Source organism: Geotrypetes seraphini, chromosome 10 (assembly GCF_902459505.1).
Source record: "Geotrypetes seraphini chromosome 10, aGeoSer1.1, whole genome shotgun sequence".
NCBI classification, from domain to species: domain Eukaryota; kingdom Metazoa; phylum Chordata; class Amphibia; order Gymnophiona; family Dermophiidae; genus Geotrypetes; species Geotrypetes seraphini.
Genome location: NC_047093.1, coordinates 135901541 through 135959278, shown reverse-complemented (window position 1 = coordinate 135959278; position 57738 = coordinate 135901541). Strand labels below are relative to the sequence as shown.

At 43.6% G+C, this 57738-nt stretch overlaps 1 protein-coding gene across 1 annotated transcript; it reads left to right on the top strand.

The window, feature by feature from the left end:
• The first annotated feature begins 965 nt into the window (after window positions 1-965).
• LOC117368622 (vomeronasal type-2 receptor 26-like) lies at window positions 966-51578 on the top strand. Its single transcript, XM_033962351.1, has 9 exons — window positions 966-993; window positions 3328-3594; window positions 23823-23980; window positions 24661-24881; window positions 29561-29852; window positions 34728-35549; window positions 39716-39943; window positions 43834-43957; window positions 50668-51578. The coding sequence occupies exons 1-9, from the start codon at window positions 966-968 to the stop codon at window positions 51576-51578; spliced, it is 3051 nt and encodes a 1016-aa protein (XP_033818242.1).
• The last annotated feature ends 6160 nt before the right edge of the window (window positions 51579-57738 follow it).

The window sequence follows — 57738 nt, the reverse complement described above, 5'->3', positions numbered from 1 at the left end:
TTTCCCATAGAATTTGATTGTACATGATCAGAAAATTTTAAAATATATATATATATATATTAAAGCCCATCCTGGGGTTGCTCTAAGCCACTGATTACATAAAGCTCCTTTTTTCTTAAAATTTGCTATTATTTTTGCTTAATGGAGCAAATTTCTTGGTATTAAGAACATAAGAATTGCCCTACTGGGACAGATCGAAGGTCCATCAAGCCTAGTATCCCGTTTCCAACAGTGGCCAACCCAGATCCCAACTACCTAGCTAGATCCCCAAAGTAAAGCACAATTACTTACCGTGACAGGTGTTATCCAGGGACAGCAAGGCAGCTATTCTCACACATGGGTGATGTCACCGATGGAACCCCGGTACGGACCACTTTAAAAGTGCATCGCCACTTTAAGACTTTAGAAAGTTTGCGATAGCCTGAGCCGCACATGCGTGAGTGACTTCCCGCCCGACATAGGGCGAGCGGTCCCTCAGTTCATTTAAGATAAGCCAGCTAAGAAGCCAGCCCGAGGAGATGAGTGGGTTGTGAGAATATCTGCTTGCTGTCCCTGGATAACAACTAAGTAACTGTGCTTTATTCCAGGACAAGCAGGAAGCATATTCTCACACATGGGTGACCTCCAAGCTAACAGAAAATGAGATGGTGGGAGAGTTGGCCTTTAGGAAAATAAATTTTGTAGTACAGATTGGCCGAAGTGCCCATCCCGTCTGGAGAAAGATTCCAGACAGTATTGAGAAGTGAAGGTATGAACTGAGGAGCAGGTGGCAGCTTTACAGATTTCCTCAATGGGAGTAGATCTGAGGAAAGCTCTAATTTTGTGGGCTGTGACACGACTCTCCACTGCCAGTCCAGTCTGAGCATAACAGAATGAGATGCAGGCAGCCAGCCAGTTGGAAATTGTTCTCTTGGAAACAGGATGCCCCAACTTATTTGAATCAAAAGAGATGAACAGTTGGGGAGATGTTCGATGTGGCTTTGACAGTCCAAAGTATGTAAAGCGGTTTCTCCAGCATGAGAATGAGGCTTAGGAAAAAAAACACTGGTAGAACAATTGACTGATTAAGATGAAATTCAGTGACAACTTTTGGAAGAAACTTTGAATGTGTACGTAGAAGCACCTTGTCATGATGAAAAACTGTGAAGGGTGGATCTGCTACCAAGGCTTGCAATTCACTGACCCTCCTGGCCATGGTGGTCGAACAGGCCCCACCGGGCTGAACCCTGAAAGGAAGAAAACAAAATTTTTACTTAAATTAAACTTAAAAAAACAAACAAAAAACAACTGACTGAAAAGTTAGAGATCGGCGAGAGCGGGAAGGCAGTAGAGAAAAAGTTTCAACAGGAGAAAATGAGAGACCGGGTGCCCTACATCGGGCGGGAAGGCATTTGTGCATGGGCGGTTCGAGCTATCGCGAACTTTCTAAAGTTTTAAAGTGGCGATACACTTTAAAGTGGTCCGTACCCGGGCTCCGTCGGTGACATCACCCATGTGTGAGAATATGCTGCCTGCTTGTCCTGGGATAAATGTTATGCTGCTTATCCTAGGAATAAGCGGTGGATTTCCCCAAGCCATCTCAATAATGGCCTATGGACTTCTCTTTTTGGAAATGATCCAAACCTTTTTTAAACCCCGCTAAGCTAACTGATCTCACCACATTCTCTGGCAACAAATTCCAGAGTTTAATTACACATGTGATGAAATAGTTGATCCAGTTTGTTTTAAATCTGCGGTTCATAGACAACGGCGCGAAAGACAAAAGCGCGCGCCGACAATTGAGCGCAGCGCAGAGGCGCGCGCCGCACAAAATTACAGTTTTTAGGGGCTCCGACGGGGGGTTTTGTTGGGGAATCCCCCCAGTTTACTTAATAGAGATCGCGCCGGCGTTAGGGGGGGTTTGGGGGGTTGTAACCCTCCACATTTTACTGTAAACTGAACTTTTTCCCTAAAAACAGGGAAAAAGTGAAGTTTTGAGTAAAATGTGGGGGGTTACAACCCCCCACAACGCCCCCACAATGCGGCGCGATGTCTATTAAGTAAAGTGGGGGGGGTTCCCCCCCACGGCCCCCGTCGGAGCCCTAAAAACAGTAATTTAGAGCGGTGCGCGCCTCCGCGCTGCGCTCAATTGTCTGGGTGCGCCTTTGTCGCGGCGCGCTTTTGACCTGACACCTAAATCTGCTACTTAGTAACGTCATCATATGTCCCCTAGTCTTAGTATTTTTGGAAAGAATGAATAAATATTTCACATCTACCCTTTCCCCTCCACTCAGTATTTTATAGTCCTCTATCATAACACCCCTGAGCTGTCTTCTGCAAGCTGAAGAGCCCTAGCCACCTTAGCCTTTCCTCAAAGGGAAATCATCCCATCCCTTTTATCATTTTTGTTGCCCTTCTCTACCTTTTCTAATTACACTATGGCCTCCTTTTACAAAGCCGCTCTAGCGGTTTTATGGCACGCACCGGATTAGCGCGTTAGCTGGAAATCTACCGCCTGCTCAAAAGGAGGCGGTAGCGGCTAGCATACGCGGTAATTTAGAGCGCGCTTTTCCGCGCGGTAAGGCTTTGTAAAAGGAGCCCTATATCTTTTTTTAGATACAGCAACCAGAGTCGCACACAGTATTCATGTTGCGGCCATTCCATAGAGCGATAGTCATCTTTGTTTTCTGTTCCTTTCCTGATAATTCCTAACATTCTGTTTGCTTTCTTAGCTGCTGCCGCATATTGAGCTTAGGGTTTCAACATATAAGAACATAAGGGTTGCCTCCACTGGGTCAGACCAGAGGTCCATCGCGCCCAGCAGTCCGCACATGCGGCGGCCCATCAGGTCCATGACCTGTTAGGTGTTTCCTGCCTTTTCCTATAACCTATCTCTAAATCTATCTGTACCCTCTAATTCTATCTGTACCCCTCAATCTCCTTATCCTTCAGGAATTTATCTAAACCTTCCTTGAACCCCCGTAGCGTGCCCTGCCCTATCACAGTCTCCGGGAGCGCATTCCATGTGTCCACCACCCTCTGGATAAAGAAGAACTTCCTAGCATTCGTTCTAAACCTGTCCCCTTTCAATTTCTCTGAGTGCCCCCTTGTACTTGTGGTTCCCCACAGTCTGAAGAATCTGTCCCTGTCTACTTTCTCTATGCCTTTCAGGATTTTGAAGGTTTCTATCATATCTCCTCTAAGTCTCAGCAATGATACATTGATAAAAAGACATTGTATGCAAAAAAATATAGCAGTATTTTGTTAAATGAACCTATATTATATTGTGGAAAATAACAGAAATTGAATATACTTCACTAATAGCTAAACACGTACACTGTGGTGTAGGTATCTATCAACAGCTTCGTTGGGGCAAGCCGTTTTTCAAGCAAGTAAACAAAAGCACATCACTGCGAGACTTGGTTGGATCGGAATCGCATTTCCTGTTTCAAGTTCTTGGTATTACCAATGAATGTTTGGCCAAGACCGTGGACAGGTGGCCTGAAGATCCAAACTTCCATACTGCTGAACGGTTTGTCAACACAGCGAAGGTGGCTAACGAGAAGGCTGAGCGAGTTGTTGACTTTGCCACTGGCATCACCAACCCAGCGCAGCGTAAGGCCTTGTTGCAAGGAGTTGAACAGCATCACAGGCTTTATCCTATCTCAAGAAGACACTGAATGCTTGAGTGTTTGGAACGCCATTGGTAGATGACTACACCAAAGTGTACATGTTTAGCTATTATCGAAGTATGTTAAATTTCTGTTATTTTCAACAATAAAGTGCAGTTATTGAAGATTCATTTAATAAAATACTGCTAGGGGTGTTTGTTTGTTTTTTTTGCATAAAATGTCTTTTTATCAATGTATCATTGCTGAGTGTGAAAGCATAAATGTTACATTACATTACATTAGGGATTTCTATTCCGCCTGTGCCTTGCGGTTCTAGGCGGATTACAATATAGAAGATGTCTGGGCAATTCCAGTAGAATTACATTACAGGATAAGAGTAGATTACAGGAACAGTAAAGAATTATGATACAACAATTTAACAGAATGGTACATAACACAGAGGATAATACATGTCACAGAAGATAATACAAATCACAGGAGATAATATATATCGATTGAATCAAGTTAAATCAGGTGTAGTGTAGAAGAGTTACAGTACATTCTAAATCACAGACAAGGAGATACTATAGGTGGGTATTTCTGAAGGTGTTGATTGGGAACTCGTTGGGAGGAGGTTAGAGTGATGGGAGATATTTTTTGAACAATAGTGTTTTTATTTCTTTACGGCTATAATAGCAAAATATTTGCTCCATTAAGCAAAAATAATATCAAATTTTAAGAAAAACGGAGCTTTATGTAATCAGTGGCATTGAGCAACCCCAGGATGGGCTTTAAAAGATTTAAAACAAATTGTTTTCTGATTAAGAACAATCAAGTTCATGGGAAAAACTTCAATTCGCACAGTTTTCCAACTTGGTTTTTCTGGACAACCCTATTTAGACATTTATGTTAGACACCTCCCTGGAAAAAGATCTAGGTGTCATGGATAATGCATTGAAATCTTTTTTTTTTTTTTTTTAATCTTTATTCCTTTTTATTTCTTTCAACAAGTGTACAGTATTATTACAATTAATTTACATAACACACTTGGCATTCTTAAACAATATTATTATACATGTTTTTATTCCCCTCCCACCTCCCACCCTTTTCCATATCAATAAAATATTCCTTCCAAATTTATATATAATTATACATCCCTTTTTGATAATACAATTAATCTGACATGAAATCTGTCCCTCCCCCATCCTTCTTCCTCAAACACTTTAAACATTTTATTATACCCAGTAATGCACAACAATAAATATCCCATCCTATTACATATATCTCCTTATTTTTCATAACAACATCTTTCCAATATTTTTCCCTCCCTATCCCTCCCATCCCATCCCATTTCTATATATTATCCCCTAAGGAAAAAGAATAAACTTTACTCGTTATAATATTCAATTAATGGCCTCCACACCTCTTGAAATCTTTTAAAATACCCCCTCTAATGCATTGAAATCTTATTAATTTAAAAAAATTTATATACCGCCTTTAAATAAAGCGGTTTCCATAAAAATAAACATACATAATTGCAGAATACAAGACAAAATTGCAATTCTAAAATTAGAGCTAAATTACAATGCCATAAAATACATTTTCTTATATATATATATATATATAGTATTTGCACCCAACAAACAATACCCAGACAGTAACAAAGGCACTTAAGAATCCACTTATTAACTCGAACAGAGTCAAGACAGAAGTTTCAAGTTTTATTACCATTTGATGAATCGCTTATACAAATTTTCTAAGCGATGTACAATTTAAAAAGCCACTAGATAGTGGTCTCACATACAATTGGACAAAAAAACAACAACATACAAATTAAATAAATCAACTAACATTTTTTGCAGTCATATTAAAGACAGACATGATTGAAGAAGGAAAGGGGGGAAAAGTTACAACTTCATTCTATATTGGAAATTACATAAAAGGAAAAAAACGAAAGGGAGGGAAAGAGGTTACCGTAATGTGGTTGATATCTGTAACAAAATGTGAAGGGTCCAAGGGGGGGGGGGGGCAATGCCAGATACATAGGGGAGATATTAGAAATGGGGAAAATAGGAACACAGAAGCATAGTAACATAGTAGATGACGGCAGATAAAGACCCGAATGGTCCATCCAGTCTGCCCAACCTGATTCAATTTAAATTTTTTTTTTTTCTTCTTAGCTATTTCTGGGCAAGAATCCAAAGCTTTACCCAGGTACTGTGCTTGGGTTACATCTACCAGGGAATATATTAATATGAAGGCTGAGCAGCTCTACAAATAGGCGTCCACAAATAGCTTGGTTTTCAACATCTTTTTGAAACTGAAACAGTCTTAATTGTAAATGTCCCGACAGCTTATTCCAAAGTGACATTCCAGCTACTGAAAACATCTTACATTTAGTAGCCACATATCTCACACTTTCTTCAGTGGTCGCCACTAGTCTCATGGCATCGTCTAAACGCAATGTTCTATTTGGTCTATAGACCTTCCAGAGGGATTGAAACCAGAAAGGGGCCGATTGGTACAAAATCTGGTATACCAAAGATAACACTTTATAATGAAGCCGTTGTTCAATAGGTAACCAGTGGAGTCGTTTCAAAATTGGGGTAATGTGTGCTGTTTTAGAAACGCCACCAAACAATCTGGCTGCAGAGTTCATAAGTGTGTGGCAGAAGCCAAAAAAAAAATAAAACCATGTACGAGGGCTCTGTATTGCTCCATACTGCGACTCAACCTTGAGTATTATGTTCAAATCTGGTCACCAGATCTGAAAAAAAGAGATATAGCAAGTGATAAAGGGGTTGTGATGACTTCCTTATGAGGAAGGGTTAAAGAGGTTAGGGCTTTGTAGCATGGAAAAGAGATGGCTGAGGGGGGTTATGATCAGTGGTGTAGTGAGAGAGCGTGAGGGGAGCGGACCGCTCCGGGTGCCGCCTTGGTGGAGGGTGCTGGCACCGTTCCTCCTTTCCGCCCACCCACCTATTCAAATCTTCGCCAGCAGCACCTGCTATTTGCGCTCTCCTGGTGTCTTTTTTGCAGTTAGAGGTCCATCTGGCATCTTCTAGTTTCACCTGATCCACACCAGCCAGAACCAAAAGCAGGCAGGCCAGACTTTCTAATCCAGTGTTTTTCAACCTTTTTTGGGCAAAGGCACACTTGTTTCATGAAAAAAATCACGAGGCACACCACCATTAGAAAATGTTAAAAAATTTAACTCTGTGCCTATATTGGCTATATATAAAGTAATTCTCTTGAATAGGAATCAAATAAACACAAAGAAAGTATTTTATAATTACTTTATTATGAAATATTAAGTAAACAGAATAGTGAAAAATTATAAAATACTTTATTCAGTGCGAAACCTGGGCCTGTTTGGCTGAACACAAAGCTGATATTCTGGATGGAATCGAAGAAAGACACACGTAGCTCTTCGTCAACAGCTCTCAATCTCTCTCTGTATTTGGTTTTTATAGCATACAAAAATAGACAAATATACCCTCCATCCTTTTTATTAAACCACAATAGCAGTTTTTAGCGCAGGGAGCTGCGCTGAATGCCCAGCGCTGCTCTTGACGATCATAGGCTCCCTGCGCTAAAAACCACTATTGCGGTTTAGTAAAAGGTGACCATATTGTAAAATATAGACAGCAGATATAAATTCAGAACTGTGCATAGTAAGTGAAGGGAAGTTTTCATCTCTGGGAATTTACCCAGTTAACTATTAAGTTATTTGGGCAAATTCCTTTGAAAACTGTGGTAATACTGCCTCCACTTTGCTAAATTTAAAATAAAATCATTTTTTCTACCTTGTCTGGTGATTTCTGGTTGCATTTTCTTCTTCTGACTGTGCATCCAATCTTTCTTCCCTTCTATCAGCTTGTAGGCTTTCTCTCCTCCACACCTCATTCCCTCCCCCAACTTTTTCTTCCTCTCTCCCTGACCTTTCTTTCTTTTTTTCTGTTTCTCTTCTTTCCTTCTGTTTCCCTGCCTGCCCCCTTTCTTTCTTTCTCCCTGCCGTTCCCCAAGCCACTGCCACTGCCGCTGCCATCGGGGAACAGGACCCACCAATGGATAACAGGCCCCAAAGCCGACGCCGACGCATGCTCTCCCTGATGTCAATTCTGCAATCGGAGAGGAAGTTCCGCCCAGCCAGGCAGCGATTGGCTGGCCCGAACTTCCTCTCCGACTGCAGAATTGACGTCGGGGAGAAGAAGACTTATCGGCTCGATAGATTAGATCGCCAAGTCCTGGGTGATCGACTCACTTTGCCTTGGCGAGCTACTGGCGCCCCTGCCTCGGGCCCCCTGTCAGCTCCGGGCCCCTGAATGCAGGACTGGTAGTACTGCCCTGATGGCGGCCCTGCGGCACACCAGGCAACATCTCGTGGCACACTAGTGTGCCGCGGAACAGCGGTTGAAAAACACTGTTCTAATCTACACGGCTGTGAGGAGAAAATAGTGCAGGAGGCCAAAAACTTCAAGCCCTTCTTCAGGTACGTGAAAGGGAGAAAACCCACAAAAGAGGCGGTGGGACCACTGGACGACCAGGGAAGGAAAGGGTGCAGCAAGGAAGTCAAACAAATCGCAGACAGACTAAATTTCTTCTTTGCGTCTGTCTTTACAAAGGAAGACACTACAACAATTCCAGAAGCAGTGAAAGTATTCAAAGGAGTAACAGAGGACAGCCTTACCACAGTAGAAGTGGACTTGGACCAGATCTATCGCCAGATCGACAAACTCAAAAGTGACAAATCTAGACTGGACAGAATTCATCCGAGAGTCTTGAAAGAGCTAAAAGTGGAAATCGGAGAACTATTGCAAAAACTTGCCAACCTGTCAATCAAAACAGGACAGATACCGGACGACTGGAAGATAGCGAACGTCACGCCGATATTTAAAAAAGGATCAAGAGGAGTACCGGGCAACTATAGACCTGTGAGTCTCACGTCGGTCCCTGGGAAGATGGTTGAGGCGCTGATCAAGGATAGCATAACCCAGCACTTAGACACACACGACCTGATGAGAGCCAGCCAACATGGATTCTGGAAAGGAAGTCATGTTTGACGAACCTACTTCAATTTTTTGAGACAGTGAACAGACAAATTGATAATGGAGAACCGGTGGGTATTATATACTTGGATTTTCAGAAAGTGTTTGACAAAGTTCCACATGTAAGACTCCTCAGGAAACTGCAGGGCCATGGAATAGAAGGAGATATACTAAGATGTATAGGCAAATGGCTGGAGAACAGAAGGCAGAGAGTGGGCATAAATGGGAAGTTCTCAGACTGGGAAAATGTGACTAGCAGTGTGCCCCAGGGCTCGGTACTTGGGCCCATCTTATTTAATATTTTCATCAACGACCTAGAGGATGGAACATCCAGTGAGATCATCAAGTTTGCAGATGACACAAAGCTGTGCCGAGTCATCAAATCGCAGAAGGACAGTGAGGAACTCCAGAGTGACTTGAGCCGATTGGAGAATTGGGCAGATAAATGGCAGATGAAGTATAGTATGTCAGGTGCAACTCTGGGAAAAACCGAACAGGAAAAGGACCTGGGAGTATTAATCGATAGGACTCTGAAGCCATTGGTGCAATGCGCGGCGGCAGCGAAGAATGCAAATAGAATGCTAGGCATGATAAAGAAGGGAATCACAAGTAGATCGGAGAAAGTTATAATGCTGCTTTATAGAGCAATGGTTAGACCACACTTGGAATACTGCATCCAGCATTCGTCTCCATACCTAAAAAAGGATATAAAACTGCTGGAGAGGGTGCAGAGGCGAGCAACAAAGCTGGTGAAAGGTATGGAGAACCTGGATTACAAGGAACGACTTAGGAGACTGGGGTTGTTCTCTCTTGAGAAGAGGAGACTGTGAGGGGATATGATCGAGACTTTCAAAATACTGAAAGGAATCGACAAAATAGAGCAGGAAAAAACATTATTTACAATGTCCAATGTGACACGGACAAGAGGACATAGACTGAAGCTAAGGGGGGACAAGTTCAGGACAAATATCAGGAAGTTCTGCTTTGCGCAGCGAGTGATGGACACCTGGAATGCTCTCCCAGAGGAGGTAATTGCGGAATCCACCGTTCTAGGATTTAAGGGTAAGTTAGATGCACTTCTTTTTACGAGAAGCTTAGAGTGATATGGAGACTAAAACTATGTCAGGGTACACCTGGCAGGGCCTCCGCATGTGCAGATCGCCGGACTTGATGGACCTAGGGTCTGTTCCGGAGATGGCACTTCTTATGTACACCATGCAGCCGGTGAAAACCTTGAGTGTGGTCCAGATGAGCTCCAGGGAGCTGGCTGTGGGCTCCTTGCAGAATGATCCAACCCAGTGGCCTGAGCCATCCTAAAGCTCTGAGCCCTCTATTTATTTCTATAGTGCTACTAGACGTACGCAGCGCTTTACATCAAAACATGGAAGAGACAGTCCCTGCTCAAAAGAGCTTACAATCTAGTCAAGCCAAACAAACTGGACACAAAGGTGCATGTATACATAGTGCTCAGGTGGGGGAATTACAGAGAGAATGATAAGACAAATATTGGTGCTTAGAAGGTTTATTTAAAATGTGATTATGTCGCTTATAATACTTCTAAGCAATGTACACTTTAAAATGGGGTACAATATTATAAAATAAGAATACATCGCAAATCATACAAGGACCAACATGATATAACAGGGAAAGGGGCTGAACTACAATAGTTATAGTAAAGAAAGGAGTCTAGGGAAGCACATAAAGGATTGACGGGGGAAAAGTAGGCTGGAGTTTGGAATTGAAAGCAGTTTCAAGGAAGTGGGCTCTGCGTCTGGATTTGAGTACGGAGCCTGATGTATTGAGTCAGGCAGTTTGTTCAAGGCATATGGTGCAGCATAGTACAAGGGACAGAGTCTGGAGTTAGCCATAGAGGAGAAGGGTATAGATAAGAAAGACTCGATAAACGGAGTGCTGGGAGAGGGGGAGGAGTGTTGGGAGAGGGGAGAGATACTGAGGAGCTGCGGAATGAATACACTTGTAGGTCATTAAGATAAGTTTGAACTGCATGTGGAAATGAATAGGGACCCAATGAAATTATTATTATTATTATTAGGTTCTTATATCCCGCCATACCCAAAGAGTTCTAGGCGGTTTACATCCGTTACATTAGGATCCGGTCTGAACCCGGATTTACAAAAATTTTGTCGGAATTGCAGGTAGCGTGGGAGGAGGCAAAGTAGTTTTAGCACAGGTTTATCATAGTTGGGTTAGAAGATAAAATGGAGGGAGTGGGAAACCAGAGGAGGGGGGGAGAGGGAGGTGGGGGTGGGGGGGTTGGAGTGTATGCGGGGAGTAAGGATTAAGGGTCTTGTTCGCGGAAGAGGTGTGTTTTGAGAAGTTTTCTGAAGTCTAGGTAGGTCGGGGCCTCTAGCATCATTTGGGCTAGCCAAGGGTTCAGCTTGGCCGCTTGGAAGGCAAAGGTTTTGTCGATGAATCTTTTGAGCTGGCATGATTTTATGGAAATGACTTGAGAGGGGTAATGTGGGCCTAGCCACATTGGTGGAATAAGAGGCGTGAAGCAGAGAAGGGGAGAGAGCTGTGCGCATTGCTGATTTGCATATGCAACAAGCCAATCAGTGCCAATAAATGCCAATTTTCAATCAATAATTGGCACAAATTAGAATTTATGCACACTACCTTCTAAGTGTATTCTATAAAGTGGTGTCTGTAAATTCTAGTGTGCGGATCTCAAAAGAGGGTGTGGCCAGGGGAGAAGCAAGGGCAGGTCATGGTCTTTTCTAAAAGTTAGGGACACTGTTATAGAATATGCCCAATCCATGCAAAAATTAGACACAGGCATTTAGGCCTGGTTTTATTGGCATAAATGCTTGTACCTAAATGTTAGTTGCACAGACGGGTGCTTTGGGTGATTCTATATTTAAGTTTTTATATTGATTTCAATATAATATCAAGTAAAACTTGTGCAGAAAGCAAATTTAAACATGCATATTGCAATCATATAGGTCCATACTTTAAAAAAAAAAAAAAAATTAAGCAGTTTACAAGAAAAACTTATGGTAAATTTAGCTCGAGTCCTCTTTAGATCCAAGATTTTAATTGCGAGAAAATGAAAAAAAACCCTAAAACAATCAAAAAGGAGTAATGATATACTTACAGATCGGGAAGAGAGTTACTATTTTCTTTTAGAGCTCAAGCTTAAATTTTCTCCTTGTCCAGACGGGACATAGCCAGAAAATTAGTCAAATGTTGGGGCTTAAAAAAATACATATTTAATGGAATGATAACGGACAATGCACTTACAAGGATGTCTTAAATAAAAAGTAGCCCCCAAGGAGGTGACCCCCGGTTTCAAAAGAAGGAAATCACGTCTACCTTTTTGAGTTTCCCTTGAAACATCAGGGAACATTTGAATTTTACATCCAAGAAATTCCTTCTGTTTATTCTTTAGAAATAGTCTCAATAACCAAGATTTATCTATAGAAAGAGCCAATGTGGCTACTAAAGTTGCAGGTATTACCACATCTTTGTCTGACTTTCAAGATCTCAGTTATATTCAATGCTTGTCCTTCAATAGGATCAGGTTGTTGTTGATGCAGAGTTTTACTGGGGAGATAATAAACTTGAGAAAATGGTGGAAGATTATCTTCTGGAACTTTGTGTGATTCTATAAACCATGCCTAACTCTAGAGGTGGTTTATAGCATCATGATAAGTGTTGACCTTGGTGTTGATATTTTAGGTGACATATAGAATTTACCCCTGACCGTGCAAGTCTGCCCATTACCAGCCTTAGTTCTACACAGCCAGAGTTGCCATCTAAGCTCCACTGGATACATCAAACACACACACAACCATTTAAAAATTTTGCTTTTTATACCATTCATTTTCTGATCCTCTCTAGCTATCAACAGTTCTACCATGTCTATGACAGGACAAATCTTGGCACTAGAGAGTGACACGTAATCATTAACTGTGGTTACAGTGGGAATTACTGCTGTAATGGAAAGGCCTGTAGGCATTTACCCAGTATTGCTGTGGTAACGGTGGACTGTTCTGCGATAGTGCTGTGGGAATGGTAACCAATGCTGTGGTAATACAGTAATGGGAACATCAACTGGCTCTCCCTGAACCCTACCTTTAGACCTTGTGATCTAGAGGCCCTGTTCTAGTCATGGCCACCGCTGCAAAAGATTTTCAAGATGACTGCTGAGACTTCATGTGGCAGCCTTGCGAGATCTTACAAGTCTCAGCAGCCATCTTGAAAATCTTTCAGAGTGGTGGCCTTGGCTAGAACAGGGGCAGGAAAGACTTGGGCTCTTTCTTGTTCCCAAAGAGACCACTAGAGATGTAGTAATGTTCTGAAACAGGGATAATATCAGCACACTGATATTTTGAGGCCCTGTGAAAGAATTATGAATTATTCCTCATTCCCTCTCCCCTCTTGCCACGTAGCCATTCTAAAGCAAGGGAAAATGTTAGCACCTTGTGACAGAATGCTGAGGCATTCCCCCCTCCCCTCTTGTCACAAGACCCCTGTCACATAACCCTTACCTTAAGCAGTCCTTATTTGGAAAGGACATCAGCTGACAGGCATTGAGGATGTGCAAAAACACAGGTATTGTCTAAGTGCTGAGTTGGAGGGTGATCACGAGGTAAAGCACGAGGTAAAGGGAGAGTGATCACGATGTAAAAGCATGTACCTGTGTTTCCACCAATGTAAAAGCATGTACCTTTGTATCCAATCATTAGATGTGTAAACGAGGGAGTTACTATGATGTCATTAGCTTAGAAGCATAATAAAAGGGACTCGGAACTAGCCACTGGCAACGCCTCCATCCCAACTCATCCTGCGTGTGTGTGTTTGCTGTGTTCCATTCCTATATAGACCAGGTTTATTGAGGTAGGGCGCGGAGAGGCGTCATAGCATGGGGGAAGCAAGGAATAAAAGGGTTGTGGAATTGGGGGGTGAGGGAGGAAGGGCTGGCATTGAGTTGAGAGAGGAAGGGATTGTGGTATGGGGGAGGGACAGAAAGATGGCAGAGCATATAGGGAGGGATGCTAGCCAACCAGAAGAAGGAGGGGGGAGAAGTTGCAGGTAGGGATGTCAGTCTGCCTTTCAACCAGGGCAGGAATGCTTGCCTGCCTGCCAGAGGATGAAGGGAGGGATGTTTGCCTGCCTGCCTTCAGGCCAGCCATAGGATGGAGGGAGAGATGCCAGCGAGAGGATAGTGGAAGGGATGGAGAAAGGGAGGTATGCCAGCCTTCCAGCCAGAGGATAGAGGGATACCAGCCAAAGGGAGAAAGTGAGGGATGCCAACCAGCCTTCCAGCCAGAGGATGGAGAAAGGGATGTCAGCCAGCAAGATGAGGGTGGAAGGGAACAGCATAGAAGGAGGGATACCAGTCATCCAGAGGATAAATGGAGGGATGCCAGCCAGTCTGCCTTTCAGCCAGCAAATGGAGGGAGGGATGCCAGAGCAGGGAAGGAGGCCATCCAGTCAGGGAATAGAGGAGGGATGCCATCTCAGTCAGAGCGTGGAGGGGGTGAGGTGCCATGGAAGGGGAGATGAGAGAAATGCCAGGGGGAGGGAAGGGAAGAACACAGATTCCAGGGGGGGAGGAAAGAAGAGATGCCAGTGCACGAGGAGAGAGGTGGAGACAGAGAAGAGAGAAAAATGGAGAGGGGGTGAAGCTGAAATGAATCATGTATAAAGGAGAGAAGAGAAAAGCTGGATGGAAGGAGAGAGGATAGTTTATGGAAGGGGCATAGAAAGAGGAAGGATGTCATGGAAGGGGAAGAGAAGATAGACAGTTGATGGAAGGGGCAGGGAGAGAGACAGGACGGATAGTGGATGGAAGGGAGAGAGAGGGCAGACCCTGGATGGAAAGAAGAGTGAAGAGATGAGGAAAGTAGAAATCAGAGATGACAAAATGTATAAAAAAGATTATTTTTTGTTGCTTTACAATAAAGTTATATTGATAACTGTTTATAAATGGAAATAAGGTAATCTTTTTTATTGGACTAATTTTAACTTTTTATTGTTTACTAACTTTCAAAGAACAAAACTCCCTCAGGTCAGGCAGTGAACTCATATATTAAATCTAGAAGTCTGTTAAAAACTTAGGGCTCCTTTTATGAAGGTGTGCTAGCGTTTTTAGCACATTAGCTGAAAAACTACCGCCTGCTCAAGAGTAGGCAGTAGTGGCTAGCATGTGCGGCATTTTAGCGTGCGCTATTCCACACGTTAAAGCCCTAACGCACCTTCATAAAAGGAGCCCTTATCTTTTCTAATAAGCTTAGGGCCTCTTCTATTAAACTGCACTAGCAGTTTTCTAGCACGGGGAGCCGCGCTGAATGGCCCACGCTGCTCTCAACGCTTATAGAGTTCCTATCAGTGTCGGGAGCAGCACAGGCCATTCACCATGGCTTTCTGCGCTAAAAACTGCTAGCACAGTTTAATAGAAGAGGGGATTAGTAACATATTGGTATGAATATTGAGGGAGAGATTTGCAGTTGCTGCTTTTAAATTATATTTGTTTTTATAATCCTTTGGTTTTTTTTAATTTTAACTAGAATTTTACTTTCTAATTCATTATTTTTTCTGAATTTTCACCTTCCTATTGATGATGGAGTTATTTTTGTTTTGTACTATATAAACAGCTCTGATGATTTATTGCACAATGATCTATAAATACCAATAAACAGTCTACTGTACTGACCTGAGGAAAGAGGTTTTGGCTTCTGCAAGCTTATTGAAAAATGTATTAGTACAATAAAATGGGATTTTATTTTTTCCATTTATTGTTTTATTTGTATTTGTTAATTTGTAAAGTGGTGATTGTCAGATTTTTTTTTTTTTTCAAATTTACATCTGTCTTTATATTTTGGTTTTTCCCTCTCCCCCTTTTTTAATGTAACCTACCCATCCTGCTCTTTCCTTTTGTTTCCATACTCGTCGTTTAATGTACGATCTTTGTGTCTTTGTTACAACTCTTGTTCCCTATCAATTTTTTTATTTTACATTTTTATTATATTTATATTGTACACAGCTTAGATTTACCTTTATTTTATTAGCAGTATATCAAATAAATTGAACTTGAACATGTGCTATTGTTTCTATTTCTGTAGTCTTGCATTGTATGCAGGGTCTGGCTTCTTGGTGGTTCAGTTTAACTTTGTCTACATATTTCTATTGTTAGTTTGTATATACAGTAATTATCCCATGCTTAGTAAGGGTCTGTCTATATGAAAGAGACCAGTTTTTTTCTGATAGCATTGAATGTCTTTGTAGAATCAATCTGTACTAACCAGTTTGTTTAGTAGCTTGGAAACATGAGTATTTCTAAAACTTAATGCTAAACCTACATTTTGACATTTAGTAGATGGTCCCTGCTTAGAAGAGTTTACATTCTAATTTAGACAGACAGGGTTAGGAATACAGTACCCAAGGTGAGAAGAGCTAGGAATTGAAAGCAGTCTCGAAGAGGTGGGATTTTAACTTGGACTTGAACACTGCCAGAGACGGAGCCCACCGTAGGGATTCGGGCAGTTTGTTCCAGGCATATGGCACAGCAAAATAAAAGGGATGGCGTCTGGAGTTGGCACTGGCAGAGGAGGAGAATGGCACAGACAGGAGGGACCAGCTGAGTGGAGCTCGTGGGAGGGGGGAGACATAGGGGGAGATAAGTGAAGAGAGATAGTGAGGGGCAGATGACGACTGGTAGACACATTCTATAAAGTGCTGTGTGTCAGTTCTAGTGCACAAATCTGAAAAGCAGACGAGGCCAGGGGAGGAGCATGAGCAAATCGTGGGCGTTCCTAAAAGCACTGTACCCCTTTTCTCATTGTATTGAACCACCCTTTGCCATTCTCTGTCCCATTAAATCTCTGGAACTACTGCAGCTCGCTACTCTCAGGACTTCCGCGTAGCCATCTCGCTCCCCTCCAATGTGTCCAAAATTCAGCTGCACGACTCATATTCCAGGAGAGTCGCTTTATTCACGTTACCCCTCTCCTAAAGTCACTTCATTGGCTTCCCATCCATTTCCGAATACAATTCAAACTCCTCTTACTGACCTACAAATGCACCCACTCAGCTGCCCCTCACTATCACAAGGGGGCACTCGGAGAAATTAAAAGGGGGCAGGTTTAGAACAAACGCTAGGAAGTTCTTTTTCACCCAGAGGGTGGTGGACACATGGAACGCACTTCCGGAGACCGTGATAGGCCAGAGCACATTACGGGGCTTCAAAGAAGGTTTGGATAGGTTCCTAGAGGATAGGGGGATTGAGGGGTACAGATAGGAGTTGAGGTAGGTTATGGGAATAGTCAGGGACCATTGCACAAGTGATGGGCCTGGAGTGCCGCCACGGGAGCGGACCGCTGGGCGGGATGGACCACTGGTCTGACCCAGCGGAGGCAAATTCTTATGTTCTTATCTCTCTTCACTTATAATAATAATAATAACTTTATTCTTCTATACCGCCACAATCTTGCGACTTCTAGGCGGTTTACAATCAAGAGTGCTGGACATTCAGCGAGTTACAATGTGCAGAGTCAGAGGAAATACCGAGTGCATAAACATTAAGGAAGCAAAATTATAGATATATAAATTTGTTGAGCGAGAGTATACGGTATACAGATTGGAAGAAATGTCCAAGTGGGCCTGTTAGGGGAAGGCCGTGCAATTAAAAAAATACAGCGAAAATTACGATATGATAACAGTAACAATTTATATATATCATAGAGCCATGGAGTTTTAGGCGGACTTAAGAGGGGGGAGAGAGAAGAGTAGGTCAGTTGTTTAGGTATTTCAGGAATAGGTGTGTTTTTAGGCGCTTCCTAAATTCCTTGTAGGTAGTGGGCGAAAACAGTTGATCTAGGTCTTTACCCCATAAGGCTGCTTGGTGTGAGAGAAGGTGATCATGGTGTTTTTTCAGTTTGCAACCTCTGATTGGAGGGGAGACGAAGTTTGAATGTGTGCTTCTCTTACGTTTGTTGGTGGAAAAGGAGAAAAGGTCCGTTATGTATTTGGGGGCTAGTCCATATAATACTTTGAAGCAGAGGCAGGCGAATTTAAACTTTACACGTGCTTCTGTCGGCAGCCAGTGCAACTGCCGGTAGTAAGGTGTCACATGATCGAATTTCTTCAGTCCGAAGATAAGTCTGACCGCAGCATTTTGCATTATTTGAAGACGTTGCATATTCTTTTGGGAGACTGCTAAATAGGCTATGTTGCAGTACGAGGGATTGCACTAGGATTCTGAATGCTGACGTATCGAAATAAGATTTAATGGATCTGAGTTTCCAGAGAGTGAAAAAACCCTTTTTGATTACGGAGTCCACCTGGTCTTTCATGGTTAGGCATTGATCCAGGGTTACCCCTAGTATCTTCATGGTGGGCTGAATAGGGTAATTGAGTTCATTGATGCATAGTGGAGTTTTATTGTCAAGCGGGTGAGGAGAGGCAACGAAGAATTTTGTTTTTTCTGGATTAAGTTTGAGCTTGAAATCTGTCATCCATTGTTCCATCTCGTTTATGGCTTCGGATGCCTTGGGAATGGTTTCCGAGATAGAGTTAGTGAATGGGATGATGATCGTAAAATCATCTGCGTAACTGAATAGTTTTATCTCCCCCTATAATCCCCCCCCCCCATGTGTGCTCCGCTTAGTTGGTAAGTCCCTCCTTTCTGAGCCCTTCTCTTCGGCTGCGAACTCCAGACTCCGTCCTTTCTGCCTTTCTGTGCCGTCTGCTTGGAACAAGCTGCCTGAATCCCTACAGCGGGCTCCATCTCTGGCAGCGTTCAAGGCCCAGTTAAAAGCCCACCTCTTTGAGAGTGCTTTCGACCCCTAACTCCTCTCACGTTGAGTTCTGCATCCCCAGCCCTATATGTCATGTCTTTCTGTCCAAGTTAGACTGTAAGCTCTTCTGAGCAAGGACCGTCTATAAATGTCAAAATGTGTAGGGCTGCGTATGCCTTTCGGCACTATATAAGTGACAAGTAGTAGTATGTTTATTAACATTTTTGACCGTACTTCAGTTTAGCAACAGCACGGATTACACATAATAAAAATAGAAAGGAACGCCAATAAAACATAGAAAAGCAAAAAAAAAAAAAAAAAAGAAAATTAAATCCCAAAAATTAAAAATAAAAATAAAGTCTAAATAGTCTAGTAGTAGAATCTGATTTTTTGGGATGTCTGTTTAGTTACATTGAGAATTTACTCTGTTGTGTTGGATTTCATGTATGCGTTTTCTTTACCACTGTCAATAAAAAGTTATTACAAAGCCTAAATATCTCCAAAACCTCTAGGAGTCTTCTCTCTTATTTGTCAGGCTCTAAAAGGTTAACCACCTTATTTTCAAACTATAAGAGAAAATGATAGAGTTTGATATCAGTACAAATTTGTGTTCTTTTCTATGTCCCAAAGGAATGTTAGACTGTTATTATCACCAGGGTCCCTTATTATCTGTCACACCTACTTATCATGTAATGCACTTAGGAAAGCACCTGAGGACCACTTTGTTAACTACAACTGGAGAATTGCAGGGATTAATTAGCAAGACAAGCTCCAGGGAAAGAAGATATAAACTTCTTAACTTGACAGTAAGGCTAGTGGCATATCATTTTTTTTTTCCCTGCCAATTTCTCTCCAGATTTCAAATCGTGTTTCTCTGTTTCTTTTCTTGTCTTTCCTTTCTAGACCTCTTTTCGGGTTATTTGACCTTTTCTAGAGGTGTCCTGATTGCTTCGATTTATGTCCCTGATGTTTCCTTGATTCCTGTTTCTCATCTCTTCTTTTTGTTGCAGTTAATCTTTCTTTGGTTATGCTCCTGGTCTCGTCTTTCCCTTCTAGATCTTTCATGTCATTTGATCTTTTTTTTTTAAGAATTATTTCCTAATTGCATTTCTCTTTAAGTCTTTGTTGTTTCTTTGATGCTAGGTATTATCTCTTCTCTTTTATTGGCTGTTAATCTTTGGTTATTCTCTTGATTTTATTTTTCTTTTCTAGATCTCTTTTTGTGTTATTTGACCTTTTTTTAAATTATTTCCTGAATTTCTCTTAAGTCTTTGTTCTTTTTTTGATGCTATGTCTTCTCTCTTCTCTTTTTGTTGGCTGTTAATCTTTGGTTATTCTCCTGGTTTCATTAATCATTTATAGATCTCTTTTTGGGTTATTTGACCTAATTGGTTTGTTTGTTTTTTTACAATTATGTCCCGATTCCTTTAATGTCTTTGCTGTTTCTTTGATTGTCCTTCTTGTCTCTTCTCTATTGCTTTTAACCTTTCTTTGGTCATTCTTCCAGTCTCTTTCTATTAGATTTTATTTGATGGTCTCTTTCAGGGTACACTCTGCTTTATTTTATTCTGTTTTCCCTGTTTTAAAGTTTAATTCAGAAAAAGCTAAGTTTTTCTTTGCCATGCCAACTAGATTCACGGAGGATAGCCTGAACTCCAATGGTATGGTATATCCTATACAATCTATAAAAATTCTAAGACTATAGCTAGACAAAAACTTGACAATGGTGCACAAGTAGATGCTGTGGCTTGGAAAACTTATGTGCTTCGACAGTTGTGCTCTATTAGATTTTATTTTAATGACTTATCCATTCGGATTCTAGTACAGTCATTAGTATTGTCTGTTTTCGATTACTGCAATATTGTTTATTTGGGTGGTTGTCATAAACATCTTTGTAGATTAAGTGCAGTACGTTTGATTTTTTTTTTTCATCTGAGTAAGTTTGGCCATGTAATCTTTCACTATCACGAGTTGCAGTGGCTCGCATTAGATGCTAGGGTCATTTTTAATTTGGCTGCCTGTGTTATAAACTGTTTCATAGTTTGGCTCCTGGATATTTAGTTGATCTTTTGTCTTACAACCTATCTCAGCGTCCTTTGCGTAATTTTTTGGTTTTTTTAAAAAAACTTTATTTTTATTAACATTTAAAAACAATAATTCACAAGACCAGGGCTGTGGAGTCGGAGTCGAGGAGTCAGAGACAATTTTGGGCACCTGGAGTCGGAGTCGTGGGTACGGGTAACTAAGGAGTCGGAGTCGAAGGATTTATCTACCGACTCCACAGCCCTGCACAAGACAATCTCTTGTTACAGGAAACTGAGAGAGAAACAATATTATAAGGAAAATTATTCTAAAACAAGCCTTAATTTTATACCCTTCCTTAGACCTCTATTGGTGGGGAGTGAACAAAGGAAAATAACAAGGCGTTTAATAAGAGTCAAATCTTAAAGAAAAGGCTTAGGCTTCCTTTTACTACACCTCAATAGCGGTTTGTAGCTCAAGGATCCACGCTGAATGCCCCGCACTACTCCCTACGATCATAGGAACTCTACGAGCGTTGGAAGCTGCGCGGCTCCCTGCGCTAAAATCTGCTATCACGGTTTAGTAAAAAGAGGCCTAAATGTGCCCCTTTACGTACTATTCTAATCCCAAAATTAGTCTTTTATAATTTTCTTCAAATCAAGGAAGTCCTTCAATTGTTCTGGGGAGTAAAAAACATAATTAGAACCAGGCATTTACATGGATAAGCCAACAAAAAAGTTGCTCCTATTTTAATAGTCTCTTGTCTTAAAGATTTTTCTCATAGTAGATGACAGCAGATAAAGACCCGAATGGTCCATCCAGCCTGCCCAACCTGATTCAATTTAAATTTTTAAATTTTTTTCTTAGCTATTTCTGGGCAAGAATCCAAAGCTCTACCCGGTACTGTGCTTGGGTTCCAACTGCCGAAATCTCTGTTAAAACCTACTCCAGCCCATCTACACCCTCCCAGCCATTGAAGCCCTCCCCAGCCCATCCCCCACCAAATGGCCATACACAGACACAAACCGTGCAAGTCTGCCCAGTACTGGCCTTAGTTCAATATTTAATATTATTTTCTGATTCTAGATCCTCTGTGTTCATCCCACACTTCTTTGAACTCAGTCACAATTTTACTCTCCACCACCTCTCTCGGGAGCACATTCCAGGCATCCACCACCCTCTCCGTAAAGTAGAATTTCCTAACATTGCCTTTGAATCTACCACCCCTCAACCTCAAATTATGTCCTTTGGTTTTACCATTTTTCTTTCTCTAAAAGAATTTGTTCTACGTTAATACCCTTCAAGTATTTGAACGTCTGAATCATATCTCCCCTGTCTCTCCTTTCCTCTAGAGTATACATATTCATGGCTTCCAGTCTCTCCTCATACCTCCTATCATTTTCGTTGCCCTCCTCTGGACTGCCTCAAGTCTTCTTATGTCCTTCGCCAGATACGGTCTCCAAAACTGAACACAATACTCCAAGTGGGGCCTCACCAATGATCTGTACAGGGGCATCAACACCTTCTTCCTTCTACTGGCTACGCCTCTCTTTATACAGCCCAGCATCCTTCTGACAGCAGCCACTGCCTTGTCACACTGTTTTTTCACCTTTAGATCTTCGTACACTATTATCCCAAGGTCCCTCTTCCCATCCGTGCATATCAGCTTCTCACCTCCCAGCATATACGGTTCCTTCTGATTATTAATCCCCAAATGCATTACTCTGCATTTCTTTGCATTGAATTTTAGTTGCCAGGTATGAGACCATTCCTCTAACTTTTGCAGATCATTTTTCATATTTTCCACTCCCTCTCCGGTGTCTACTGTGTTACAAATCTTGGTATCATCTGCAAAAAGGCACACTTTTCCTTCTAACCCTTCAGCAATGTCACTCACAAACATATTAAACAGGATCATCCCCAGCACCGAACCCTGAGGGACTCCACTAGTCACCTTTCCTTCCTTCGAGCGACTTCCATTAACCACCACCCTCTGGCGTCTGTCCGACAGCCAGTTTCTAACCCAGTTCACCACTTTGGGTCCTAACTTCAGCCCTTCAAGTTTGTTCAACAGCCTCCTATGAGGAACTGTATCAAAGGCTTTGCTGAAGTCTAAGTAAATTACATCTAGCATATGTCCTTGATCCAGCTCTCTGGTCACCCAATCAAAAAATTCAATCAGGTTCGTTTGGCATGATTTACCTTTTGTAAAGCTATGTTGCCTCGGATCCTGTAACCCATTAGATTCAAGGAAGTACACTATCCTTTCTTTCAGCAACACTTCCATTATTTTTCCAACAACTGAAGTGAGGCTCACCGGCCTGTAGTTTCCTGCTTCGCCCCTGTGACCACTTTTGTGAATAGGGACCACATCTGCTCTCCTCCAATCCCCACTCCCGTCTCCAGAGATTTGTTGAACAAGTCTTTAATAGGACTCCCATTGCTTTGTCCACCTTCAGTTTTTCAAGTTGCTCATAAACACTCTCCTCCATGAACGGCGCAGAATCCACTCCATTTTCTTGTGTAACTTTGCCAGACAATCTCGGTCCTTCCCCAGGATTTTCTTCTGTGAACACTGAACAGAAGTATTTGTTTAGCACATTTGCTTTTTCCTCATCACTCTCCACATATCAGTTCCCAGCATCTTTTAGTTTAGCAATTCCATTTTTCATCTTCCTCCTTTCACTAATATATCTGAAAAAAAATTTTGTCTCCTTTTTTTACATTTTTAGCCATTTGTTCTTCCGCCTGTGCCTTCGCCAAACGTATCTCTCTCTTGGCTTCTTTCAGTTTCACCCTGTAGTCCTTTCTGCACTCCTCTTGGGTTTTTTTATATTTCATGAACGCCAACTGTTTCGCCTTTATTTTCTCGGCCAATAGTTTGGAGAACCATATCGGCTTCCTTTTTTCTCTTGTTTTTATTGATTTTCTTCACATAAAGGTCCGTAGCCATTTTTATCACTCCTTTCAGCTTAGACCACTGTCTTTCCACTTCTCTTATGTCCTCTCATCCTAACAGCTCTTTCTTCAGGTACTCTCCCATTGCATTAAAGTCTGTACATTTGAAATCTAGGACTTTAAGTATCGTGCGGCTGCTCTCCACTTTACCCTTATATCAAACCAAACCATTTGATGATCGCTACTTCCTAGGTGAGCACCCACTCAAACATTAGAGATACTCTCTCCATTTGTGAGGACCAGATCCAATATCGCTTTTTCCCTCGTGGGTTCCATCACCATTTGTCCGTTCCTGTGTAGTCTTTGCAACGTCTGCAATTTTTTTGTCCTCCAAAAGGAAGATGAGAATTTTTAAAGTAAAGTCTTAATACCATATTCATATCCTGTTCAAAAACAATTAATACGTCTTTTGCATAATTTTACTTATTTTGTGTTTCTTTCAGTTAAGGCAGTGAATTGCGTACTGTGTGTCGTAGCACGATTCCGGGTGTGCCACGGCGAGACAGGAGCCTGTCACTGCCAGCACAGCCGCTGGCGCCTCTCCTCCTCTCTGTCCCTCCCCAGCAATGATGGGATTTACAAAACCCGGCAGTATGTCCAGGTTAGGGAGGGTCCCTGAGTTCAGGGCTGCATCTACAGGGCCTCTGAGCATGCCTGGATGTCGACGTGATGACGTAACGCACCTGTGTGTGACATCACCAGTCGACGTTCGCACATGCTTAGAGGCCCTGTAGACGCAGGGTTATCAGAAAATCCGGATCCCTAGACCCGCCGCCCCAGGCATGCCCAGTTCCACCCGTCCTCGCCCCGTTACGCTCCAGTCCCGCGGATGCCCTCATGCCCGACAGTGATTTGTTCCAAGCTTTTCAAAACCCAGACTAAGTGCCGGGTTTTGAAAAGCCATCCAGACATCAGGGAACCCTATGTAGACGAAGCACCGAGTTTAGTGTGCCATGGCTGAAAAAGTTTGTGACACACTGAGTTAAAGGCTGTACACATAAATACTTAGAGCAAACACTTTCTTATCAGGCAGCCCACTGAGAACAAGAATTTAATCCTTTGATATTATGATATCCTATTTACATTATAGAAATCTGTTGAAAATTTATCTGCTTAGAAAGTTTTAGGGGGAATGATATTGTTATACTGAGGTTAATCTTGTATTTCACTGTCTGTCTACAGTCCTCTTTATAATGTTACTCGCGTTGAACCGCAAGGCATTGTGGGATAGAAATAAAGCTTTATGTTATGTTCTGTCTCTTGCCCTTTTTCTACTTCCAGTTCAAAGAGCAAATGAGACTTTTTGGGTATTCAGTTATCCTGCTGCTTATTTTTCCTGTGGAGGAAGTCCCAGCCCCCGGTTGCAAACTTGAGCTTCAGGAGGTGATCCCTTTTTCCATGGATGGAGACTTTGTCCTGGGGGTGGTATCTTTGGCACACACCGGTGTGGTTTATCCAGCCCTTAACTTCAGAGGCCGTCCTCTACCAGCACGCTGCAAAGAGTAAGACATACCAAGTGGGGAAACCTATGGTTTTAGTTGATTGCTAGTTTACAGGCCTGGTTCTATGAGTTGACAATATCCCGAGAATGCACGCTCAAATCCAAGCAACAGAAGCCTACGCTGTTGGCGTGAATGTTTTCAGGTGATTTCTAATTTGGTTGCGTTTATGCCACCCAGAATCCATAAATCCAGGATTTTAAAAGCTACGTCCTATTTTTCCATTCAACAGTATTTGTTGTTTTTCGAAAGCAAAATTAAAATTTGAATTTTTTTTTTTTTTGTTATTCACATTCAAACAAGGGTATTACTAGTGGCGTAGTAAAGGGAAGAGGGGCGGACCGCCCCGGGCGCAGTCTCGGTGGGGGCAGCAGCACCTCTCCATCCCCCACGCCATACTCATGCCCTCCCTTCCCCGCTCCTGTACCTCTTTAAAATCTTCGCCTGCACAAAAAAACTACTCTAGCCTGCTACTCGGGCAGACTTGGCTCCCTCTGAAATCACTTCTGGGTCACGGGGCCAGGAGGTGACGTCAGAGGGAAAGCCAGTGCCCATGCGCGCAGCAGGCTGGAGAATCTGTTGGCGCTGGCGAAGATTTAAAGAGATGCGGGAGTGGGAAGAGAGGGCATGAATGTGGCGTGAGGGTGTGGAAGGATTGGGGGCGGAGAGGAGGTCACGGGGGTTGGCACGGAAGGTGTTGGGGCGGAGAGGAGGGCACGGAGGGGGTGCCTCCACCCTCCTACTCTTGCCACGCCACTGGATATCACAGTGTGGAACGATTGACCTATGTAAGTGGAGTGCTATCATTTCATCAAAGAGTTCTACTACACTAGAAAAACTAACTTCTGTTGTAGCTCTGACTTTATGGAACGCCATGCCACCTCAACTCCGCCTCGAAAATTCACTCGACAAATTCAAGACTAAACTAAAAACGTTCTTATTCCAAGACGCATACCATAGCGTCTAAATATTTCCTTTCCAATAGCTAGCAAAATAAACACGAACCGCTTTTAAGAAGCGATCCCCATTCCTGGTGTTTCATCCTCCCCCCCTTCCCTTTAATTAATTTGTTTTTAATGATGTAATTATTAACTTTCCCTTCCCCCTTTACCCTCAAGCTCATGTTCGTTTTTGTAATTTGCCTATTTAATGTTCACATTTCCCCCACCCAAAATTTATTTTAACTTTTCATTTTTTTAGCATTGTAAACCGGCCAGGTGCACGTCGATGGTCGGTATATTAAAATTAATGAAACTTGAAACTCGGGGGCTAATTGTCCCACTTGGTCTCTTTGGAGTTTCTGAGCACACTTTAACAAAATTTTTTTTAAAAAAATTAAGGGCTCCTTTTATCAAGCCGCGTAATAGCGCACGCTAAACCGCCGGCCGCTCTAGCCGCTACCGCCTCCTCTTGAGAAGGCGGTAGTTTTTGGCCAGCGCAGATTGATAAAAGGAGCCCTAAAAGTTCATTATGGACCCCTTTTGAAGCGGGTGCCAACCTCCCTCGCTACACCACTGGTCGTCACCGTAGACTAGTTGTCTACCTCAAAGTGGTAGGTGCCTACCATCCAATTTACATTGATTATGAGGCGCTAATTTTTAAATATCAGTGCCGATTAAACCTTTTAAATAATTAACAGGCGTAAACAGGGTAGGATTAATTCGTCGAGGGCCCCTAGGCACACAAGTACACTGGGCCCCCCTGCCCCGCCCCACCCCACCATGCGCCCAGGCAGAAACAGGAAGCTGCGTCAGAGGGAAGCTTTGGGCAAGCAGCACCGCTTGCACAATTACAGTTCCTGTTGCCTTTCTTATCCACGTTGCTTGCTTGTCTTACTTTCCGTCGATGGGGGAGGGGGGGGGCGCGTTGCCAATTGATGCTGGAAGGGCCCATCGCCGTTTGGAAAAAACAATGTTGATGCCCTCCTTCATCGGGCCCCCTTGACCATTTCGGGCCCTAGGCATGTGCCTACTTGGCCTATTGGTTAATCCTGCCCTGGGCGTATAGATTGGCTAGGCACGCTGATCTAGGTGCCTATCTTTAGGCGTGCCACACCGCAGGTTGCTGAGCAAGATGAGTTCTTTAGGTTTGGGCGACACATTAACCAAATGGGTTGGGAACTGGCTTGGGGGTAGGCTTCAGAGGGTGGTGGTGAATGGCACCCCCTCCGAAATGTCGGAGGTGATAAGTGGAGTGCCACAAGGCTCCGTCCTGGGCCCGATTTTGTTCAACATCTATATAAGAGACTTGACAGAAGGGCTCCGAGGTAGAATAACATTATTCGCCGATGATGCCAAACTGAGCAATGTGATGAGCAAAAGCACAACAGACAAAAAAGCAATGGCAGACGACATGGTGCATGACTTACTTCTGCTGGAGCACTGGTCTAGGTCCTGGCAACTCAGCTTCAATGCCAAAAAATGCAAAGTCATGCACCTGGGAAGCCAAAATCCATGCAAGATTTACACCCTAAATGGCGAGATTCTGACAAGAACTGAAGCAGAAAGAGACTTAGGGGTGATTGTCAGGGAAGACATGAAGTCTGCAAACCAAGTGGAGCAAGCTTCATCCAAAGCAAGGCAAATCATAGGTTGCATACGCAGGAGTTTCGTCAGCCGTAAACCTGAAGTCATTATGCCACTGTATAGATCCATGGTGAGACCGCACCTGGAGTACTGTGTGCAATTCTGGAGACCGCATTACCGCAAGGATGTGCTGAGACTGGAATCGGTCCAGAGAATGGCCACCAGGATGATCTCGGGACTCAAAGAGCTCCCGTACGAGGAGCAGTTAGGGAAATTGCAGCTCTACTCACTCGAGGAACGTTGAGAGAGGGGAGATATGATCGAGACATTCAAGTATCTCACGGGCCGCATCGAGGTGGAAGAAGACATCTTCTTCTTCAAGGGTCCCGCAGCAACAAGGGGCCATTCGTGGAAAATCAGGGGCGGGAAACTGCACAGTGACACTAGGAAGTTCTTCTTCACTGAAAGGGTGGTTGATCGCTGGAATAGTCTTCCACTTCAGGTTATTGAGGCCAGCAGTGTGCCGGATTTTAAGGCCAGATGGGATAGACATGTGGGATCTATCCGCAAAGATAGATAGGGAGGGTCACTGGGGTGGGCAGACTTGATGGGCCGTGGCCCTTATCTGCCGTCTATTTCTATGTTTCTATATTTATTGAATCAGGGCCTCAGCCTACATCTATTCCTCTAGCTATTTAATTCAACAATCTATCCAGTTATCAATTATTCAGCTAGAAGTAGGGTTATCACCTGGCCCCGCTTTGTTCCACCCCAGTCCTGCCCCGTTCTACCCACAGCCCGGCCCCGCTCTGCCCCTAGCCTCACTCCCACATAATCCTCATGTCTCCCGAGCTCAGAGTTGTGTCTGGAGGACCTCCACACAAGTGCGGATGTCGGCGTGATGACATCACATGCATGCGCGCACGTGTGTGACAGCATAGTAACATAGTAAATGATGGCAGATAAAGCCCTGAACGGTCCATCCAGTCTGTCCATAAGTTATAGCCATTAAAAAATACATGATTAGATTAACTTGTCTCTTCTTTGATATTTCTGGGCCGTAGACTGTAAAGTCTGGTATTGTCCTAGGTTCCAAATGCTGAAGTTGCCGTCCAAGCTCACTCCAGCCTATCCAACCATCCCGTTATTTGCAGGATACCTACTCTAAAGTCTAGCCAGTAACATCCTCATGTTCCATATTAGTGGAGTTCACATTGATGCCCACCCCAGCCCATCCTACACCGAATCACTATATATGGGACACAGACCTTGCAGATCTGTCTGATACTGGCCTTAATTCTTTAATTTACATCCTTTGTTTTATAATTAGAGATCCTCTATTTTTATCCTACACTTTTTTGAATTCCATCACCATTTTCCTCTCCACCACTTCCCTCGGGAGGGCATTCCAGGCATCTACCACCCTCTCCGTGAAGAAGAATTTCCTAACATTGCTCCTAAGTCTTCCTCCCTAAAAACTCAAATTATGCCCTCCAGATGCGACCCCGAACTCGGGGCCTTCCAAAACCCGGACAAACTGCTGGGTTTTAGAAATCTCTCTAGGCACTCGGACAGTCCTCTAAAAAAGGGACATGTGCAAGTTTGTCCAGACATCTGGTAAACCTAGCTAGAAGAGCTAGAGCCTTATGTTCTTATGAACGCTCTCCCGGAAGAGGTTGTGGAGGAAACCACCATTCAAGGATTTAAGGGCAAGTTGGATGCACCTCTTCTTGAAAGACACATTGAGGGATACGAGTAACTAAGGTATTCACCAGGGTAGGCCTGGCTGGGCCTTTGCGTGTGCGGATCGCCGGACTAGATGGACCCAAGGTCTGATCTGGTGCAGGCATTTCTTATGTTCTTGTTTGTATTTAACCTAGAATCGGTGCAGCACTCTTGGTTTCAACTAGCTACAGTATGTAGAGAGTTGGAAGTTAAAAAAATACAAGGGGCTCATTTTCAAGGCACACATGGTACTTTGTGTGTCTAAGTCCTCTGAAAAAGAGCCCACAGGTGTCTTCTTTGGATTTTGAATTGATATAGCATACTGTTCCTTAATACACTGGGTACACATTATAAGATCAGTTTAGGTTCTATTGGGACAGCATCTTCCAAATGTGGAAATACGATGACAGAAGACTGTTTTCTTCCTGCTAGGTTTCAGGTGCGGTATTACCGTGATCTTGTAGCCATCTTGTTTGCCATAGAAGAAATCAACCAGGACAAGCATCTGCTGCCGAATCACACCCTGGGATTCTGGATCGTGGACTCTTGTACTTCAGAAGTGATGGCTCTCCAAGGCACTCTACAGATAGTGTCTGGAGGAAACCGTGTGCTCCCAAATTATATGTCTGAGGCTCACCCGAATCTGGCAGGAATCCTTGGGGAGATCTTTTCTTCATTGTCTGAGATCATGGCCAGAATATCAGGAGTATACAGGATCCCACAGGTATGAGTTTCTATGTCTTTCTGTCGATAACTCATTGAATTATCACTTGAATACATTACAAGGGAGGTGGTAGAGAGGAAAACAGTGACAGAGCTTAAAAAAAGCATGGGTAAACACGAAGGATCTCTAATCAGAAAATAATAGGTATATATTGAAGAACTAAGACAGTACTGGGCAGACTTGCATGGTCTGTGTCCCGTATATGGCCATTTAATTGAGGATGGGGAGGGTTTCAACTAGTGCTGCCCGATTCACGATTCAAATCGGTTCACCGATTCACTTTGGGTGAATCGATTCGAATCGGTTCAACACACAAAAAAATTCAGCTTCCCAATTCACCTGATCCTCACCCCCTAAAGCAGGAGCAGCAGCGCTGCTCTTGCTGGCCGGCAGCTGCCACACCTGCTTTAGAGGGCGAGGGGGGAGGGTCGGTCAGTAAGTGCTGCTGTCGGCTTCCCCCCCCTCAGCGTCCGGCTTCCACCCCCTTGGCCTCCCGCTTCCACCCCCTGGCCTCCCGCTTCCCCTCCTGGCCTCCCCGCACTGTTTACCTTCTAGGAACAGCCTGCAAACAAGATCGCGGTGCTAGCGATCTTTGTACTTCTTTGGAGCTGTTTTCTCTGTCACGGTCCCGCCTCTCATCTGTCGTCAGAGAAGGGGCGGGACCGCGACAGAGGAAACAGCTCCGAAGAAGTACAAAGATCGCTAGCATCGCGATCTTGTTTGCAGGCTGTTCTTGGAAGGTAAACAGTGTGGGGAGGCCAGGGGGGAAGCCGGACCCCAGTGGGAAGCCAGGGGGAACATGCAGGCCTTCCGGGGGGGGGGGGGGGTGAGGAGTGAGCAGTCCTTCAGAGTGGGACAGGCAGGCAGGCCTTCAGGGGGGACAGGCAGGCAGACCTTCAAAGGGGAGGGACAGGCCTTTAGGGGGGACAGGCAGGCCTTCAGGGGTGGGATATGCCTTCAAGAGGGGGGACAAGCCTTCAAGGGGGAAGCAGGCCTTCAAAGGGGGACAGGTCTTCAAGGGGGGGGGACAGGCCTTTAGGAGGGACAGGCAGGCCTTCAGGGGTGGGATAGGCTTTCAAGGAGGGGAGAAGCCCAAGGGGAGGAGGCAGGCCTTCAAAGGTGAGGACAGGTCTTCAAGGGGGGATAGGCCTTCAAGGGGGGGGAAAGCCTTCAAGGGTGGAGGCAGGCCTTCAAAGGGGGGGACAGGTCTTCAAGGTGGGGACAGGCAGGCCTTCAGGGGGGACAGGCAGGCCTTCAGGGGTGGGATGCAGACCTTTAAGGGGGGGCAAGCCTTCAAGGGGGAAACAGGCCTTCAGGGATGGTGACACAGGCCTTTAGAGATGGGGTGCAGGCTTGCAGGGGGGGACAGACCTTCAAGGTTGGACAGACCTTCAGGGGAGGGGGGCCCTGGTATAGAAGTACAAGGAGGGAGGGAAGGGGGGTTCAAAGAAATGTGCATATGCTGGACTTTGGGGAGAAAGAAATGGGTCTGAAAATAGAGGAGAGGGAGAGAGATGATGGACAATGGGATTTAGGGAGGGAAGGAACAGAAAGGGAGAGAAGTTGGATGCAAGGGATGGTGTGGAGGGGGATAGAGATACTGGATAGGAGGGTAGTTGGGAAAAGAATGGGAGAGATGGTGGACCTGGGGTGGTGGGGAAGGAGGGAGAGATCCTAGATGAAAGGGTAGTTGAGAAAAGGTGGATCTGTGGAGGGAGACAAAAAAAGGAAAGATGCCAGACCTCCAGGGGAGGGAAGGGAAATGGAAGGGGAAGACAGAGATAGAAGATGGATGGTTAGCAGGGAGAAAGAAGAAAGAAGGAGACTCTGACAAGCAAGTTATCAGAAGACAACCAGAGCCTGAGACCAACAAAATTTGTATAATGACCAGACAACAAAAGGTAGAAAAACTAATTTTATTTTCTGGTTTGTGATTACACTATGTCAGATTTGAAATGTGTATCCTGCCAGAGCTGGTGTTAGACCACAAATGTGAGTTAGGATTTAACAGAGAGAGGAAAAGTCTTTTTTGTTTGTTTATTTTGTTTACATCACAGCGCCAGTGTGGTTAGGAGAAGGCAAAGGGGGTGAAGAGACTATAAAATGAACCCACCAGGATGTTTGAAAAAAAAAACAAAAAACAACAACACCCAATTGGGCAGGAAAATCGAATCGAATCGAAAAACCAATTCAATAGCTGAATCGAATCAAATTTTTTTTTCCTGAATCGGGCAGCACTAGTTTTAACGGCTGGGATGGTTTAGTTGGACTGGAGTGAGCTTTGACAGAGACTCCAGTAGATGGAACCTAAGCACAGTACTTAGCAGAACGCTGGGTTTCTCACCCAGAAATATCTAAGAAAAAGGACAATTTAATTTAAATCATGAATTTGTAGAGTGTGTACATTTGGGCAGGTTGGATGGGCCATTCGGGTCTTTGTCTGCCGTCATTTACTATGTTACAAGCGTATGGTCCTACTTTTTCTCTTCTTATCGCCATGTTCTGCCACTTCTTTTTCCTGAGCAAACTGGAATGAAGTTTAAGTTTAATCATTTGTAAACTGCCTAGTCCTAGGTGGATCATGAGTTACCTAATAATAAAAAAAGAATCTGCAATTGAAACTGTCCACTCAGTTTCAGCAGAAACTGTAAATGCAACTCCCCCTTCTCACTCTCTTCCCCAGGAACTTGTCCAAACTTTTTTCTAAAACCAGCAACATTAACCACTCTTATCATATCCTCTGCCAATGCATTCCAGAGCTTAACTAATCTCTGAGTGAATAAATGTTTTTTCCTTCTATTGGTTTTAAAAGTGTTTTCCCCTGTAACTTCATCAAGAGTCCCCTAGTCTTTGTAACTTTTGATGGAGTAAATAATTGATCCACTTGTACCCATTCTATACCACTCAGGAGTTTGTAGACTTCAATCCTATCTCCCCTCAGCTGTCTCTTTTCCAAGCTGAAGAGCCCAAATCTCTTTAGTCTTTCCTCATACGAGAAGAGTTCCATCCCCTTTATTATCTTGGTTGCTGTTCTTTGAACCTTTTTTGGTGCCAGTATTAGAGAATGACACAGGGACAAATTTTTCCTCGTCCCTGCAGGAACTCCCCATCCTGTGAGTTTTGTCGCTCTTCCTGCCCCATACCTGTAAGCTCCGCCTTAACTGTACAAGCTTTGAATACTTATGATTTTAAAGTGTTTGAGGCTTGTGCAGATGAGGACAGAACATGCAGGAATGGGGCAGGGACAGGAAAAGAACTTGCCGGGATGGGACGGGTAAAAATTTGTCCCTGTGTCATTCTCTAGCCAGTATATCATTTTTTAAGATAAGGAGACCAGAGTGAACTCAATACTAAAGGTGAGGTCACAACATGAAGCGATACAGAGGCATTATAACATTTTGTTAACCATCCCTTTTCTAATAATTCCTAGCGTCTTGTTTGCTTTCTTTGACTGTTGCCCCACATTGGGTGGAAGGTTTCAGTATATTGTCTACAATGACACCCAGATCTTTTTCTTGGGCGCTGACCCCCAAGGTAGATCCTAGCATTTGATAACTATGATTTGGGTTTAATGACGGCTGTGGTACCTAATGCAGTATTATTTAGGTGACCTCATGTTACATAGTAATGAGTTGCAAAACATGTACATGCATGTAAGTAGAGCAAAAAAACAACTGAAGACTATGTACAAGATGCAGGCACTGTTTATTTCAAACTTTAATGGTATATACAACCTTATTACCAAACAGGGGACCCGACACGGTCCGTGTTTCGGACAACACGCCTTCTTCAGGGGTCCTAATGAACATAAACATTGAGTGTAAATAAAACTTAGAATGTATCTTAATGGATAAGACTGGTGATGATGTGCATAATACAAAATCTAAAATATTAATAGTGAGTGGTGATCATACAAAATGGTGACCATTGTGCAATTCAAGTGTAAGGATTATACAAAAAATATATATGTGGAATGTGAAGTGATTAATGAAAGTGAAAATTAAAAAAGAGAAAGGAAAGAAAGTGAAAAAAATAATATATATAAAAGTGTAAATACTACAATTGCTTGTTTTTAAAAGTCTCCTCATTCGGTGGCATAGTAAGGGTGAGCCCCTCCCCTGCCCTCTTCTCAGCACCCGCCTTCCCTTTCCCCGTATCTTTTTTAACTTCTCCGGCGTGAGCAGCATGCTGCCCGTGGCGGTGTTGGCTCGCTCTTTGATGTTACGTCCTAGACACGGGTCCCAGAAGTGACGCCAGAGAGAGCGCCGTTGCCGACACAGGCAGCAACTTCGTACCGGGGAAGTAAAAAAGGTACAGGGGAAGGTAAGGGCCATGCACATGCAGCAAGGAAAGGAATGGGGAGTGGGGGACGGAGAGGAGGAGGGGTACCACCACGCCCTTAGGAAGACCGCACCTGGAGCGGACTGCCCCCCCCCCTCACCCCACCCCACCCCACCCGTACTATGCCACTGTCCTCATTACCTTCACCACTGCTCACAGCAGTATGTGTTGCAGGCAGGGCTGGCTCAACCTATGATACAGAGGAAGCCATGGCCCAAGGCACTGGCGATAAAGCACACCAAAATTCCAGTCTGGTCTACCTTCAAATTTCTAGAGGAATGGATGCCAGACTGGGATTTTGTCACCCTTTATCATCTGTTCTCTGAGCCAGTGCCTCACCTGGTCCAACAGGAGGGGAAGACTTGAGAGAGACGGGGGTGATACTGGATCATGGGTGAGGGAGGGGGAAAAGAAAGATACCAGATTGCGAGGGGTGGGGGGAGCTGATGTAAAAGTTGTCTCGGGGTCCATTGAGCCGGCCCTGGTTATGGGTTGAAAATATTAGGGAGATGATGGAAAACTCTCTGGTTTCAGATCAGCTTTGCATCACAGCATCCAATGCTGAGTGACAAGATCCAGTTTCCGTCATTCTTACGCACCTTCCCTTCGGGCTTTTTGCAACCTCAAGCCTTTGCTCAGTTGCTCCGGCATTTCAACTGGACATGGGTTGGGATCTTATCCTCCAACATAGAAGTCACATACATAGTCAGCCGTAAGATACAGCAGGCAGTAGAAGAGAATGGTGGCTGTGTGGCCTTCATGGAAAAGATCAGTGACCGCTTCCCCAGTAAAAGATTGGCAAAGGTGATGGGGATGATCCTTCAATCCTCGGCAAGTGTGATTGTTTGTAACTGCTACGATATGCATCTCAAGCCTTTTTTGGAGCTTCTATCTCGTCACAATGTTACTGGCATAGTCTGGGTCTTCTCTATAGACTTGACAATAAACCCATACTTGTTCACCAAAGAGTCATGGAGGCTGTTTAATGGCAGCTTGGTGTTCACTGGCTTCACCACGGACATGCCTCACTTTATTGATTTCTTCTACAATATTAGGCCTTCTGCATATCCAAAGGACACCTTCACCAAACTTTTTTGGGAAAAGGCTTTCGAGTGTCAATGGGAAGGACAGAACGTGACCCATACAGTGACTGGGGAAAATGTCATCTGCACAGGAGAAGAAGACCTCAAAGCTCTGGATCTGCCTCTTTTTCGACTGAATGATTTAAGCATTGCTTATCATGCATACTTGGCCGTATATGCTTATGCACATGCTCTGTACAACATGACTTTGGACAGAAGCAAGGATGACACTTTTGGTACAACCACCGATATGCGTAATATCAAACCTTGGCAGGTACTAGTAATAATAATTGTGATGTTTATGGTGCTAACTTATAAAAAGGAAACCAGTGACACGGTACATTACAGGCCTATAGAAACATGCATGCAACCAGTTATCAGCTAGTTTCCATGTTGAAAATAACCTTTTGTCCTATAAATTATAATATGACGAGAGGTAGATACAATGCCAAAGATACTCGGTCATGTTCATACAGAGGGGCACTGGCATTGCTGGGGCTTAGAACTGAAATAATGTGACATTAAGTGATTTCCCAAGAGTAGGATTACCCGATTATCCATTTGGAAAATCTGGACCCCTTGACCCGCCCCAGGCCTGCCCAGTTACACCCATCCCCACCCCAGTCCTACTCCCACTCCCAACTAGAGAGTTGTGCGGGGACAGAAATCTCACCCATCCCTGCCCGTCCCTGCCAGGATCCTCTCCGTCCCCACCCGTCCCTGTCAGGATCCTCTCCGTCCCCACCCGTCCCCATCAGGATCCTCTCCATCCCCACCTGTCCCCGCAAGGAATTACCTCCATCCCCGCCCGTCCCCATAAAAAGCAACAATTACTTCTGACAGGATCATCAATTCCACAGTTTCTTTTGTGTTTGCGCTGCTGTTTTCCTTGTGGAATCTCTTTGGTGGAACCCTTTTTTTGTTTTCTGTTCAGGTAATTAACTTATAAACCCCCTCTTTTACTAAGGCTGACGTGTCCATTATATTATATGGATGAACCCTGCTTCCAAAGCCTTCCATCCCCGTGGGAGTCCCGTTGGCTAGAGGGAGGTCCCCGTGGGAGTCCCGTGGGCCAGAGGGGGGGTCCCCGTGGGAGTCCCGTGGGTTAGGGGGGGATTCCCGTGATCCCCGTTCCCGTGCAGACCTCTACTCCCAACCCTGCCCCAGCCCCACCCCCTGCTGCCTGCTCTCATTGGGCAGGACATCCGCACATGCGTGGATGCCCTCCTGCCTGATGCAATGTGGAGGAAAGCTTTTCAAAACCCGGACAAAGCGCCCAACATGTCCTCAAAAGGAGGATATGTCCGGGGAAATCAGTACTTCTGATAACCCTACCCAAGAGCACACCAAGAGTTAGTGACTGAGCTAGAGCTAAAACTGAAATACAGTTCTCCTGACTCGTACTACAAGGGGCCGCTGAAAAGTTCTCAGCCCGGCCAGCAAAGTTGGGGCAGTCTCCATCGAGGGCCATACACTTAGTCCAGCAATTGTCCACATTTTTCATTCCATCAGAAAAATATGTAATGAAAAAAGTGGACAATTGCTGGACTAAGGGGCTCATAATCAAAACGGAAATACATCTAAAAACCGGCCTCAATCATGTCGTCCAAGTGCCGATAATCGAACCAGGTTTTAGACGTATCTCAAAACAACTTAGGCCCTTTCAATGCTGCTGTGCACCCAGAGCTAAAAGGGGCATTATAGGAGGAGTGGTGAGGGCAGGATCTGTGCGGAACGTGGGCCGGCCTAGACTTAGTCGTACTGCAAGTATAACCGAAAGTGTAACATGACTGCCTAGACGGAAATTGTGCGTTGTGACTTAGGCCATGTAAAACCAGATCTAAGTGCCCAGAAGGTATCCAAAGTGAGCAGATAACTACTGTAGACACAAAGTACAGACCCCCACACACTCCCCCAGTGATCACTGACCCCCACCCCCCATCTCCATAAAAAAACAGAATAAAAAATTTACATATCTGCCTCCAGATCATCAGCAGCTGGCATAGGAAAGCCTAGTAGAGCAACACAGAGGTGGCTTAAGTAGTCTGGGGGATGGGATAGTGACCCATAGAGAGGAGGACCCAGGCCCATAAACTATTCTAATCACTGCATTCATGGTGAAATATGTGCATCCCCCAAATCCACCAAATCCTGCTGTTCTGCCATATAGATACCATGCTATATATATAACTTCCCAAAATACTGTAAGCTACATGTGTCTCTGATGTATTTAGGCACCTGCATTTAAGCCAGGTGCACTGATACCGGATTAGGGTTATCAAATGTCCAGGAAAACCTGGACATGTCCTATTTTTAGAGGACTGTCCAGGCTCCCGGACAGACTTTCCAAAACCCGACATTTGTCCAGGTTTTGGAAAGCCGCAACAAGTTCTGGGTACATCTGGAGGGCCTCTGAGCATGCACGGATGACATCACACACAATTGCGCATATTCCAGGCCCTCCAGACGTGGCTGGTGTTCGTCCAGAAGAAGAGAGGAGGCTTTGTGTGGGCGAACTGGGTGGGGGTGGAGGTGGAACTGGGCGGGTCTGGGGGCAGAACGGGTAGGTTCTGGAGGTGGAATGGGGCAGGATTGTGTGACATGGGGTTTCCCAGAGAAAATATGGTAACCCTATACTGGGATATGGTAGCATTCTGGAATGGAATCTGCAGTAGGTGTCTAGATTCCATTATAAAATAAAATCCTACCATCTACCCTGAAGGATGCTGAATTGAGACTCTGGTATAAATTACTCCCCAAAATGGGAAAAAAAAAACTCTTTGGAACTTCTGATCTGTTTATTAAATGGGATGTTCACAGGGAAAAACTGGATTGTGATGGCTTAAGACAAAGGTATACACTTCCGGTCCTCGAGGGCCACAAACCAATAAGGTTTTCAGGTTATCCTAAAAAAATATGCATGAGATTAGGGTTAACAGATGTCTGGATTTACCCAGTCATGTCCTCTTTTTAGAGGATTATCTAAGTGTCCGGACGGCTTCCTGGACTGGAGGGAGTTTGTCCGGCTTTCGGACTCACAATCTCCAGTTCAGCCCCCACCCCAGAGTCAGGTCTGGCTCTTGTGAGTCTACCCTGTCCTTAGTACCTTTTCCGGCGCTGCAATTTAAAAACTTTGGGCAGCCGGCAGTGTTAGTGACGTGATCCTTCTGACGTTGGTCTGCCCCAGAAGCCTTCACTCTACAGCGCCTTCCTGTTTCTGCATAGGCGGGACACTGCAGAGTGAAGACTTCTGAGGCAGAAAGATTACGTTGCTAACGCTGCCGATTGCCCAAAGTTTTAAAACTGTAGCACCAGAAAAGGTACTAGGGACAGGGGAGATCACGAGAGCTAAACCCGACTTATGGGTGGCCTGGGTGGGCAGCTGGAGAGAGAGAGAGGCTGCGCTGGGGGGGGGGGAGTGGGATGTTTTAGGGGAGAGACTAGTGGAAGGCAGGGGTGAGGTAGAGCAGGGCACCATGGGTTGGACAGGGGGGTAGGGCGGAGTCAAGTGTCCTCTTTTTTGACTTGCCAAATATGGTAACCGTACATGAGATAGATTTACAGACAATGGAGCTCATATGCTTGTAAATCTATTTCATGCTTCTTCATTAGGGGGTAATATAAAAAATCCAGCCTGTTTGTAGCCCTTGAAGATTATCAGTAAGTACCGCTGGAATGCCTCTCTATCTAATTCATAAAATCAGCATCTTTGCAGAGATGATCTGTATAAACTTATAACTAAAACCAGGAAGTTTGATCATGTGACACCCCTTTTAAAAGATGTGCACTGGCTTCGGGTGACCCATCGGATAACATACAAACTATGCATACTCACTTTCAAATCTCTCCTTAATAAAACCCCAGCATTTATTTACAAATTATTAATTCCATATTCTCCAAATAGAACTCTGAGATCCAACCAACAGAACTTATGAACTATTCCATCTCTTAAGGTTATTAATACTAGACGGCAATTCATTTTCTCTGTCACCACACCTCAGACGTGGAACGCCCTTCCAATTTATTTAAGGGAAGAGCAGAATCTCGAGAAATTTAAAATTAATTTAAAAACATTTCTCTTTAAAGATGCTTTTGGTCATTAACTAAACACTCCGTAGGTCAGATTATTTTTACTGTATCATATTATATTTTCTATTTGTTTCCCATTTTGTGTTTTTCCCTTTTTATTCTACTTTTCTATATTGATTTTGTATTTCACCTCCCCTCTTTCCTTTTGTATATAAGTTTGTTAAGTTAAACTTTTAATACCGAATGTCATTATGTATTGTTTTGTAATGTACTGTCTCCTATTAATTGTAATTTTAATTTGTTCATCGCTTAGAAATATGATTAAGCGATTAATCAAAACAATTATTAAACTTGAAACTTGAAACTTGTATAGTCAACAAAACACATCTCCATCATCGTTAAATTTGAAAGGTCCTCCATTATCTGCGGAGCGTGCATTTCTCAACTGAATTTGAAGAGAATGTCTTCTTCGATGCCAATGGAGACGTGCCAGCCATCTTTGACATCATGAATATTCAGATACTTCCAGACGACACCAGCAAACTGGTAAAAGTTGGTATATATGACTCCAGAAAATCCCCAGGCGAGGAACTCTTTCTGAACATCACTGCCATCCGATGGAATCAAAATTATAACCAGGTGAGAAGTAAGGGCTTCAGGCTGAATGAAGACTTGGGTAAAATGAGGAGGTGAAACAAGGTGACAGAAAAATCATCTTTCTCGCACAGAATATTGATGGTATTTTTACTCAAGGCTTTACATTCATTAGAGTTAAAAGTCAACAGAACAATAGCACTCTGAGTGGTCTTTTGCTTGATCCTTCAACTTACCTAACAATGTAAACCCATTATAAAAGAAGAGATTATGGAATGAGTCTCAGGAGCAAGCTGGGGGTTTACGCATAAGCAGCATAGACACAGCTGTGTCAAATGTAAGAACTTAAGAACACCAAAATTCACAAAAAACACCCTCCAAAACACAGGGCTACGCATCAGAATTATAACAAAAAAAGGAGAAAAGACCTCAGTGTCCAATAGGGGCTCTAAAAAAGCTTCCCACATAGACAAGCTGGTTCCAGACAGAGTTTGAGACCAGCAGACACATCCTCGGTCAAAAAACTCCTCAAAGCTCTCTTAGCAAATTCAGAGTCTCACAAATCTATTTTTAGAAATATTTTTAAAGTCTTTTCATTAGTATTTTCATTAAAGTCACTTATCTGAACAAATTGCTGTTTGAACGTAGTCCTGGGATTAGAAAGCAGGAACAAAATTGCTCCGTGGGAAGTAAGTTGAAAGCTTATTCAAGCATGTCCATTGTCACACCTCCACATCAATCCAACAGGGCTCCCTGTTTCGCTACAACGCTTCATCAGGGATTTGCTGTAAAAAAAAAAAAAAAAAATTGGTTGCAAAGAACTTCAAAAAAACAAAAAATCAAACTGCTACTTAACCCACAGCGTCCATTCAACCGCTTCCACTCCTGTCACAAAATGGCCCCTCAGCGTTCTAACTAATATGCAAATCCACTCGTCATCACGCACACGTGGTGACATCATACTTTTTCCCACATCCACTCCTGCAATAATAATATGCCCCAAAAAAGTAATCAAAACCAGGGTTTCCAGTCCGTACTATTATTCAAACCTGTAGGAACACAAGTTTGTAACCAAAAAATCCAACGTTGTTCTCTTTTCAACAATAATTGCTTGAAGTCACCACCCCGAGCAGAAGGAGACACACGTCCAAGAGCCCAGCAGCGTAGATCTTCAAAAGAATGACTGTACTCAATACAGTGTTGCACCATAGGTGCTTCTGCCCGTTCTCACAGTAGGCAGGAGCGGTGCTCTATAACAGTGGTTCCCAACCCTGTCCTGGAGGAACACCAGGCCAATCGGGTTTTCAGGCTAGCCCTAATGAATATGCATGAAGCAAATTTGCATGCCTATCACTTCCATCATATGCAAATCTCTCTCATGCATATTCATTAGGGCTAGCCTGAAAACCCGATTGGCCTGGTGTTCCTCCAGGACAGGGTTGGGAATCACTGCTCTATAAGACGTGTCTTCAGTGCTCTAGATGTCTGTCCCACCTTTCTTGTGTATTTGGATTTTTTTAGAACTTAAGAACAGCCATAGTGGGTCAGACCAATGGTCCATCTAGCCCAGTTTCCCGTTTCCAACAGAGGCCAATCCAGGTCACGGTATTTGGCAGAAACCCAAATGGAAGCAACATTCCAGAATCTCAAAGAGTAGCAAAATTCCAGAGCCCCACAAAGCAGCAACATTCCTTGCTACCAATCCAGGGCATTCAGTGGCTTGCCCACGTGTGTCTCAACAGTACACTATGGACATTTCCTCTAGGAATGTGTCCAAATCTTTCCTAAAACCCAGCTGTGCTAACTACAGTAACTACATCCTCTGGTGATGAGTTCCAGAGGTTAACTATTTTCTGAGTAAAAAAAAAAAAAAAATTCCTCCTATTTCTTTTAAAAGTCTTCCCTGAGAAAATTAAAGAGATACGAGGGAAGGGAAAAGGGGTGTGTGCATGGCAGGGGGGGGGGGGGTAAAAAAGGTGGGGGAGGGGCACCACTCACCCTTGGTATTACATTGATGCTAATAATTTTAAAGCCTCCTCAACAGAACCCTAAATGGGGGAAAAATGGTATATCATCTGTATATAGTCAATAAGATACTTGAAACCCTGAGAGGAGTTTACAGAGAATCCATGATACTACCTGTACTCAACTGGAAATAGTCTGAGATATCTGTACCAGAAAAACCCTATTGGTCGAAAAAGACTGAAACCAACACTTTTTCCGATATCCCAATACCTTCCAATCTACCCTACCTCAGACCATGATATACAAAGTGAAAAGCAGCAGTTGTGTCTAATGTGGTGGAATGCCCTACCAAAGGAATTAAGATTAGAAAAGAACTCTGGAAAATTCAAGAAAGGGATAAAGACTATCCTTTTCTCAAACTACTTCAACTGAAATTATGAAGTTACATTACATTACATTACATTAGTGACTTCTATTCCGCCTGTACCTTGCAGTTCAAGGCGGATTGACAGAGAGAGGAAACTAGAACTTTCAGGGATGCATGTAAATAGATTATATTTAGTTGAAATGGCCAACCTCCTTAAGAGATATGTAAAAAAAAGTGTATAGTGTATTTAGCTGCAATAGTAAACCTGTGTACATACATAGGACAACTGATTTGGTATAAACATGTGCATATAAGTAGGATGATGGATTAATGGCATAACCATGCTGGTATTAATAATTCTGTAACCCACCACAGAGCTCCGTGTATTTCAGTATAGAGCCCATGTATTGTAACACCTCACACTCCTTATGGCAGGGGTGTGCAATGTCGGTCCTCGAGGGCCGCAATCCAGTCGGGTTTTCAGGATTTCCCCAATGAATATGCATGAGCTCTATTAGCATACAATGAAAGCAGTGCATGCAAATAGACCTCATGTATATTCATTGGGGAAATCCTGAAAATCCGACTGGACTGCGGCCCTCGAGGACCGACATTGGACACCCCTGCCTTATAGTAACATCTCTACGGAAGCTAATGTATCATAACACCTTTGCAGGGGCTCATGTAGACCACGTCCTTGGTTGTACTAACTACCCCTAAAATTGTCTATTTTAAATTTGTATTATTGTCAATATATGTTTTTTATTGAAATTGTACACCGCCTAGAAGTCTGATTAGGTGGTATAAGAAATTCTAAATAAACTTGAAACTCTGAATTCACTCCCCAGTCATTAGTAGCGGTATAGAAACTCTCCATAATCATAATCATGTCACCATCAGATATCTTCCCAAGTAAGGCCACAATACTGCCGACCTGTGTGTGTCAATGATATCCACCACACCTGCCTACCTTCAGACTTTGTATTGGACAGTCCTCAAGAGTTGGGCATATCTAAATACATTCTTGTTATCTATTGAGAAATGTGTTATCCTTCATGCACATAGATTTTCCTTTTGTCCATTCCCCTCTTTGTGTCCTGAGCTTGGCAGAGAGGCAGAGAATAGCAGGAAAAAAGCCAGAATGGCAACAAGGGTGGCCCCAGAGGTCTTCATGGGCCACCTTTGGTTTCCAGGCCTTGTATTGGAATGTTGCTAGTAGTTGGGAGTTTGCCAGGTACTAGTGAACCTGGATTGGCCACTGTGAAGACAGGCTACTGGGCTAGATGGACCATTAGAAACATAGAGTATGATGGCAGTAAAGGGCCATCGGCCCAACAAGTCTGCCCACTCGAATAACCCACCCCCCTAAGCACTTCCTCGAAGTGAACCCACATGTTTATTCTTAAAATCGAGCACGTTGTTGGCCTCTACTACCTGAAGTGGAAGATCATTCCAATGATCAACCACCCTTTCGGGGAAGAAATACTTCCTAATGTCACCATGAAATCTCCCACCCCTGACCCAGTAAGGCTATTCTTATGTTCTTATGCAACACTGATATAAACCCATGTATGCTTCTTCTAACTTTTTAAATTTCCTTAAGATTCCTGTCTCTGTGTGCAGCGTGAGCTGCCCTGTTGGGTATCGGAAATCTGCCAGACTGGGACAGCCCTCCTGCTGTTTCGATTGCGTGCCCTGCTCTTCTGGACAAATAGCCAATGAAACTGGTGAGCATTGTGCCACTTCTGGTTTTTACAGAAGCACAAACTAGTGAGGCTAGTTGCCATGGGGGCAACAGTATTTGTGCTAGCAGGTAACAGTTTAAGAGTAACAATTAGGAAAAGGCCGGTAGCCACCCAGCAGATCAACCTCAGTTGTGATTCATAAACTGCACAAAACTAGTGGCTTGTGTAATTGTCCTTGTCCCCACGGGATCTATCTCCATCCCTGCAAGCTTTGTTGTCATCTGCAGGGATGGGACAGGGGACAGGGACAGAACTCACAGGGATGGGACAATGATAGAGATAGATCCCGCGGGGCCATGAACAAATTTGTCTCCATGTCATTCACTAGTATAGAATGAGGAGCACTATATAGAAATAGAATGGAATCCAATTAAAGCAAAGCTTAAATGACCTCATAACTGCTTTGATGGCAGAGGTTGGTAATTAAGATCAATGCTGGACAGACCTTTATGGTCTGGGTCCCACAGATGGTGAAAACAGATCAGGATCGAGGCTAGAACAGGTTTCCAGTAGTTGAGAAGTAGGACCGGAGCCGAGCCGAGTCTATACGAACTGTATCCCAAAATTGGCAGGGAGAAACGGAGATAAAGTATAGAAGTGTTTAATCATGAAGAGGTGGAACCTGTGCAGAGTGCCATATTCAACTCTGGCCACCTTGATGGGCAGACTGGATGGACCGGGCTGATATTTACTTCTGAACTCCATAAAAGGAGTACATCTCAGACAGATGGTAACGGAGCCCACTAGGGCCCAGACGATCCTAGACCTGGTACTCACAAACGGGGAAAGCATCTCAGAGGTCTCGGTAGGAGATACGCTAGCCTCCAGCGACCATAACATGGTATGGTTCAACATTGGGAAAGGATCCCCTAAATCAATTACAAAAACAAAGGTGCTCAACTTTCGGGGCGCCGACTTCGCACGTATGGGAGATCACGTTCATCAGACGTTACAGGACCAAGCAGAGACCGGCAATGTGGAAACTATGTGGTCGTACCTGAAATCATCCATACACGAAGCAACTAATCGCTACATAAAATCAGTAGATAAACGGCAAAGAAACAACAAACCCCAATGGTTCACTGAAGAGATCTCACTCCTCATTAAGGAGAAGAAAAAAGCATTTCTTTCCTACAAACGCACCCAGAGAAGAGAAACTAAAGTAGAATATAAGACCAGATCGGCAGCGGTCAAAACAGCAGTTAGGGAGGCCAAACGTCGAGTGGAAGAAACTCTGGCAAAAAACATTAAAAAAGGGGACAAATCCTTCTTTAGGTATATCAGCGATAGGAAAAGGAACACAGACGGTATAGTACGCCTTAGACAACCGGACGGAAACTACGCGGTGGCGGATTCAGAAAAAGCAGAACTACTAAATGAATATTTCTGCTCAGTCTTCACCTGCGAAGCACCGGGACACGGACCACAGTTGATGATAATACAAGACGTGAATGACCCGTTTCAGAACTTTGAGTTCACTCCTGGGGACGTCTACAACGAACTGGCAAGGCTAAAGGTAAACAAGGCCATGGGACCGGACAATTTACACCCAAGAGTGCTCAGAGAATTGAGAGATGTCCTGGCAGAACCGTTGGCAGTGCTCTTCAATCTCTCACTAAGTACGGGGAAAGTTCCGTTGGACTGGAAAACAGCCAACGTCGTTCCTCTACATAAAAAGGGTTGCAAGGCTGAGGCTGCGAACTATAGACCGGTAAGCCTCACCTCAATAGCGTGCAAACTCATGGAAACACTAATTAAGTATAAATTAGATACGATCCTGAACGAGGGAAATCTCCGGGATCCCAGCCAACATGGATTCACCAAGGGTAGGTCATGCCAGTCCAATCTAATAAGCTTCTTTGACTGGGTAACAAGAAGACTAGACTCAGGAGAGTCCCTGGACGTCGTGTACCTGGACTTCAGCAAAGCGTTTGACAGCGTCCCACACCGCAGGCTGCTGAACAAGATGAAATCTATGGGATTAGGAGAGACTCTAACTGCATGGGTTAAAGATTGGCTTAGTGGCAGACTTCAGAGGGTGGTGGTCAACGGTACCCTTTCTAAAATGTCAGAGGTGACCAGCGGAGTGCCACAGGGTTCGGTCCTGGGCCCACTCCTCTTCAACATATTCATTAGGGATCTGACTCAAGGGCTCCAAGGCAAGGTAACCTTATTCGCTGATGACGCCAAACTATGCAATGTAGTAAACGGCTTTAATCTTCAGGATGCTATGGAGCAAGACCTGCGTACTTTAGAAAGTTGGTCCTTGATCTGGCAGCTGGGCTTCAATGCCAAGAAATGTAAGGTCATGCATCTCGGCAACGGAAATCCTTGCAGAACTTACACCCTGAATGGAGAAACTTTAGCCAGGACCACGGCAGAACGAGACTTAGGAGTAATCATCAGTGCGGACATGAAAGCATCCACTCAAGTGGAGAAGGCTGCATCTAAAGCACGGCAAATGATAGGCTGTATCAAGAGAAGCTTCGTCAACAGGAAACCTGAAGTCATGATGCCACTGTACAGAGCCATGGTGAGACCGCATCTGGAATACTGTGTTCAATTCTGGAGGCCGCATTACCGTAAGGATGTGCTCAGAGTTGAATCGGTTCAGCGGATGGCTACCAGGATGGTCTCGGGGCTAAAGGGTCTCCCGTACGAAGAAAGACTGAGCAAATTGCAGCTCTACACTCTCGAGGAGCGTAGGGAGAGGGGAGACATGATTGAGACATTTAAGTACATCACGGGACGGGTAGAGGTGGAAGATGATATCTTTCTTCTCAGGGGACCCTCGACCACAAGAGGACATCCGCTCAAGCTCAGGGGAGGGAAGTTCCGTGGAGACACCAGGAAGTACTTCTTCACGGAGAGAGTGATTGAGCATTGGAACGAGCTTCCAGTGCAGGTGGTCGAGGCACGCAGCATCTCAGACTTCAAGAACAAATGGGATACCTATGTGGGATCCCTACGAGGTCATGCCAAGGGATAGGGTCACTAGGACTGAATGAGCGGGTAAGTAGAGTGACAGTATAATTACAATTATTCTTTAGGGGGTCAGTAGATTTAAGAGGGTGGGTAAATAGTGTGGGCAGACTTGATGGGCTATGGCCCTTATCTGCCGTCATCTTTCTATGTTTCTATGTTTCTACTATGTTACTATAATTAACGATGAACCATGAGAAATGTCCTATCATATTTTGTACTGAAATACAATATGAGTGGATATGATTATTACTGACAATTATTTGCAATAACAGAGTCTAGCTAGAACCCACAGCCTGCTAGTTGTTGGATCTATTTAGGAAGGCTATGGGTTACCTTAGTATTTGTGGCTGTTAAGATTAATACAATTTTTTGGTTAGATCTAACAAGGGAGTGGTTCTAGAAATTTTTTCACACACCAAGAGCCACAAAACCAGAATTCACAGTACCAAAGAGGTCACGGCGGCCATTTCCTAGTGGCCTCAGACCTGGGCAGGAGGGAGTGGGCATTACTTCTTCCCATTCACCACTGGACCACCAGGGATTCTGCAAGGTAGGCCCGAGGGAGGAGGGGGCCTGCGGGGAGGAGGGGGGTTGGCCCTGACCTACTTTGTATCTTAGGTAGTGAGGGAGTGCGGAGGATCGGGCTAGGGGTGTTATTTCTATTCCAGGGAGTATCGGGACAGAAGGGGAGGGCACACGGACAGAATCTGGGCATGAATGGCTTAACCCTGGAAGGCCCAATGGGGTCAAAATGACCCCAGCATTCATTTTTGTCTGCTGTGCAACAATGGCTCAAAGTTAATATTTTACGACTTTTCATGTGTTATTGTTACAAGTTAAATACTGCAAAATGTTTTTTTTCTCTATCATCACCAGGTGGCGCTGAGTAGCAAGTTTGTCACTAAGGCCCATTGGGGTCAATTTGACCTGAATACCAAAAACTATTAATAAGCACTTACAAAAGCAACATTGTTAACATAATTACATTTCTATTATAACAGAATAGCCATGATTTAAAACATTAAAAAATACCCAACACGAATTCACACTGTGTGCAATAACACATCACTATTTGCATTATGGAATACCAATAATAGGCATTTTCAGGGTTTGACACCCTCTTCCGTTAGTTTCACGCACTGTTACGTAATAGATTGGGATATTGTGTAAGTAGGTATAGCCAATGTAAGGAATTCTGCTGAGGAAGTGAGAAGGATACTTTTGGAAGGATGTTGAAGTTGATGATTCAAATAGTTCAGCGTTGGAAGAAGACAACTGTTCAGGTGACAAATTTAGTGATTTCTCTTGCCATGCTGGTTACTCTTCCTGTTCCAGTTTGCAGTCTGAATTGTTATCTAGTGAAGAAGAAGCTAATTAGCTTCTGGAAAATCAAAAACATCCTTCTCAGACAGGTCGTGGTGTTTGGTGTCTGTTATGATCGGGGTTGAGGGAGGATTAGGGGATCAAGAGGTCAAGGAAGTTCAGGTCCTCACTCGACTTCATTAACGAGGAGTCTAACCATTCCTTCATCAGATGGACTGCCTTTGGCGTGGAGGGCAGAGATGGAAATCTGTGGCAATAGCAACCAGTGAAGCCAGCATCTGGAAGGAAGAATATTAAGGATATTATGCATACCATGCCAGGGCCAACAAGATATGCACTGAGAAATGTAGATAGTCTGCTGATGACATTCAAATTATTTTTCAGAAGCTCCGATACCACAGAGATCTCGAAATGGACAAATAAAGATGCTTGGAAAGGTATCGATGAAGAAGAGTTCCGCAGTTTCTTGGGACTTTGAATGACTAAACTAAACTAAACTAAACTAAACCTTGGGTTTATATACCGCACCATCTCCACGAATGCGGAGCTCGGCACGGTTTACAGGAAGAAAGATGAGAGAGGAACTACAGTGGAGAGATTAAAGAGTTAGGTGTAAAGGGGGAAGGTGAGAGGCCTAAGAGGGGGGAAGTGTTACAGTTTTGAGAATAGCCAGGTTTTTAGGTGTTTGCGGAAGAGTTGGAGGGAGCTTGAGGTTCGGAGAGGGGAGGGGAGGTTATTCCAGATCTCAGTGATTCTAAAGGGGAGGGATGACCCAAGTTTGCCTACATGGGAAATACCTTTTATGGAAGGGAAGGATAGTTTAAAAATTTGGGAGGATCTGCAGGAAGTAGGGGTTGGGGAGTTCCAGGTTAGAGGGATAACGGCAGGAAGGACTACAGTACATGAACAAATTTAATAACAGCATTTACAGATAATGAAAATCAACACATTTTTTATAATGTTTGCATTTCTGCTTACTTATATCAAATTAAACCAGGGCTTGAATTAATTTTGACTCATGTTTCCTTGAATTATAGTCACTATAATCATATACAAACATTTAAAAGTCATATTAATAACAAAACCACTAATAAAGTATGGATATAGAATGTGGGGTCAAAATGACCCTAGTGGGATTCAGTGGTTGTAAAAATTTCCGGGCCTTCAAAGGTTAAGCGGGTCCCATCCAATATTCAGCTGGAACCTTCAAAAGCATCTTATGCTGGTCCCAACTAAATATCAGCCGGGACTCATATAAGCTCCAGCAGCCTGGAATTAACTGTGGATATTCAGTGTCAGTGCCTGAACATGACCCAGCACTGAACATCCAGGCTAATTAGCTGAATATCGACTGGCATATTTTTACTCTAATCTTCCTACCACCAAAAAGTAGGAAAATTTCTTGTAAAAAATCTTATTCAGAACTAATTGCCAGAGATTTATGGGAAAAACCAGGAGCTAATCATATTTCATTCTTGTATAATAGGGTACCTCAGCAGTCTGGGATTCTTTTTCTTGGAATATTATACTGATATGATCTTAGAAGAAATCCCTGGATAATTCTTTTTAAAGACGCATTTGGAGTATAACAGTCCTTTTAAGGACGGCAACTGAAACTTATTCCTTGCCATTTTTTAATCATTTTAACCTATTTTACAAAGTACCAGACTATTTATTTTTTTTGTTCCCCTCCCTTTTGTTTTGATCCTTCTCCCTCTCTTTCTCATTATACAAATGTATTTCTGCCCTTTTCCATAATGTTTGTCTGTGCGTTTGATTGTTTGTAATATTAATTGTAATTTGTTTTTAACTGATGCCCTTTTTATTCTTTGTTTTTATATTACGTAAAACCACTTTGAATTTTGATAAGGCGGTATATCAAATTTTTAAATAAACCTGATGCCTTTAGTCTCTAAAATAAACATAATTTAAGCAGTGTAGCCAAGTCATCCCTCCTTATGTTTTTTCCTTGAATGTTCTCTTTTCTTTTTTTCTAAAACATTTACTATGTAACTTTTCCCCTTTTATCCTTTCGTGTTTTTGTTATGAGTCTGTTTTTTACCCTCTTTTTATATAATATTATCTGTATGCTTTTTTAATATGTTTATATAACTTATTGTAATTCGCTTAGTAAATTATGGATAGGCGATTCATCAAATTAATAAATAAACTTAAACTTAAACCTGAAACCTGAAGACGTCTTAATAGATTCAATTTGAACAGAGCAAGGAGCTCCAAATCAATATATGTTTCCATTCATTCAAGGGGCTTCCAGGGATGAAACTTACTAATCATATGGGATCCCCTGAGTCATATAAAGTAATAGTACTGGTAGGCTTTATCTGGTGCTCAAACTTCTGATTGGTCTTTCTTCTTTGTTTCAGATACAGGCAAGTGCCGGAAATGCCCAGAAGACCAGTGGCCCAATGAGAGTCGAGACAAATGCATTCCGAAAATCATTGAATTCCTCTCTTACCAGGAGCCCCTAGGAGTGGCCTTGGCTGTTGTTGCTCTCATCCTGTCCGTGACCACTGCCCTCATTCTCGCCATTTTCTTCCGGTTTCAGAACACTCCCGTGGTGAAGGCCAACAACCGGGGCCTCAGCTACCTCCTGCTTTGCTCTCTCATTCTCTGTTTCCTCTGCTCTTTGACATTTATTGGCCTTCCTGCGAAGCTCACCTGCATGATCCGCCAGCCCGCCTTTGGTCTCACCTTCACCATCAGCGTCTCTTGCATATTGGCCAAAACAGTAACAGTGGTCATCGCCTTCAAGGCCATCGATCCCCACAACCACCTCAGAAGATGGATAGGGCAAAGCATATCATATTTTACTGCTGTGCTCTGCTCCCTCATTCAGCTGCTTATCTGCCTTTACTGGATCTCCAATCACCCTTCGCTTCCTGAGAACAGCAGCAGATCTGGAAGTGGGAAGATGATCATTGAGTGTAACGATGGATCGACTATACTCTTCTATTGTATGCTGGGATATGTGGGCTTTCTGGCCATCATTAGCTTCATAGTGGCCTTCTTGGCTAGGACATTACCTGACAGCTTCAATGAGGCCAAGTTTATCACCTTCAGTATGTTGGTCTTTGTGAGTGTCTGGCTGTCTTTCATTCCCGCGTACCTCAGCACACACGGAAAGTACATGGTCGCAGTGGAGATCTTTGCCATCCTGTCTTCTGCTGCTGGGTTACTCTTCCTAATCTTTTTCCCCAAGTGTTACATTATTCTTCTACGACCAGAGATGAACACCAAAGAACACTTAGTAGGAAAAACTATAACACGGAAATAAAGTCTAAGCAACATGGACAGATACCAAGTGGTCTCTTGGACAGGCTCAGTGACACAGACCTTACCTGTAGTGGCTTGTGGAATAAAGGGGGATGGGACTTATATGCTGCTTTTTCTGTGTGTGGTTACAATCAAAGTGGTTTATAAATTTTAGATAGGCACTCATATTTTTTTTTCTACCTGGGGCAATGAAGAATGCTCTAACCACTGGACCACTCCTCCACTCCCAGTGACTTAGAACATAAGAACATAAGAACATAAGAAGTTGCCTCCACTGGGTCAGACCGAGGTCCATCTCGCCCAGCAGTCCGCTCCCGCGGCGGCCCATCAGGTCTGCGACCTGTGGAGTGGTTTCTGACCACTTCTATAACCTACCTCAAGTTCTATCTGTACCCCTCTATCCCCTTATTCTCCAGGAACCTATCCAAACCCTCCTTGAACCCCTGTACAGTATTCTGGCCTATCACATTCTCCGGAAGCGCGTTCCATGTGTCCACCACCCTCTGGGTAAAAAAGAACCTCCTAGCATTTGTTTTAAACCTGTCCCCTTTCAATTTCTCCGAGTGACCCCTAGTGCTTGTGGCTCCCCACAGCTTGAAGAATCTGTCTTTATTTACTTTCTCTATGCCCTTAAGGATTTTGAAGGTTTCTATCATGTCCCCTCTAAGTCTCCTCTTCTCCAGGGAGAACAGCCCCAGCATTTTTAACCTGTCAGCGTATGAAAAGTTTTCCATACCTGTTATCAGTTTAGTCGCCCTCCTCTGCACTCCCTCGAGTATCGCCATGTCCTTCTTGAGGTACGGCGATCAGTATTGCACACAGTACTCCAGGTGCGGGCGCACCATTGCGCGATACAGCGGCATGATGACTTCCTTCGTCCTGGTTGTGATACCCTTTTTGATGATGCCCAGCATTCTGTTTGCTTTCTTTGAGGCTGTCGCACATTGCGCCGATGGTTTCAGTGATGTGTCGACCATCACCCCCAGGTCCTTTTCAAGGGTGCTCACCCCTAGCAGTGTTCCCCTTATGTTGCTAACTTCCCCCCTTAGTGTAAAGAGTTTCAGTCTCTGGAAACCCGAGCTGAGATTGTGATGTCACAATGCCTCATTTCATCAGTGATGTCACAATAGCTTGATTGTAAAAGGTAAAGGACTTGATATTACTGCTTTTTCTGTGTGGCTATTTTTTTGTACCTGAAGTGTTAAGTGACTTGTTCCAAGGTCACAAGGAGTTGTAGTGGAAATTCAATTTACAACCTCAGGGTGCTGAGGCTGCTGTTCTAATCACTCCCAGTGGCCCATGTTGCTAACTTCCTACCTCAGTATGAAGAGTTTCAGTCTCTGGAAACCAGAGCTGAGATTGTGATGTCACAATGCCTCATTCCACCAATAAGAGTCACTCATCAGTGATGTCACAATAGCTTGATTGTAAAGGGCAAAGGACTTGATATACTGCATTTTCTGTATGGTTTACACCAGGGGTGTCAAAGTCCCTCCTCGAGGGCCGTAATCCAATCGGGTTTTCAGGATTTCCCCAATCTAGTTATTGTGAGTGAAGGGAGCTAAACTAAACTAAACTAAAGCTTAACTTTATATACCAGGTCATCAACCTAAGGAAGCTCGACTCGGTTCACAACAATTAGATAAAAACTAAAGAAAGTTTACAATAATTAAATAAAAACTAAAAAAAAAAAAAAGTAATAGCAAAGGTTTCAAAGAAATTAGTTTTCCAAATGTTTGGCAAATGGAAAAGTTTTTAGACATTTATGGAACGATTGGAAAGAACTTGGGCTCCTCAGAATTAAAGGAAGTTCCTTCAAGTTTAAAAGCAAGAGATTGACTGAATAAATTTCATATAAACCGTTTTGAGCTCCCCTGGGATAACGGTATAGAAAATTGAATAAATAAATAAATAAAGATCTTAACTCCTTTCATTCCTTTTCTTAGAAGGAAGGGAGAGTTTGAATTGTTGGATGCCTCTTGCAAAGGAAAATCTGTAAGCATTCCATAATAAGGGAATGAGGGGAATAAAAATGCCATAGAAAAATCTGAAAGAGATGCAGGCACATTTGAATTGAATTCTAAGATAAACCGGGAGCTAATGAAGACTCAGGAGCAAAGGGGTCGCTTGGTCAAATTTACTTTTTCCAAAAATCAGCTTCGCAGCAGTATTCTGGATTAATTGTAATCTTTGGATACAGATCTTTGTGATGCCAAGATAGATGGCGTTGCAGTAATCTAGTCGAGATAATATGATTGATTGGACCAAGACAGAGAAATATCGATGATGAAAAAGATGTCTAACCTTCCTCAACATTCGTAAACTAAAAAAGCATTTCTTGACCTATACTAAATGCAAACTTCAACGGGGGACTTTCCTCCACTTCTTTTTTGATTGCCCGAATTTGCACTTTTGGGAACCTATATGCTGTTGCTTACAGGCCTTGCTTAACTGTGTTTTGCCCTGGAATGGACAAGCCTTATTGTTGGGGGCTGTGCAGGTCCTGGTTCAGCATGGTATGGATGTGTCTTCTCAGAAATTTGTTTTGCATGCTCTGTTACTGGGGAAAAAGCTCATTTTGAAGGAGTGGGCCTCTGAGGGGACTCCTTCCTACCCTATGTGGATCGCCTTGATGAAGCAACAAGCCTGCTTTGAATTGGACTCTTATTCGTCCCACTCTCAGGAGCTATGGAAGACCTACTGCGGACTGTGGGAGGGGGTTTTGCAGCTTACTGTTTGACACTTACTGTATGCATGTACATGATGGCAGCTTTGTTGCTGTTTCCATGAGGTTTGATATTGTACCTAATATGGTTCGCTATCTCCTCACCTTACTTCTCCGCTAATTTTCTATACTATGGTTACGCTGTTCCTACTGTCACTGTTTTACTGTCCCTACCTTTCTCTACTCCTGCTGCTCTTTGCCCGTTATCACTCTGGGTCCCATCGGTGTTCAGGAGAACCATATTTAGTATGAATGGAGAATGGGTTAGTATGTATGTGTATGCATGGGGGGTTGTTATCCCCGGTTTGGAGGGTGCATGTGCCGGATCGTATAACTGGATGGAGTAGTTTGACTTGCAATGGCATTTTCTATGCACCTCTTTAGTTATGTTCTCATGCGCTTATGTGCGGCCTTGCTCCTTATTGCATTTGTCTCTTTATACATTGCATTATCAATCTGATTGTATTTTGCAGCCGTTTTTCTGCTTGGTTCTTTGTTGACATGGCTGAACATTGTACAGTATCTTGTACCTTGTCCTTTGTACTTTGTATTCCTATTTCAGTTTGGTTTGCCATGTAAGCACTTACTCTCTGTCTTAATAAACATGATATTACTAAAAAAAAAAAAGAGAGACAAGAAGATTTTGTTTACGGAATGGAAAAGGTCAAAAACGGACAAAAACTGGAAAAAGCACAAACAACATCAAAGCAGGTGCCATAAGGCGGTAAGAGGGGCCAAAAGAGACCATGAGGAAAAAATAGCCAAAGAAGCAAAAAACATCAAGCCGTTCTTTCGATATATTAAGGGGAAACGACCTGCGAAGGAAGCGGTGGGGCCGTTGGATGGCCATGGAATAAAGGGAGTGTTAAAGGAGGACAAAGCCATCGCCGACAAACTGAACACATTTCTTGCGTCTGTATTTACTGAAGAGAATATACACAACATACTGAAACCTGACAGGCTATATGCAGGAAACGAAGATGGGAAACTGACAGGGTTGATAGTCAGTCTAGAAGAGGTATGCAGGCAGATTAATAGGCTTAAAAATGATAAATACTCGGGACCGGATGGCATCCATCTGAAGGTAATCAATGAACTGAACGGGGCTACAGCTGAACTGCGTCATCTAATAGCCATCTTTCGATCAAATCAGGAAGGATTCATGAAGACTAGAAAGTGGCAAATGTTACACCGATCTTCAAGAAAGGTTCAAGGGGAGATCTGGGAAACTACAGACCAGTGAGTCTGACCTCGGTACCGGGAAAGATGGTAGAGGTGCTGATAAAGGACCGCATCATTGATCACCTTGATGGACACAATCTGATGAGGAACAGCCAGCATGGCTTCAGCAAAGGAAGATCTTGCTTGACAAACTTGCTGCACTTCTTCGAGGGAGTAAACAGGCAGATAGACAAGGGTGACCCGGTCGACATTGTATATCTGGATTTTCAGAAGGCATTCGACAAGGTTCTGCATGAATGATTACTTCGAAAAATTGCGAGCCATGGAATCGAGGGTAAAATACTCACATGGATTAAAAACTGGCTGGCGGATAGGAAACAAAGAGTGGGGGTAAATGGACAATACTTGGACTGGAAAAGCATCATGAGTGGAGTGCCGCAGGGTTCAGTGCTTGGACCCGTGCTCTTCAACATCTTTATAAACGACCTGAAAATTGGTATGACGAGTGAGGTGATTAAATTTGCGGACTATACAAAGTTATTCAGAGTAGTGAAGACGCAGGAGGATTGCGAAGACCTGCAACGTGATATAGACACGCTCGAGAAATGGGCTGCGACATGGCAAATGAGGTTTAACATAGATAAGTGTAAGTTGATGCATGTCGGTAACAAAAATCTTATACACGAATACAGGATGTCTGGTGTAGTACTTGGAGAGACCCCCCAGGAAAGAGATTTGGGAGTACTGGTCGACAAGTCAATGAAGCCGTACGCACAATGTGCGGTGGCAGTGAAAAGGGTGAACAGAATGCTAGGAATGATTAAGAAGGGATTGGAGAAGGTTATCATGCCACTGTACCGGGCCATGGTACGCCCTCACCTGGAATACTGCATCCAGCACTGGTCCATGAAGAAGGACACAGCACTACTCGAAGGGTCCAGAGAAGAGCGACTAAAATGGTTAAGGGGCTGGAGGAGTTGCCGTACAGTGAGAGATTAGAGAAACTGGGACTCTTCTCCCTTGAAAAGAGGAGACTGAGAGGGGACATGATCGAAACATTCAAGATAATGAAGGTGTCAGCATAGCTATTGCTAGCAATCAGCATTTTGGTTACCCTAACCAATGTCAGCAAAGGCCTATGGGACATTATATCAATCTGACTCTGGGATGTTGATGCAGTTAGACCCTAAATGCTCCTACACAGAATTCACAAACATTAAGCATCCAGCCAGACTGGATTGTTTATCAAGAAGATAGGCTGCTTGAATGGAACAAAGAAGCCAGAGACTAATCCCATCTACCATGCCTGCAAGTATCACACCCTCCTTATCAATTAAACTAACCATTGTTTCAAACAGTTTACAAATTCTAAACAGAAAGATACTGGGAAACACAATAGTTTCTATATTCAGAATAAGATTCCAAGCTATAAAAGCCTCCTCTCTGTAACACAGGTCTATCTCTTTCTCTGTCTATCTCTCTGTCTGTCCTTCTCTTTATCTATGGAACCAAAGCTTAGACCATCACCCCATCCCCCTTTTCTCAATCTCTCTCTGGATCTCCCTGGAACTTCAGGCTTCTATGTCTCTCTTTTCCTCTGAACTCTGTAAGGCAGGGAAACTGCTTTGCTCTCTCATTAATTGTAATGCTTAATTGTAATGCTTATGAATATTGCTTTTCTGTAAGCCTATTTCTATAATATATTCTTTATGCAATCACCTCTGGCTGTGTTTCTTATTTGATTCTACTCCTGAAGAATCTTCTGTGAGGGAACTGAACCTGGGACCTGGCGTTTGTAAGGGCGCCTCTCACATAACCCCTACCACCTCACCTTGAGGGGGACCTGACCTTCAAACCTAAGGGTGCCTCTCACATAACCCCTACCACCTCACCTTGAGGGGGACCTGACCTTCAAACCTTACAGAAGGGAATAGACTTAGTAGATAAAGACAGGTTGTTCACCCTCTCCAAGGTAGGGAGAATGAGAGGGCACTGTCTAAAATTGAAAGGGGATAGATTCCGTACGAACATAAGGAAGTTCTTCTTCACCCAGAGAGTGGTAGAAAACTGGAATGCTCTTCCCCACTGGTCTGACCCAGCAGTAGCAACTCTTATGTTATTAATTTTTTGCCTCAGTCTTCACTGAGTAAGATGTGGGGGATTTACTGGTGCCAGAAATGGTATTCAATTCTGATGATTTGGAGAAACTCAAACAAATCTCTGTAATGCTGCAAGATGTAAAGGATTAATTTGA

Excerpts from the sequence above, each read along its gene's own strand:
- LOC117368622 (XM_033962351.1), top strand. The coding sequence starts at position 966 with ATGTTCGATGTGGCTTTGACAGTCCAAA. Across the intron at positions 3,595-23,822 it reads CATCACCAACCCAGCGCAGC|TTAAGGCAGTGAATTGCGTA; the intron begins GTAAGGCCTTGT and ends TGTTTCTTTCAG. Across the intron at positions 35,550-39,715 it reads GTAATATCAAACCTTGGCAG|GTCCTCCATTATCTGCGGAG; the intron begins GTACTAGTAATA and ends TAAATTTGAAAG.